The sequence below is a fragment of the Ahaetulla prasina genome, chromosome 4 (assembly GCF_028640845.1).
Source record: "Ahaetulla prasina isolate Xishuangbanna chromosome 4, ASM2864084v1, whole genome shotgun sequence".
Classification (NCBI taxonomy): Eukaryota; Metazoa; Chordata; class Lepidosauria; order Squamata; family Colubridae; genus Ahaetulla; species Ahaetulla prasina.
Genome location: NC_080542.1, coordinates 14,795,470 through 14,867,558, shown reverse-complemented (window position 1 = coordinate 14,867,558; position 72,089 = coordinate 14,795,470).

The window sequence follows — 72,089 nt, the reverse complement described above, 5'->3', positions numbered from 1 at the left end:
CTTTAACTCATCAAGGTCTTTACTTTCAAAATAAAATGGTCTCAATTTAATTTTCTGTGTTTGGACAAGCTGATTTTCTCTGAGTTGTGGAATTAAGAATGGCTAAATATACCCACTGGAATTAGTGTACTAACTAAACAGTACTTGATATGTTTCAGAAACAGTACTTGATATTTCAGAAAAATAGAAAAAAGATAATAAAAGCACAGGTGATAATCAGGGAAAGCAAAGGAGGAACAGGAGGAGGGGGAAGAGAAAGATACTTACAGGTACTGATCAAGCACGTCATGAGAAGGAAGGCTTTGAAAATTGATCTCATTTGAAAGAAAGAACACTTGATAAATAATTGCAGCAATGATTAAGTCCCCAGATTGATAATACTTGTGAGGAATTGAAAGAGGACTATTGAGTTTGCAGTTGTAAATAGGAGAAATTTGCATCATGTTAGGGGAAAAAAGTAAGACTAAGGTCCTAAATATAACCAACTCACTGTAATATATAGTCATGGTAGAGATTAAAGAGTAGCTGCTACGTTACCGTTCAACTGAGCAAGTCAATTGGCCACTCATCAATATTGTCTACAGTTAATACAATAAACATTATCTGAAATTCAGATAAGGAAATATCATTGATCACAAATAAATCTTCCTTTTTCTCCCTTCATGCAGTTCTGCATTTCAGAGAAGATATAAAATGAATGCAAGGTCTTGATTTGGACTCATAGATGTGTCAGTTTCTCCTGAAATCCCCTTGAGAGATGGGACAATGACTATACTTAATCAGTAATAAGCACTCTTACTTGCAATAGTAGGGTGTTTGAAGAATGTCAGAAGGAAATATATTTATGGTGTCTCAGTAGATACTGCAACACTGCTATGATCTTTTGAAACAAATACATTATGTAGAAAATGAGGGAATGGGAAGTCATATACACAAAAGAAGGAAAGAAAACACAACTGGAAAATATATGGAAATATATCTGTTGAGGTCATGTTGCTCTCCCCTTCGCTTAATACAGGATCTACCTAGAAAAGTAGTACTATAACAACTTCAAACAACCTTTCATATTATAACAATTGCTTAGGCTCTAGAAGGATATCATCCTGGAAGCACAGCAAACTAGAGTCAAAAAGAAATAGAGCTCAGGCTTTTCAAAACGCTCCTTCTGTTACCTTTTTTTCTTCAGACCCTGAAGCAATCAGGAAAACATTTGTGGTACCACCCTTTGGTAAATAAATAAAATATATGTTAGGCCGTTAATCATATCCATGAGAAAACAAAAGCAGAATATAATGAATGAAAAGAACAATTAGATCCAAAAATATGAGCAATGGAGCAAAAACATAAATATGACCTACAGAGAAAACTTGATGAAATAATTCCATGGTCCAAATAAATTATATCGACAGTATTCCTCTGGTTCGCTAATTTTATCACTTTGTCAAAAATACAAAAACCTAACCTCCGCTATTTAGCTTAATTCCAATGATTATTATTGTTATTATTATTCCTAGATATTATTACTATTGATAGATGTTGTTGTTATTGTAAATGACTGCAGATTTCTCTCTCTCTCTTCCTCTCTCTCCCTCTCCCTCTCCCTCTCTCCCTCTCCCTCTCTCCCTCTACCTCTCTCCCTCTCCCTCTCCCTCTCTCCCTCTCCCTCTCTCATAAACACACAGAGAAATAAACAAACAGCAGATGAATGCAACAGTGAATTGATTTCTAATATCATTGCTTTCACTATCTAGATAAAACCACAATAATCAAAATGAAAAACCAAAGAGGGAAAAATCTCACTTTATGCAACAATCTCAGCAGGCAGAATGAGATGTCACCCAAGGCTTCTGTATGAGAGTGATGTCATAATTAAATAAGATGGTAAAGATAGGGAACTTATCATAAATGAGGGCAGTTACGTGAGGGAAGCTAAGAAGTAATTCTCCATCACAATCTTCTTCCAAATTCTTTATTTAATTCCCACAACAACGTATCAGTGGAGGCTATCATGCTTCAAGGAGGACTAGTATTGATCGTTTCCTAGCTGACTATCTTATCCACAATACCAACATCTGGGTTTCAAACATCCACATTTGGGGCAGTGGATATTAGTATATTATCCTCTATTTTTTTAAAAAAAAAACAACAACAACATAATTCTGAAGAATATTAGGATGGCTGGTAGTTGTCCATCCCCCCAGATATATTATGAAGCTTATGGGTTCCAGGATATAAAGCCAATAAATATGAGAAGAGTGCACATTGTAATATTAAAAACTGATTTTTAGACACAATTATCTTCTTGATTAGCTATTACCATTTATTCTTATTGGAACTCTGAATAATGATCTAATAAGTCAAAGAAAAGATGCAGGGAAAGTCTCCATGTACTTAAGTGAGCTTGGAAAAGATCATCACAGCTAATGCTTTGAAAGGCACCTTCTTCTGTGACTCTACATCTCTACCTATTTACGCATCCAGAAAATTACGAAAGAGTAGTTATGGAGGATAAAGATGTTAAATGATAGTTTGCAGTCACATGGGTTCTCTGTATGCAAATTTTCCCAGCACTACCTGGGTTGTCTTATTTTCATGGGGATCTTCACGCAGAGCAAGAGTGACATCCTAAATTATCTGTCATAGTTTTGCAGAGTGAATGTAATAGGACCATATATCTGTGTCCCTATATATCAAGGTATTGCCTTGTATGTCACACTGATGTACTGATATGAGGGAATAACACAGAACCCCACAAAGAAAACCCCTTTATATTCATTGAAAATAACCAGTTTGGCTTTATTCAAGGGGTCCGGTTTAAACATCATTTTCATTTCCTTTTAAGTTGTTCCTTCTATTCAAATCAGGCCTCAGAATGATGATATAGCACTTGGGGGAAAAGATGCAGCCTAATAATCCAGCTGCAGAAGCCAAAATGGAGAAGATCTCCACAGCAACCACATATTTCCCGTTGGTGCTCAAGTAGGTGGGGACAAATGACACCCAGACACTGCAAAACACCAACATGCTGAAGGTGATAAATTTGGCTTCATTGAAGCTGTCAGGTAAATTCCTAGCCAGGAAGGCCACCCTGAAGGTAACAGCGGTCAAGAACCCCATGAAGCCAAGGACAGTATAAAACATTGTGGTTGAACCTTCATTGCATTCCAAGACAATTTCCTCAACCATGGAGTGCATGTCTGAATCTGGAAATGGGGGAGAAATTGCCAGCCACAATACACAGATGATGAACTGAGCCATGAAGACAGATAGGACGATTGTGTTGGCCATCCTTCTCCCCACCCATTTCCTCATTTTGGAGCCTGGCTTGGTGGCCATGAAAGCAAGAACTACTATGGTTGTTTTACCCAAAATACAAGAAAGGGCTATAGAGACAGTGATGCCAAATGCAGTTTGTCGCATGAGACATTTCACTTGATCAGGTTGCCCAATGAAGAGCAAAGTGCAAAGAAAGGAGAGCAGGAGAGCAATGAGAAGAATGTAGGTGAGGTTCCTGTTGTTGGCTTTGACAATGGGAGTGTCCTGGTGTTTAAGGAAGATTCCTAACACCATAGCTGAGATCTTGACAGACTTGAACATTGGGCGCTATCTAACAAAATGAAATTCAACAGTGAAAAAAGTAAAGTTCTACATTTAGGCAAAAAAAAATGCACAACTACCATTTATGTTGCTCAACAGTAGTACCCGTGAGAGGGATCTTGGAATCCTAGTGGACAACCATTTAGATATGAGCCAGCAGTGTGCAGCAGCTGCTATAAAAGCCAACACAGTTCTGGGCTGCATAAACAGAGGGATAGAATCAAGATCACATGAAGTGTTAGTGCCATTTTATAATGCCTTGGTAAGGCCACACTTGGAATACTGCATTCAGTTTTGGTCGCCGCGATGTAAAAAAGATGTTGAGACTCTAGAAAGAGTGCAGAGAAGGGCAACAAAGATGATTAGGGGATTGGAGGCTAAAACATATGAAGAACGGTTGCAGGAACTGGGTATGTCTAGTTTAATAGAAAGAAGGACTAGGGGAGTCATGACAGCAGTGTTCCAATATCTCAGGGGTTGCCACAAAGAAGAGGGAGTCAAAGTATTCTCCAAAGCACCTGAGGGCAGGACAAGAAACAATGGGTGGAAACTAATCAAGGAAAGAAGCAACTTATAACTAAGGAGAAATTTCCTGACAGTTAGAACAATCAATAAGTGGAACAACTTGCCTGCAGAAGTTGTGAATGCTCCAACACCAGAAATTTTTAACAAAATGTTGCATAACCATCTGTCTGAGATGGTGTAGGTTTTCCTGCCTGGGCAGGGGGTTGGACTAGAAGGCCTCCAAGGTCCCTTCCAACTCTGTTGTCATTATGACAGAAAAGGAAACTGAAATCATTACCAAAGAAATACCCAACGGCTCTTGGAAAGTCAAATAAGTTACAGTTTTTGGAAGACAATTATCTCGACCCTTGTTTGGATATTGATCCTCAGGGCAAGGGAAAGAGTCATCTAAGTCTGGAGGGAAATAAAAAAACTGTTTAGAGAACCACTATTGGTTTTAATCATGAAGAATCAATAGCAGACTAGAATAATCTATGTGTTATGTATAACTCAGTTATATATGAGTTCCTATTATGTATAATTTATAATATAACATAGTACCTAATGCAGTGTTCAGTTACAGTATGTGTTCTGTCTCCTTCCCCACTTCGGATTAACGAGCTGGCCTTCAACCAGTAGATTCATGGCTCCTATCAGTCCTGGCAGAGAAATTGCAGCTGCCTGCCAAAGTTCAAACAAATGACTCACATAACAAGATTTTCAGCTCTTTTTGAAATGGTTCAGCTAAACTTTTACTTCCTGTGGACTGAAAGCAGTCCCAAAACTCCTTATATATCCTGTGGGGTGGGGCTCCTGCCCCACCCTTCCCTTTGATGACGCCATCTCTCTGATCTTCTGAACTGCAGGTCAATCCAAGCTTGATTATTATTATTGTCAGCTGGATTTGAAGGCGTAGCCTGGGGAAGGGAGGAATCAGGGGATGACGGCCTCATTACATCCTCCGACTGGTCTGGTTCTGGCTCCTGGAGCCGGGCCAAAGGAATCGGTGCTCCCGAGGTAAGCCTTACCGGCCCTTCCCCCTCACTCTTGGAGTCACTTTCGGGCATGGGGCCGAGGTTCGGGGGCTGGAGTCAAAACAGTATGTCTTAAATTATGGAGCCATCTCTAAATCTCTCTGAGATTTAGAGATTTAGACGTTCTAAAAATTTGCTAAAAATGGTAGCAAAAAGATAGAAATAGGAGCAAAAATATTAAAATTTGATGTAAAGTTACCTTTAATTTTAAAAAATCATATACTAAAAAAGCATTTGGATTTGTCTACCGACAAGCACTATTTCCCTACCTCACTGTTTATAATTCTTGAAACAATAAGAATAATATTCCAAATCTGAGAAATTAATGGCAATTACACTGTTTAGGGTGAATGTATTAGCGGTAGTATTAAATACTGTATATAAACTGCTTGGCTTCAAAGTTGTGTTTGCTCCATAACTGGAAATGCTTTAAGAAGAGACTAGACAGCTATTTTGTCTAGAATAGTATGGGGTTTTCTGCTTGAGCAGAGGGTTGAATTAGAAGATCTCCAAGGTCCCTTCCAACTTTGTTGTTCTGAGCTAGAAGTAGCTAAGCTATATAACCTGGCGGAAAGCTCAAGATTTTCAGTCACCATAATATTTTAAAGTATCAACTCTTTTTCTATTAATGAAATCGTTGATTTCTAGCGAGATGGCTAGGATACGTTCAATAAAAACAAACAAACAAACGAACAAACATTCAGTATATTCCTTTGCTTACCCATTTGGTCAGCTATCTTCCTCTCTTGGCACTGTTTACAGTCATAGCAGCAGGATAATTTTCCTTCAACTTCTACCTTGCTGTAGCCCAAAGGACATTTCTCATTACAGATGGAAAGAGGTAATGCCTGTTCACAAATAAAATTGGAATTCTTTCATATTATTATTATTATTATTATTATTATTATTATTATTATTATTATTATTATTATTATTATTATTATTATTATTATTATTATTATTATTATTATTTAGATTTTTATACCGCCCTTCTCCCGAAGGACTCAGGACAGTTTACAGCCAATAAAAACACATATAACAAAAGTTAAAAATCATTTAAAAAACTAATTCAATATATGGCTAAAATTTAAAATAAATAAATAAAACCCCATTAAAAATTTAAAATTATATTGAAACTATATTAAAGCTAGCCCTGCACAATGGAATAAAAGAGTCTTCAGCTCGCGGTGGAAGGTCCGGAGGTCGGAGAGTTGACAAAGCCCCGGAGGCAGCTCGTTCCAAAGGGCAGGAGCCCCCACAGAGAAGGCCTTCCCCCTGGGGGTCACCAGCCGACATTGCTTAACCGATGACACCCTGAGGAGGCCCTCCCTCTGGGAGCGCACAGGTCGATGGGAGGCTAACGGTGGTAGTAGGCAGTCTCGTAAGTAACCCGGTCCTCGGCCATGGAGCGCTTTAAAGGTGGTAACCAGCACCTTGAATTGCTGGTTAATATGAGGCGTTTATGTTTTGGGAGTGTTCATTTCATCACTGGAGTTTTTTAAGAAGGTATTTGTTGTGACTCATCCTCCCTCCTCTCCTCAGCCGGGCCCCTCCCGTCTCCAACCGGGTCTTTTATCAGACTCTGAGTCTGATAATGAAGATGAACGGCCTGTCATGCCTCCAGCCCCCGGCCCTGGTCCCATGCCCGGAGAGGATGCCAGGAGTGAACGAACAAGCCCAATAAACCTTACTCATACGGTGTGTGTTCCTTTGGCTCAGCCGTCAGAGGAAGCCAGCCAGGTGCTGGAATTACTGACAGCAGATCCAGCTGAAGACAATTCAGGGTGGGAGGACCCTCACTTCAGGAGATCTGAGAGGCAACACCAGCAGAAGGAGGGATGGGGCAGGCCTGGATAAATGCTGAGTCATGGAGCCACACCCCACAGTCTATATAAAGGACCTGCTTTTGGCATTCCAACCTTGAGTCAAGCAAAGTCTTATCGAGTTTGCTGATACTGGACCCTATCGCTGAAGTCATAACTTGGACTCCTGCCTGCCCTGATAAACCTCAAAGAGACTTGGCATGCTTCAGAGGCTTTGTTGCCAAGCTTGCTGTGGACTTCCTTGACTCATGCGTCGGAGTGGGGGGTGGGACACGACAGTATTAGACAACCATTTATCTGAAATGGTATATGGCAGTGTTGGCAAACCTTTTCGGCACCGAGTGCCGAAACGGGAGCACAGGCGTGTGGGGTGGAGCACCAGAAACAGGAAGAGCAGCTCCCCGGTGTGCGTGCATGGGAGCACCAGAAACCGGAAGAGCAGTTCATGCATGAGCACACCATTCACCTGGTCTTCTAGTTTCTTGGCACCCATTTGCACATGAAGACCAGCTGGCTGGAGTGCATGTGTGTACTGGAACCCAGAAAAGCAGCAGGCAAAGTCTGGCTTATCTGGAGAGATGGCTCTGTGTGTCACTTCTGGCATGCATGCTATAGGTTCACTGTCAAGGTTCCAAAAAAACCTCCTCTGCATAAAAAAAAAACTCAGAAGCCATTGCCTTTCAGAGTTCTTTACTAGCATAAGGAAACTGGCACACGATGAGTGAAATTCCAAAACTAAACTTCCGGATTCTTTTCCCAGTTATACAAACCCCAAGAGTCCCACCCCCCTAACCCCTTTGCTGGTCACATGGTCCAACGTTCTTCCACTTTATTCAAAACCTCTTGTTACTACTCCTTCTGCAGATGTGAACACAATCCGACCTTGACCGCTTGAAGAATGTTACCATACCCCTCAACCCCCTTCTTCCCCTCAGGGGAAAAATGTGGCAGCATCTGGAAACCTAAGGCCTAGTATGGTTTCCAGGCCTGACATTCACATCACAAGTATAGAGTCTCCACCTTGAGCAGAGACTTGGACTCTGTTATTCTGTTCTGAGAGGAAGCCTTTCCTCTGAGAATGCATCTCCCAACCTGCATAGGCTTGGATCCTCTACCTCTCTCCCCATGCTGAGAAGCACTCTGCAGTAGCTTCACTTTCTCAGAAGTCCCATTGTGGAAAATAATCCGAGTCACTTTGGGCCAGTCCCTCACTGTTAGTCCAACCAGCCTCAGAGGTTTGTTGTGATGGCAAAAATAGGAAGATGAGGAAGATGCGTTGGATACGTTCATCGCCTTGAATTATATATACCTGAACTCTTTACATCCTCACCAGGGGTGGTATTCACTTAGCTTTGTTATGAGTTTACAAATGTGAGCATGCATGTGCAAAGCTTTTTTTGCATGTGCAGAGGGTGAAAAATGATGTCAGGGCGTGTGGGCAGAGCCTCCCACAGCCTCCACTACTGGGTTCGTGTGATTCAGATAGAACCGTCTGAATTGCACCACTGATCCTCACCAAATCTTAGAGTCCCATTTCAAAATTTTCTGTTGTTTTAAATTCATCACAGAATTCCTGAACTCATTTTTTTTTTTTCCAAATTTCAGTACCTAAATGAAATGTGAACAACTTTTCATTTAGGTGCTGAATCAAAAAGGGAGCATTTAGAAGTTGGGAGTTAAAGTCCATATCTCTTCAAGTTGCTGAGTTTAAGAAACATTGCTTTAATTGCATGTATGCATGTGTGTATGTGTGTGTGTGTCTATGTGTGTGTATGTATATATGTATGTATATATTTGTTTTCATAGATTTTCATGGGTATAGATATGTAGGTCTTGGTGTATTCAGGTCTTTTCCCGTGTAAGGTTGAGAGTATCTTGGCGACGTTTCAACGAGGTCTCACTCGTCATCTTCAGACTGGTACTTACAGTGCAAAAAAATATATAAGCCAGGGTCTTATTTTGGGGAAAACACAGTATTAATATTATTGTGATGAATACTACAACATAGTAAATATGTGGATTATGATTGTTTAAAAATAACTATACCCAGATCACACACTATTTTATGGAAATTGAATGTTATATAAAATAAAACAAATAAAACATAAAAAAAAAGATAGCTTCAATAGAAAATGGAGTTCAGCAATGTGGGTTGAACCTGTAGCTTGCTATAATACTTGATTCTCTAAAACATGCAGTGGTATTTAAATATTTGTGAACCCGTTGTGAGCCTCTGGTGGCTCAACAGACTAAGTCTGTCTGTTATTAACACAGCTGCTTGTAATTACTGCAAGTTTAAGTCCCACCAGGCCCAAGGTTGACTCAGCCTGCCATCCTTTATAAGGTAAGTAAAATGAGGACCCAGATTGTTGGGGGCAATAAGTTGACTTTGTAAATAATATACAAATGGATGAAGACTATTGCTTAACATAGTGTAAGCCGCCCTGAGTCTTCGGAGAAGGGCGGGATATAAATTCAAAATTAAAAAAAGCAAAAAAATGTTCAATATTTTTTGAATAAATATGATGTACAACATGACCTGTTCTCTTCACAAATCCTAAAAATAAAGAGAATCCAATGAAACACAAGGTTCAGAAATATTATCCTTATTAATTGCTTTATTATAAAACAAAAATTATTTTTATTTATTTATTTATTTATTTATTTCATCAAGCATGTATTAATAACAGATATAAGTATAAACATGATTATGAATACATGAAATGGATACAAATAAAAGGAAACATTAGGACAGGGACGGTAGCCACATTGGTGCACTTATGCATGCCCCTTACTGACCTCTTAGGTCACCTATTTTTCTGCTGAAAATGTATGTGAATCATTACTTTGAATAATTGATTTACTCCCTCTTTGGCAACAAGGCTGGTGTATAAATTTGAATTATTGGCATATTAAAGGTTTGCCAATGAAACGAGAATTAATATGATTTGGTATTTATTTGGCATTTTAGCTAGGTACTCTTTTTCTAGAAATAGACATTACTCAAGATCTAGAAGGATGACAGCTTGGAAGCAGAGCAAGATAGAGTCAAAATGAAATGGAGCTCAGGAGTAGGGGTTGAACCTGTTATGGTGGATTTATTCTCCCCCCAAGAACAGAAGAGCAATTTCAGAGTGCTCCTTCTTTGATCTCTTACACTCCAGATAGCAATAGCACTTAGACTTATATACAGCTTTATAGTGCTTTTACAGCCCTCTCTAAGCAGTTTACAGAATCAGCATATTGCTCCCAACAACCTGGATCCTCATTGTACCCACCTCGGAAGGATAGAAGGCTGAGTCAACCTTGAGCTGGTCAGGATCAAATTCCTGGCAGTGGGCAGAGTTAGCGATAGCAATAGCACTTAGACTTATATACCACTTCACAGTGCTTTACAGCCCTCTCTAAGTGGTTTTATAGAATCAGCCTATTGCCCCCAACAATCTGGGTCCTCATTTTACTCACCTCGGAAGGATGAAGGCTGAGTCAACCTTGATTTGAACTGCCGAACTGCAGCTGGCAGTCAGCTGAAGTACCTGCAGTGCCGCACTCTAACCAGTGGTGGGTTGCCACCGGTTCGGATTGGTTCGCAGGAACCAGTAGTAACGGTGGTTGGAGGCTCCGCCCACCTGCCCGGAGGTCGTCAAATGTGATCTGCATGCTCCTATTACAAACTGTTAGTGAAGGTAAGTAGAACCCACCTCTGACTCTAACCACTGTGCCTTTTTGGCTCTTGCAGCAATCAGAACTATGACCATACCAATTGCAGTGTCATGAGTCCATGTTTATCAATTTCCTAACTTTCTCTCATGCATCAGGTTACTATACTTTTGACACTCTGAAAGATGCATAAATGATTGTGGACCATTTGAATTGTAAAGATTTCTGCATAATTATGATGTAAAACATGATCTGTTCTCCAAGCACAAGTCCTAAGAGTAGATAAAGAGAACCCCGTTAAACAAATAACTCAAAAATATTCCACTTTTGTATTGATTTATTGAAGAAAATAACTGCATATTTTTGTGAAGCAAACGTATGACAACATTTTCCTTTCAGAAACTGGTGTGCCCCCACCCCTTGCAGTAACTCAAAATTTTGAGCATCAGCTTGAATGATTGTCATGTTAAAATGTTCTACATGAAATCTAATTGTTATTATTTGGTCACTGATTGCAAACTTCCCAAGGAGCTGCTGATCCAGTTCTACAGAGGAATTATTGAGTCTGTCATTTGCACCTCTATAACTGTCTGGTTTGGTTCTGCGACCCAACAAGACAGACACAGACTTCAGAGGAGAATTAGAACTGGAGAAAAAATAATTGCTACCAACCTACCTTCCATTGAGGACCTGTATACTGCATGAATCAAGAAGAGGGCTGTGAAAATATTTGCAGATCCCTCACATCCTGGACTAAACTGTTTCAACTCCTACCCTCAAAAAAATGCTATAGAGCACTGCACACCAGAACAACTAGACACAAGAACAGTTTTTTTCCCAAAGGCCATCACATTGCTAAACAAATAATTCCCTCAACACTGTCAAACTATTTACTAAATCTGCACTACTATTAATCTCATTGTTCCCATCACTAATATCTTTTCACTTATGACTGTGACTGTAACTTTGTTGCTGGTAATCCTTATGATTTATATTGATATTAATTGTTCCTGATTGCTTATTTGTACCCTATGATTATCATTAAGTGTTGTATCATTAAGTGTTAATTTTGTACCCTACGACCACCATTTGTGTTGTAAATGTTGTACCTCGATGAAGGTATCTTTTCCTTTATGTACACTGAGAGAGCATATGCACCAAGACAAATCCCTTGTGTGTCCAATCACACTTGGTCAATAAAAATTCTATTCTATTCTATTCTATTCTATTCTATTCTATTCTATTCTGTTCTGTTCTGTTCTGTTCTGTTCTGTTCTGTTCTGTTCTGTTCTGTTCTAGACAAAAACTCTTTTTAGACGACTGAACATTCCTGAGGAAAAGCAACCCACATAGTGTTATGTTTAAAAAGAATAAACAAGGGGTACTAAGTTAATCTGACTGTAGAATGTATTAAAGATATGAATGAGGGTTATTGCAATCAGAAATAGTGAAACTATTATGAGTAGAAAAGAGGAAAGAAAGAAAGAAAGAAAGAAAGAAAGAAAGAAAGAAAGAAAGAAAGAAAGAAAGAAAGAAAGAGGGAGGGAGGGAGGGAGGGAAGGAGGATAAATGAATCAATGATAAATATATTAATGTTATTTTTATTGCATGATAAAAGGGATACATATCTTTAAAGAAATAATGACAACACAACAAGGGCAAAAGTAACACCATGTCATCACAACACAATTTTAAACAAATTCAAGAGAAGATGATTTCTTTGCATGCATCATGGTTGGAGTAAAAACAAAGGTTATGTCTTGTTTTTTCCTACCTATCTATTTATTGTTGCTTCTATAATATATTAGAAAGAGGTCAGGCAGAAGAAGTATGTTACTGATCCCGTATCCCATAAGCCTGAGCATTTTGTTAGGTGGGACTTAGCAGGAAAGCATTTTCTGCCCTGGCCTTATCTTGGGGATCATTACTGCTCTAAAGGTGTGGCTAGCCCCAACCATGTCATCCTTCTGGAAGACCCTTAAAAGATCAGAATGCAAATGTCCTGGGGATTATATTTTAGAGTGGAGCCTTCTACATCATATGCCATGAAATAACATGACCTGCCATGACCTGTCACAATATAATAGTTAATTGAAGTGCACTGTCTGTTATCCTATTTTGTCATTTTGTTTCTAAATTTGTAATTTAATTTGGTTTTTTTTTTAAATCTATTTTTTTTAAATGTATCTGGGCTGTTGTATTATATACATTGCCCAGGCTGCTATATGGAGTGTTGGGTTATACAAATGGGTTATAAACAGTAGTGGGTTTCAATTTTGGTCACTATCGGTTTGCTTGTGGGTAAAGCTTCTGCGCATGCACAGAGACATATGGGCAGGTGGGCAGAGCCTCCCGCCACCGCCACTACCGGTTCTCCCAATCCAGGGCAAACTAGTAGCAACCCACCACTGGTTATATAAAAAATAAAAAAAAGAAAATAAATGCAAAATATACCCTTTGACAAGCAAGAAGCAAAACACAGAGACAGGACGATGTGAAGTCAATATCATCAAGCCAAATATATAATTACAGAATTCTCTCTGTCTCTTCCTCTTCTCCCTTCATTCATATATGTACGTACGTAAATACATACATACATACATACATACATACATACATACAGACAGACAGACAGACAGACAGACAAGCAGACTAACATACACAGAAAGAGAGAGAAATTAATATACAAACAAATAAATACAACAATGAATTGGATTTTTATAATCATTGCTTTCATCATACCATGTTTTTCCAAAAAGAAGGGCGGGTGTTGTGACTCCAGCCCCCGAACCTGGCCCCATGCCCGAAAGTGACTCCGAGAGTGAGGGGGAAGGGCCAGTAAGGCTTACCTCGGGAGCACCAATGCCTTTGGCTTGCCTCCAGGAGCCAGAACCAGACCAGTCGGAGGATGTAATGAGGCCGTCATCCCCTGATTCCTCCCTTCCCCAGGCTACGCCTTCAGACCCAGCTGATAATAATAATAATCAAGCTTGAATTGACCCGTGCTTCAGAAGATTAGAGAGGCGGCATCATCAAAGGGAAGGGTGGGGCAGGAGCCCCACCCCACAGGATATATAAGAAGCTTTGGGACTGCTTTCATTCCATGGGAAGCAAAAATTAGCTGAACCGTTTCAAAGAGAGCTGAAAGTCTTGCTACGTGAGTCATTTGTTTGAACTTTGGCAGGCAGCTGCGATTTCTCTGCCAGGACTGATAAGAATTGTGAATCTTAGTCTGATATCTGTTTTGGATATAGTCAATCCATTTTTTCCATTCATTTAAGTATCTTTCTTGCGTATTGTCTTTCAAAAAGGCTGAGATTTTCACCATCTCAGCCAAATTAGCAACTTTCAATATCCATTCTTCTATTGTGGGTACCTCTTTTTTCTTCCAATACTGTCCTATCAGTAATCTTGCTGCTGTTATTAGATTTAAAATCAATTTAGTCTCAATTACTGTACAGTCTGTGATAATTCCCAGCAGAAAAAATTGCGGCAGGAACTTTATCTTCTTTTCAGAACGTTTTGTAGAATCCACCAAATTCTTATCCAAAAAGCCTTAATATTCTTACAAGTCCACCAAATGTGAAAATATGTAGCATCATCACAATTACATCTCCAACATTTTGCTTGCATATCTGGATACATACACGATAGTTTCTTAGGATCTAAATGCCATCTATAAAACATTTTATAAAAATTTTCCCTTAAATTATGTGCCTGCGTAAATTTAACATTTCTAATGTATCAAATTATTGTCCCAAACTGAGAGAAAAACAAACAAACACCCTATTGCCTGAAAGTAAATAATTTGGCTTTATTCAAGGGATCTGGTATAAATAATCCCTTTCATTTCTTTATTAGTTGCTCCTTCTTATTCAAATCGGGTCTCAGAATAATGATATAGCATTTGGGGGAAAAGATACAGCCCAGTAATCCAGCTGCTGAGGCCAAAATGGAGAAGATCTCCACAGCAACCACATATTTTCCCTTCGTACTCAAATAAGTGGGAATAAATGACACCCAGACACTGCAAAAAACCAACATGCTGAAGGTGATGAATTTGGCTTCATTGAAGCTGTCAGGTAAATTCTTGGCCAGGAAGGCCACCATGAAAGTAACAGCAGTCAAGAGCCCCATAAAGACAAGCATGGTATAAAACATTGTAGTTGAACCTTCATTACATTCTAAGACAATTTCTTCAATCATGGAATACATATCTGAATCTGGAAATGGGGGAGAAATTGCAAGCCACAATACACAAATGCTAAACTGAGCCGTGAAAACAGTGAGGACAGTGGTATTGGCCATCCTTCTCCCCACCCATCTCCTCATTTTGGAGCCTGGCTTGGTGGCCATGAAAGCAAGAACTACTATGGTTGTTTTACCCAAAATACAAGAAAGGGCTATAGAGAAAGTGATGCCAAAAGTAGTTTGCCTCAAGAGACATTTCACTTGGTCAGGTTGCCCAATGAAGAGCAGAGTGCCAAGGAAGGAGAGCAGGAGAGCTATGAGAAGAATGTAGGTGAGGTTCCTGTTGTTGGCTTTGACAATGGGAGTGTCCTGGTGTTCAATGAAGATTCCCAACACCATAGCTGAGATGACAGAAAAGGAGACTGCAATCATTACCGAAGAAATACCCAACGGCTCTTGGAAAGTCAAATAAATTACAGTTTTTGGAAGACAATGATCTCGACCTTTGTTTGGATGTTGATCCTCTGGACATGGAAAACAATCATCTAAGTCTGGGGGGAAAGAATAATTACACCTGTTTCACAGAACCATTATAGGTTTTAAGGAGGAAGAATTAATTACATACTTTATTTACTAAGATACTATGACTTCATATTATTATTTTTTTCTGAAAATAATATATAGTGAAATGCTTAACTAATGCAGTGTTCAATTTCAATATCCATTAAGATATACAGCTACATCATAATCTGTATATGATATTTCTACTCTCCAGGTAGAATAAGAAGTAAAAAGGGTTTAAATAGCAGGAAAAAATGTTGCATTGCTTATATATATAATTTGCATCTTGAAGAAAATAGATTGCATTTAAAGTGAACTGATTGTAGCATTAAATATTTCCCAAACTTGATTTTTCAAAAGGCAATTGGGCTTTCTTTGTTTTTTGTTGAAGACATTTTGCTTCTCATCCAAGAAGCTTCTTCAGTTCCGACTGAAGCCAGAACTACAGTCAGAACTGAAGAAGCTTCTTGGATGAGAAGTAAAATGTCTTCAAGGAAAAAAGAAAGAAATCCAGCACTCTTTTGAAAAAGGAACCTTGGTACAAAAAGCACTTCGGATGACTGAGAATCTTCATAGACATTAAATATCTCATTGAATTATAAACAAGAAGTTCTCATTTTTCATTGCTCATCTATGCAACATATTAGACAGCTCAAAATTTTCAGTCACCATACTACTGATGAAAAATTCAACCCCATTTATATTTATTAAATTGATATATTCAAAATATTCCTTTGCTCACCTATTTGGTCAGCTATCTTCCCTTCTGGACACTGTCTACAGTCATAGCAACAGGATAATTTCCCTTCTATTTTTACCTTGCTGTAGCCGAAAGGACATTTCTTGTTACAGATGGAAAGAGGCAATGTCTGTTCATAAATAAAATGAGACTTCTTTCATATGAAGAATGTATGTGTTGGCAGTGTCCATTTCATCAATTATACATACCCAAATTCTTCACATCCTCATCAATCCTTAGTGTCCCATTTTCACCATTTTCTTTTGTTTTAAATTCAACAAAAGATAACAATAGCAATAACACTTGGACTTATATATCATACTTCTTTACAGCTCTCTCTAAGCAGTTTACAGTCTCAGCATATTGCCCCCAACAATCTGGCTCCTCATTTTACCCACCTCAGAAGGATGGAAGCCTGAGTCAACCTTGAGCCTTGTGAGATTCGAATTCCTGAAAGCTGGCAGGCAGCTGAAGTAGCCTGAAGTACTGCACTCTAACCACTGCACCACCATGGCTCTTTAATTCATTTCTTCCTCAATCCTTAACAACCAGAAGAGGTTTGAACGTCAACAGCCAGAATTCCCTAGCCAGTATGATGAAGTTCAGAGTTGAAGTCCACACCTCATAAACTTGCTGAGTTTGAGACACTTCCTTAACTTTTACCTTTTTTTTTCTTGTTTCAATTGAATCACGCCCAGTTCTGAGAGACTGCCTGGAGAAGTTTTCTTGCAAAGATTTTAAGAAGTGATTTTGTCAGCATTCCAGAAAACCCCTCCTGTAGAAAAGACTCTGAAGCCAACATCTTTCAAAGTTCTTTTACTAGCATAGGTAAACTGGCACAGTTGGATGAAAACCGAAACTGGGGATTCCGGTTCATCCCTCAGTAATACAACCCTCAAGATCTCTACCCTCATGACCCCTCTGCTGGTCACATGCTCCAATCCCCAACCGTCCCATGTCAAAGCATCACTCGAACCACTCCTTCTCCAGATGCAAACTCAGCCTGACCTTGACCGGCAGGAAAAATGTTATTATGTCTAATCATCCCTTGCACTACCACTCTCCTCCCCTCCTTTCCCACAGAGGAGAATGTGGCAGCGTGTGGAAGCCTTTGGCCTAGTATGGCTTCCAAAGCTGACAGATTTACTATGTAGAATCACTCAGTTGGCTTTGTGCTTGAGGAAGGACTAGAACCAATGGTGGGATTTAGCTGGTTTGGGCTAGTTTGGGTAAATCGGTAGTTAAATTGCTGGCTGGCCCCTCCTCCACACCCCTTCCAGGAGTCCCCATGTGCCCCATTTTGGCTCCCAGGTAAGTACAGGGAAGCCTCCTAGGTCCAAAACGGGGCATGCGGGGGTTTGTGGCATCTCCCCATGGCCTGTTTTTGCTCCTGGGGGTGCAGGAGGCTGAGTGCTGCCTGTCACACCCCCTGGCCATGCCCACCATGGCCACGCCCATCCATCCAGTCATTAGGGCAGAGAACCGGTTGTTAAATTATTTAAATTCCACCACTGACCAGAACCTTAAAGGTAAAGGTAAAGGTAAAGGGCCTCTGGTGGCTCAGACTGCTAAGACAGTCTGTTATTAACACAGCTGCTTGCAATTACTGCAGGTTCTAGTCCCACCAGGCCCAAGGTTGACTCAGCCTTCCATCCTTTATAAGGTAGGTAAAATGAGGACCCAGATTGTTGGGGGCAATAAGTTGACTTTGTATATAAATATACAAATAGGATGAATACTATTGCTAACATAGTGTAAGCCGCCCTGAGTCTTTGGAGAAGGGCGGGATATAAATGCAAATAAATTTTTAAAAAAGGTTCCCCTCGCACATACATGCTAGTTGTTGCTGACTCTAGTGGGCAGTAATCATCTCCGTTTCAAAGCCGAAGAGCCAGCACTGTCTGAAGACGTCTCCGTGGTCATGTGGCTGGCATGACTAAACGCCAAAGGCACACGGAATAATAATAATAATAATAATAATAATAATAATAATAATAATAATAATAATAATAATAATAATAATAATAATAATAATAATAATAATAATAATAATAATATCTTAATTTGTATACCGTCCTTCTCCCGAAGGACTCAGGGTGGTGAACAGCCAAAATAAAATACAAAAAGAACAACAACATACAATATTAAGAACAACCCTTAAAAGACTTATTCAATTGGCCAAATTTAAAATACAATAATACCCAATAAAATTTACAAAAATTTAAAACCCATTAAGTCAAATTGAAATTTTAAAAAAATCAAGCCAGTCCAGCAAGACGGAATAAATAGGTTTTAAGTTTGCAGTGAAAGGTCCTAAGGAACACTGTTACCTTCCCATCAAAGGTGGTCCCTATTTTTTCTACTTGCATTTTTATGTGCTTTCGAAACCGCTAGGTTGGCAGAAGCTGGGACAAGTAACGGGAGCTCACCCCATTACACAGCAGCACTAGGGATTAGAACCACTGAGCTGCCAACCTTTCGATCAACAAGCTCAACGTCCTAGCCCCTGAGCCACCACTGTTATTTATAATATTATTATAAATATAAATATAAAAAATATATATTATTTATAAATAATAAATATTATTATTTAAATCCCACCACTGACAAGAACCTTACATTCTCTTTAATAGCAATAGCACTTAGACTTATATGCCACTTTACAGTGCTTTATAGCCCTCTCTAAGCGGTTTACAGAGTCAGCATATTGCCCCCAACAATCTGCAGTCCTCATTTTACCCACCTCAGAAGGATGGAAGGTGGAGTCAACCTTGAGCCTGGTGAGATTCAAACTGCCAAATTGCAGTCAGCCGGCAGTCAGCAGAAGTAGCCTACAGTACTTCTACCCACTGTGCCACCATGCTTTAGCGATTTGTAAAGGGTATGATCAGTCCCTCATTCAGTGGTGGGATTCAGCCAGTTCGCACCACTTCTGGGGAACCGGTTGTTAACTTTCTGAGCAGTTTGGTGAACTGGTTGTTAGAAGAAATCATTAGAGCAGAGAACCGGTTGTTAAATTATTTGAATCCCACCACTGCCCTCATTCAACTGTTACCACAAGATAATTATTAACTTAATGTAAACCCTAGCCCTAAACCAGTGAATATACTAAGCGGAACTGAGTATAGTTTATACTCATTTATAAATTTATAAATTTATAAATCAGTTGTTTAGAAATCTAGTCCCTTCACCAAGCAGTTTTTTGTGTCATGCAGCTTTTTTCACTGATTGGTGTATGGTGTTTTTTTTAAAAAAATATTATTATTTTAAAAAAATCAACCTCCTTTCAATGAATTTTCTTTATCTTACTTTAGTTATTAAATCTATATGATCACCAACAGCATAAATGCTATCAACAGTGACTGGGCTAGGCCAATAAATAGTACATCCAGCAGAAAGTCTGTGTTTTAACGAAGAGTTTCTGTTCCTCATTTTATCCCTTTCAGGGGAGACAAATATAAATTTAAATCTAAGGAGATGAAATAAAAAAATATATATTTTTACTCTGTTGGAATAAATTGATTCTTCCCATTAAGCTCTAGATTATCATTAGTTTTAGTTATGTGGTTAAACACATTCTAAGTACTTCAGATGTCCTATTCAATTGTCCTTTATATAGCTCAGCAAGTGCTCAGAACTGCAGTTATCACCTCACAAAACTGTCTACTGGGATTCAAATAGAAAAAAAAAATCTATTTTCTTCAGGGTAAAAAAATGTATGTAATCAACTGATATGTTTATTTTCAGGCTTCTTCAAGGAAGGACATTTTTATACAATACATTAGAGTTGCATGCATTATTAATTCACTTAAGACCTACTATTTTTGATCTGTAGTATACATTTCGTAATATATATTTGCACTAGCTGGATACCCGCGCTTCACTATGAAATGTAGTGTGATCAGGCTTGATAAATCGATACTTCCAGCTTGAAAATTAATGAGTAGTTACAATTGGCCTCTCTTCTCCCCTTCTCTCCCTCAGCCTTGCCCCACAGAAACCTACCCTACCCTACCCTACCCTACCCTACCCTATCCTATCTTATCCCCCTTCTCTTCCTCAGCCTTGCCCCACAGAAGCCACCCCATCCTATCCCCTTCTCTCCCTCAGCCTTGCCCCACAGAAGACTCTCATCTCCTATCTCCTTCTCTCCCTCAGGCTTGCCCTTAGTATCAGAGGGCTGTTTGGAAAGTGAAACAGTATTTGCTGTGTGAGCAAGAAGGAGACAGGAAGGAGCCTGACCATGGCTTAGCTGAAGTGTTCTGTATTAAAGCTGCTTCCTGCTGTGAAAGTAAAACTGAAAGTGAAAATCCTCTCCCCCGCTTGTGTTTTGCATTTGGAACAGATTTCTTTTCAGGTGTGGAAGGGGAATAGAACTCCTTAGCATCCGAGCATGTTTATCGTAATATAGGAAATACTAATGCTCTGATGGTCATTTCAAAAAATCGTTTCTTAGGGAGCATCTAGAAACCAAGAGGAATATACGTGGCAAATTTCAAGTTTGTAGGCTTTATGGTTCTGGAGATTTCATGATTATGGCGTGTGTGGCCATAATCTTTTATACATATAGATTCTATTTTATCATATACTGATTTATCTTGCTGTTTTATCTTAGCTTATCTCAAATTCATTGCATTGAATCTGATGCTTATGTATTGATATGGACAACTGACTAATCAGTAAAATCTAGCACTACAATTACTGGGATGATTTTGCCTTGGAGCTAAATAAAGGTTGTGGGCATTTAAATTTTAAGTCACCTATTTATATTTTAGCAGTTTATGTTCCCATCACATATTAAAAAAAACGAGACTGCTAAATCCAAAGATAGTTGTTGTGACAGTCATTTAATCATTTACTTCTGGGATCAAAGTATACCTAATTTCCTAAAAACTGAAAAATGAGACACACCTGGTTAAATACAAGGGGCCAAACAGCATCCTTGGCAGAAATGGTGAGAAGCTTGTCTGGGGGAGCCTGGGGGTCAATCTTTCCGATCTGGACTTTCAGAAAGGACGTGTTTGGAAATGTGGCCCAACTGAAAATATCAAATCCAGTTTCTAATTCCCCATTGAGGCCAAAGGAAATTTGTTCTCCAGCACTGTTGTTAAAGGCGACTTGCTGCAAAAAATGGTGAAGCTGAATGAAGAAACAAAAAATATAAATATTAATTGGATTCCTTGAATCACATGGAGAAATCTCAGTTGCTTCAGTTTTGCTTAGGGTCAATGGAATGTCATTTCCCCCCCACCAACCTGCACTGTTTATAATAAAAAAAGAAATGCTTTCTCTATCACGTAGATTTTCTACTCTGTCAACTGTTTTCACTTGAAAAAGTGTCATAAGAAAATTCCAGCACAAAATTAAAAAAGGAAGAATAATGACACATTAACTTGCCCGGCATATTTGGACTTATAAATGTACTTTTCTGGCATAAAATTTAGAAAATATAAAATATTCCAACATAGAAATTTCTAGGCCAAAACAGCATTTAGCTCCATTCCTTTTAGAAAATAAAAAATAATTGAGAATGATTTGAATTTGAAATTTTCTTTGTGCTATTCATTGACAAAGTTTTTACATTTGAAACTGTTCAATATACAGGTTGTAGATTAAATAAGATCCTTTACATATTATTTCATACATAAAATAAAGTAAATAAGTTATATATTTTAAACTTTTTCAATATCTTCATTTCATTTTCAAACTGCATCCAATTTTCCATACAAGACCTGTTACTCAGATCATTCAGATAATATTTGGGGGAGGGGGGGGAAACCGATAGTTTTTTAAATTTTTCTTTTCCTGCATATAACAATACCAATAACTATCTCTTAAGAGATGGAGGATGAGGGATTTCATTAAAAAGTAAGAAATATAAATAAATAAAGACTCTTTCATTTTTAACTGCCCAAATAAAAAGGAAATGAGAAAAAAACATCCAGATACAAACTGAGCAATGTGGTATATGCAGTACAATGCAATGAATGATGTGGAGATCTGTTCATTGGAGAAACAAAACAATCCCTTCATAAACACATGGCACAACATAAGAGAATAAATCCATTAGGACAAGATTCAGCAGTCCATCTACATTTACAAGACAAATGCCACTCTTTTGAAGATAACAAAGTTTTGGACAGAGAGGACGGATGGTTTGATAGAGGCCATCTATGTCAAAATTGAATGTCCCCCTCTCAATAGAGAGGGGTGGAGCTATCACTTCCTCTATCTCCAGTCTATAACAGTCCTTTCAATAATTTCAAGAAGGATCCACACCCATTTCTCACTACTCAGGTGACTCTGATGACACAGATAAACCTCCATTGGCCTCAATGACTCAATGACAACAACAGAGTTGGAAGGGACCTTGGAGGCCTTCTAGTCCAACCCCGTGCCCAGGCAGGAAACCCTACACCATTTCAGACAAATGATTATCCAACATTTTCTTAAAAATTTCCAGTGTTGGAGCATTCACAACTTCTACAGGCAAGTTGTTCCACTTATTAATTGTTCTAACTGTCAGGAAATTTTTCCTTAGTTCTAAATTGCTTTTCTCCTTGATTCATCTCCACCCATTGCTTTTTGTCCTGCCCTCAGGTGCTTTGGAGAATAGCTTGACTCCCTCTTCTTTGTGGCAACCCCTGAGTTATTGGAACACTGCTATCATGTCTCCCCTAGTCCTTCTTTTCATTAAACTAGATGTAATGTATCTTTAAATATTTTGGCGGGAAACAAGCACGTTGCTGATTGGTTGAAGCCGCCGGTTAAACAGTATATAAGGAGAGGTTTTTCCCCAGCCTGGTTGCTGGGTTCACCCTATAGTAAAGAGCTGTTGTTACTACCCTGGTCTCCTGCCTCGTTATTGCCCGAATCTAACACTGGCGACGAGGATGGGATTTCGAGGTTAAGAGCACCAGGAACGAGCTGAACACACAAAAGAACCGAACCCAGCAAAGCTCAGGGCAGAATCGCAGCGATGGCCAGCTACACTCCGCCCGCGTCGTTTGACCCATCCAGGGAGAAATGGGGAACGTACATGACCCGTTTCGAGAGCTTCCTGGAGGCAAATGAGCTGCAAGGAGTTCCAGACAACCGCAAAAGGGCATATTTCCTGAGCCACTGCGGTCCCGAGGTCATCGACATCGTGGAAGCCCTGGCAGAGCCAACGGCGGTACAATCGGTATCGTGGCAAACTCTGCAAAATCTTCTAAAGAACCATTTCGCGGCAACACCGTCCAAGTACGTACGGCATTTTGAATTTGGAGAGCGCAGACAGCAAGAGGGCGAATCCATCAGCGAGTACATGGCCGCCCTGAGAAAAGCCTCCAAAGACTGTGGGTACCGAGATTTGGACGAGGAGCTACTAGAGCAACTCATCCGTGGGGTCAGAGACATGCGTTTGCGGAGGCGGCTGCTATCAAAAAGCAATCTAACGCTGGCAACCGCTCTGGACGAAGCCAGAGCTCATGAGATGTCCACCCAAGCGGCGGAAACCCTACAAAAGCCACTCACGGCAACGGCGAAGGCAAAAGAAACCCCGGTGCACAACGAAGAAATCCAGACCGAATCAGATGGCGAGGATGAGGAGGGAGTTTGCCTCACCGAGAGAAGGGGCCAAGAAGACCGGGATGAATGCGGAAGTTGCGGAGGGCAACACCAGCATCAACGATGCAAGTTCAAGGACGCTACATATCGGCGGTGCGAGAAGAAGGGGCACCTGGCTCAAGTCTGTCGAGCACCCCAACCTTCCCGCCGAAAATTCAAATCGACCAATCAGAGCGCAGGATCGGCAAGGCGACCCGTGATTGGTCAAAACAAAAAGGGCGCGAATTCAAATCAAACGACCGTTGTAATAGGCCGTGCAGCAACCCGCGTCGAGAAGAAAATCTTCACCAGACCAAAGATAGAAGGAGTGCCGTGCCGACTAGAAGAGGACACAGGGTCAGCGATCACAATCATGTCCTGGGACACTTTTGCAAAAGCTTTGCCGAAAACCGCCAAACGCAAACTGCAAACACAACGGCTACGAGTGCACGACTACCAAGGGAATCGCATCCCTGTTCGAGGGACCACCTCCGTCCGCGTCGAGTACGGACCACACAAGAAGACCCTGCCCATCACGATAGTCGAAGGGACCCTGCCAAGTCTGTTGGGACTAGACTGGTTCCGTGCATTGGGCATGGGAGTGACTGGCATCTACAGAAGTGACTGTAACCTAAAAGACACACTCATGAACGAGTTCGAAGATGTCTTCAAGGACTGCCTGGGCAAGTACAAGGGGACCCCTATTTCCTTCAACTTAGACCCCCAGGTAGCCCCCATTAGGTTAAAGGCAAGGAGAGTCCCCTTTGCCCTTAAACCTAAGATTGACAAGGAGATAGACAAGCTCATAAATCAGGGATTCTGGTGCCAGTCGATCACGCAAAGTGGAGACGCCAATCGTCACCCCAGTGAAACCAGATGGGTCAGTTAGAATCTGCGCTGACTACAAGGCGACGTTAAACAAAGCCTTACAGAAAAGCGCTTACCCGGTTCCCGTGGTGCAACACTTGCTGCACTCGTTGGGGCAAGGGCAAGTCTTTGCAAAGTTAGACTTGGCTCAAGCCTATCAACAACTGCCCGTAGACGCCAACACAGCCGAAGCCCAAACGATTGTAACTCACAGAGGTGCTTTCAAGTGTACCCGATTACAATTTGGGGTGAGTGTGGCACCGGGGCTATTCCAAAATTTAATGGAACGACTTCTGCAAGGGATCCCAGGGGTAGTCCCCTATTTCGATGATGTATTGATATCAGCCGAAAATTTAGAGGAATTGGGGGAGCGCTTGAGAAAAGTTCTGGGCATTTTCCGGTCAGCCGGACTGAAGGTTAAAGTGAACAAATGCCAGATAGGGGTAGAATCCGTAGAGTTCTTGGGCTACAGAATAGACAAAAAGGGAATTCACCCCACTGAAAGCAAGGTCAAGGCAATAAGAAAGGCTCCAGCGCCCAAAAACAAAACAGAGCTACAGGCATTCCTGGGGCTAGTGAATTTTCTGTGGTCTTTTTAAAAACAAGGCAACCGTTGCTGAGCCGCTGCATAAGCTTCTGGGAAAGAATACTGTTTGGTCTTGGGGAAAGTCGGAAGCTAGGGCTTTCGAAGCAGTAAAAAACCTACTCTCGAGCGATAGCTTACTGATCCAGTATCATAGCTCATTGCCATTATTATTGGTTTGCGATGCCTCCCCTTACGGGGTGGGGGCTGTGCTCAGCCACAGACTTCCAAACGGCACAGAAGCCCCAATAGCCTTCTACTCCAGAACGATGTCCTCGACAGAGAGGAACTATAGCCAGTTGGATAAGGAAGCGCTAGCCATTGTGTCAGGGGTAAAAAAGTTTCACGAATACGTTTTCGGGAGAGACTTTGAAATTGTTACAGACCATAGACCTCTGTTAGGGATACTGGCTGGCGACCGCCCAACGCCTGTGGCACTTTCGCCACGATTGACCCGATGGACCATCTTCTTAGCCGCTTATTCCTACAAGCTGCAGCATCGACCCGGAAAAGAGTTGGGGCATGCGGACGCCTTAAGCAGATGCCCACTACCAGGGGCGATCGAAGACCCCACTCCGGGGACGCCCATCCTGCTAATTGACTCTCTGGACTCTGGCCCAGTCACGTCTAAGGAGGTGGCTCAGGCATCATACCGGGACATTATTTTGAGGACTGTACTCGGTTGGGTTCAAAGAGGGTGGCCCGCTGCGCCGGGCGAGCGTTTTAAAGAATTTGTAAAAAAACGTGGGGAACTTTCGGCTCAAGGGGGGTTCCTGCTATGGGGGGATAGAGTGGTGGTCCCAGAGAAATTAAGAAAAAGGGTGTTGGATCTCCTGCACGAGGGTCACCCAGGGATCGTTAGGATGAAGGGTCTAGCGAGAAGCTACGTGTGGTGGCCCTTAATGGACTCCGAAATTGCTGAAAGGGTAGGGAAATGCCAGGCCTGCCAGGAGTCCAGACCTCTATTTATTTATTATTTATTTTTATTATTTACATTTGTATACCGCCCTTCTCCCGAAGGACTCAGGGCGGTTCACAGCCAAATAAAAATACAATACTATAAATACAGATTAAAAATACAATTAAAAAACTTATTAAAATTGGCCAGGATTAAAATTTGGAACTAAAAACTCATTAAAACCCATTAAAACACTAACCCAGTCCAGCGCAGATGAATAAATAGGTTTTAAGCTCGCGGCGAAAGGTTCAGAGGTCCGGAAGTTGACGAAGTCCTGGGGGGAGTTCGTTCCAGAGGGCGGGAGCCCCCACAGAGAAGGCCCTTCCCCTGGGTGTCGCCAGACGACACTGTCGCGCCGATGGCACCCTGAGGAGCCCCTCTCTGTGAGAGCGCACGGGTCGGTGAGAGGTATTCGGTAGCAGCAGGCGGTCCCGTAAGTATCCCGGCCCTATGCCATGGAGCGCTTTAAAGACATTCACCAACACCTTGAAGCGCACCCGGAAGGCCACAGGTAGCCAGTGCAGCCGGCGCAGGATAGGTGTCACTCGGGAGCCACGAGGCTCCTCAATCACCAGCGCCGCTGCATTCTGGACTAACTGTAGCCTCCGGATGCCCCTCAAGGGAGCCCCATGTAGAGAGCATTGCAGTAGTCCAGACGAGACGTCACAAGGGCGTGAGTGACTGTGCACAAGGCATCCCGGTCTAGAAAGGGGCGCAATTGGCGCACCAGGCGAACCTGGTGGAAAGCTCTCCTGGAGACGGCCGTCAAATGGTCTTCAAAAGACAGCCGTTCATCCAGGAGAACGCCCAAATTGCGCACCCTCTCCATCGGGGCCAATGACTCGCTCCCGACAGTCAGCCGCGGACTCAGCTGGCTGTACCGGGATGCCGGCATCCACAGCCACTCCGTCTTGGAGGGATTGAGCTTGAGCCTGTTCCTCCCCATCCAGACCCGTACGGCCTCCAGACACCGGGACAGCACTTCGATGGCTTCATTGGGGTGGCCCGTGTGAAAAGTACAGCTGGGTGTCATCAGCGTACAGCTGGTACCTCACACCGAAGCCACTGATGATCTCACCCAGCGGCTTCATATAGATGTTGAACAGAAGGGGCAAGAGAATCGACCCCTGCGGCACCCCACAAGTGAGGCGCCGTGGGGTCGACCTCTGCCCCCCCGTCAACACCGTCTGCGACCGGTCGGAGAGATAGGAGGAGAACCACCGATAAACGGTGCCTCCCACTCCCAATCCCCCCAACCGGCGCAGCAGGATACCATGGTCGATGGTATCAAAAGCCGCTGAGAGGTCTAATAGGACCAGGGCAGAGGAATAACCCCTATCCCTGGCCCTCCAGAGATCATCCACCAACGCGACCAAAGCCGTCTCAGTGCTGTAACCGGCCGGAAGCCGGACTGGAACGGGTCCAGATAGACAGTTTCCTCCAGGTGAAGGGGAAACTGATATGCCACCATACTCTCTACAACCTTCGCCGCGAAGCGAAGGTTGGAGACTGGACGATAATTACCTAAAACAGCCCGGTCCAGGAAGGCTTCTTGAGGAGGGCCTCACCACCGCCTCTTTCAAGGCGGCCGGAAAGACTCCCTCCAACAAGGAAGCACTCGTAATCCCCTGGAGCCAGCCTCGTGTCACCTCCTGAGTGGCCAGCACCAGCCAGGAGGGGCACGGGTCCAGTAAACATGAGGTGGCATTCAATCTACCCAGCAACCTGTCCATGTCCTCGGGAGTCACAGGGTCAAACTCATCCCATACAACATCACCAAGACCGCCCTCAGACGTCTCGTCCGAATCGCTGCAATCTTGGTCCAGACCGTCCTTCAGCTGAACGATTTTATCGTATAGATAACCGTTAAACTCCTCAGCACGTCCCTGTAACGGGTCATCCCGCTCCCCCTGGTGAAGGAGGGAGCGGGTCACTCGGAACAGGGCAGCTGGCGGTTATCTGCCGGCGCAATGAGGAGGAGGCGTAGCAACGCCTCGCGTCCCTCAGTGCCACTAGGTAGGTCCTAGTATAGGATCTAACTAGTGTCCGATCAGCCTCTGAACGGCTGGACCTCCAGGAACTCTCTAGGCGTCTTCTCCGGCGTTTCATCCCCCTCAGCTCCTCGGAGAACCAAGGAGCCGGTTGGGATCTACGCCGGGTCAGAGGCCGCAAAGGCACGACACGGTCTAAAGCCCCCGCCGCAGCCCGTTCCCAGGCTGCAGCCAGTTCCTCTGCCGTGCCGTGAGCCAGATCCTCAGGAAGTGGCCCAAGCTCCGTCCGGAACCTCTCTGGGTCCATCAGGCGCCTGGGACGGTACCAACGTAATGGTTCCGTCTCCCTGCGGTGTTGGGTAGCGGTCAGAAAGTCCAGGCGAAGGAGAGAGTGATCTGACCATGACAAAGGTTCAATGACTATTTCCTTTAAGTCCAGATCTCTCGACCACTGACCAGAGACAAAAATCAGGTCCAGTGTGCCACCCCCGATGTGAGTGGGGCCATCCACTACTTGGCCATCCACTACTCTACCCCCAACGGCCCCGGTTCGGGAATGGGAAAGACCCCAAGGGCCCTGGTCAAGAATCCACATTGATTTTGCCGGCCCCTTCCATGGCCAAACCTTCCTGGTAGTAGTTGATGCCTACTCCAAATGGCTGGAAATCATTCTCATGAGATCCATGACAGCCGAAGCCGTGATCTCAGTCCTACGGCACCTATTTGCAACACGGGTTGCCTGACACATTGGTTTCCGATAACGCCCGCAATTCACGGCAACACAGTTTGAGGAATACTTGGCAGAAGAGGGCATCCGCCATGCCTCTCGGCGCCTTTCCACCCTGCGACGAATGGCCTTGCAGGCGTTTCGTCGAGCGCGAAGAGGCATTATCCAGACTCAAGCCAGGCGACTGGCAATCAAAAATAGATATTTTCCTAGCCGTCCAACACCGAACCCCCTGTGCCACCACCGGCAGAAGCCCTGCCGAATTACTAATGGGCCGAAAACTCAGGTGCCCACTAGACCGTTTAAATCCCAACTATACACCGGAGGGATACAAGGGGGGACTCGAAAAGACAAGAGGAATGGATATAGGCGACCGGGTATGGGCACACAACTATGGTGAGGGCCCGACCTGGGTAACAGGAAAAATTCTAAACATAACAGGCCCCAAATCATACTTGGTAGAGTTGACGGATGGCCGAGTATGGAGGCGACATATAGATCAATTGAGGAAACGGTTAGCCGGACAACCTGAGTCAGACGAAACAGGCCCTGACTATTCTATGTCTGAACCAACAGCTGACTCAGACCCGGGAAAATCGCAGGACTTAACTGAATTCCCGGAGGTCCAGCGACGCCCACAGGTTCCTGTAGAAAACAGCAGGGACAACTCGGAAAATAATCCAGGGCCGGATGGCCTAGAGGAGGAGCCGAGAGGAGCAAACAGCCCCTCCGGCCAACTCAACCCGCTCCCAGAGACTGTACTGCGCAGGTCCGAAAGAGTCAGGAGACGCCCAGTCTATTTACGTGATTACGTTGAAAAGTAATATGTAAATAAATGTAAATATATAGGTAAAGTGTTTTCTGGGAGGGAAGGAGTGTAATGTATCTTTAAATATTTTGGCGGGAAACAAGCACGTTGCTGATTGGTTGAAGCCGCCGGTTAAACAGTATATAAGGAGAGGTTTTTCCCCAGCCTGGTTGCTGGGTTCACCCTATAGTAAAGAGCTGTTGTCACTACCCTGGTCTCCTGCCTCGTTATTGCCCGAATCTAACACTAGACATAACAAATTCCTGCAACCATTCTTCATATGTTTTAGCCTCCAGTCCCCTAATCATCTTTGTTGCTCTTCTCTGCACTCTTTCTAGACTCTCAACATCTTTTTTTTTACATAAGATAAGATAGGATACATAGGATAAGAAGTGAAATGTCTTCAAAGAAAAACAAGAAAGTCCAGTTGCATCTTCAAAAAACACCTCTGGGACAACAAGGACCTGGATGACAGAGAATATCCATAGACTCCATAAATAAAAGGAGAAAAAAAAATATAAGCCAGCACTTTTCTACCTGATCATCCAGAATTTTGTGTTAGTAAACAATATCTGCCATGGCGATTGAAAGAAAGGCTTCCTCCTCCACTCATCAAATTTTTGTCCATCTCTGAGTTTGGAGGAATACATGGCCTTCAGAGCATGTGCCACAGCATAGACTGCATTGTAGATGGTGTAACTATGCCCGCCCATAGTGATCTCAAAGACAGAATTAGGAAGACTCTCCAGCTTCTCTTCTCCAGTGCAGATCCCTTTACCACTCCCATTTGTTACATCACTAGAAAATGAGCATTCAATGCATCTTTCCAGAAATCCCGAATGAACCCATCTTCTTTTTCTGTGTTTGGGTATCTCTTCTGCATAAATTGTTGGAATCCCGTTAGCTCCTTTGAGTGAATTGCAAAGGATAGGGCACCATTTAGAAAATCAATGGAAAACTGTCTTTGCATAAAAATCGAGGTAAATTCCATCTGGGCTGTCATGATCCAAACTTTGGCTTTTCTCTCCTTTGGAATATCATCAGCATCTAAAACACAGAGTATCACCCTCAAAGCCACGATGCTTGTAATTTCAGCATTCAAGATCACTGCAATGACTGTGCTCCCCATGATCACTCTATATAATTTATCTGCTTCCTCCATCATTTCAGCAGCTTCACTACCATACATCATTTTGGGAAGACATTCTATGAAGTCAAAGCAGATTCCTTTCTCTGAAAACATGGAAAGACTCTTTTGAACAAATCTCTCCATATCTTCTTCATACAGAGAAATCATCCCAACCCAGATCCATCCAAAATGCAACAGTAAGTACAGAATTCCTTTAAGCTGGTGGATTTCATCAGGGAACATCCATTTTACAAAAAGTTCTGAATTGTCATTATACATCAATGGTGGTGATCCATATGTGATCTAAGTGGGGAAAGACAGAAGAACCTAGGTAAAAGGGAGTTTTCTAGGAAAAAAAATGAAGGACTAATGCATATATCCATATGTATGTAATACAATAACTGTGTTTGAGTGGGTATACAAGGCAATTTCGTAAAAACCTTTTTTTTACCAATTAATAGCAAATATTATCAATTAATATGCAAATTTAGTACTCTTCATCAAGCAAAAAGGAGAACCCTTTGTTGATAATCTTATCTAATAACTTCCTCATCATTCAATGACAAATATTTGGAATCCTTCTCATAAGGGTGAAAATAATGAACTTTCCATATTGCTCCATATTTTTCTGACCTGTGGAAATTTATAGTTGCATAGAGTGGTTGCCATATTGAGGCAGGTTTTAGTACGGGGTCCTCCAATGATGGCTACCATATTCGTCTGGCCATTACATTTGTATTTTGGGATGAATTTATCCTTTGTAGATAGAAATTCCATTGCTAAGAGATAAGTTGTATATTCCTCAAGATAGTTGCTAGCGATGTGGAAACCAAGGCTAACATTGGACAAAATCCCAGAATGTTCATTGATCTCCTTTACAGCAAATACCAGAGCCAAAGTGTGTTGATAATTATGAGTGAGGAACCTTCAGTGAGAATTATAAACTGTATGAATATACTTCTGCTTTAGATTCAGACACTAGACATTTTAAATGTGTGTGTGTGTGTATATATATGTATATCTACACACACAAATTTAAAATATCTACTGTCTGAAGATATCTACTGTCTGTCAGACACACATACACACAATACATACATACTAAGTGTGCATATGTGTGTGTTTGTATGTACATACATACATATATACATAGATACACATATACATACATAGGTAAAGGTAAAGGTTCCCCTCGCACATACATGCTAGTCGTTGCCGACTCTAGGGGGCGGTGCTCATCTCCATTTCAAAGCCAAAGAGCCAGCGCTGTCCGAAGACGTCTCTGTGGTCATCTGACCGGCATGACTCAACGCCAAAGGCGCATGGAACACTGTTACCTTCCCACCAAGGGAAGGTTTTTTCTACTTGCATTTTTTCTTGTTTTTTCTACTTGCATTTTTACGTGCTTTCGAAACTGCTAGGTTGGCAGAAGCTGGGACAAGTAACGAGAGCTCACCCCGTTGCACGGCAGCACTAGGGATTCGAACTGCTGAACTGCCGACCTTTCGATCGACAAGCTCAACGTCCTAGCCCCTGAGCCACCGTGTCCCATATACACACACAAAAACAGATGTCTGGCCAACAATAACTTGATTATATGGATAAGGAATTATTGATAGAAAGGAGCAATATGCTAAAATCAAACCAAGAAAGGATTTGCAGCCTGCTTTCTTCTGCATTTAAGATTCTTCTTCTGTACTTAAGATCTTAAATTCATGGTAAAATATCTCTTCCAGGATTAATTTGGATGCTAAGATAGTATCTGATTTCCCTTTTGTCTATATTTTGCCTGTATTTTGCTAAGAGCAGGAAGTCAGTTCCATTTTTCCATCTAGAATTGTAAAAACTAGAAAAGTTTCTCAAACTTTTACTGTTTTAATTTCTGGTTGAGATGAAATGTGAAGAAGCTCGGGATTATAATGAGGACATCTCCAAATTTTAAACTTGTCAAGCTTTTTAGTGTCCTAGAAAGTTGAATCATCTCAGTTTAATCTCCAGTGTTTGGACAATTCTGGTGTTAAAAACGGCTAACCATGGACATTGGAATTAACATACTGTCCAACTAGCAACTGAAATGCTTCAACAGAAAAAATGGAAAATGGATAATACAGTACAGGTAGAAATAAAGAAAATAAGAGAAGGAGCTGGAGTAGCAATAGCAGGGGGATACTCACATGTACTGATCAAGCACGTCATGAGAAGGAAGGCTTTGAAAAGTGATCTCATTCGAAAGAAAGAAGACTTGATAAATGATTGCACCAATGATTAAGTCCCCAGATTGATAATACTTGTGAACCACTGGAAGAGGACTACTGAGCTTGCAACTGTAAATAGGAGAAATTAACATGTTAGGAAAAAAAGATAAAACTAGGATCCTGAATATAATCAACTCACTGTAATATATGGTCATTATGGACATTAAAGAGCAACTTCTATGTTACCATTCAGCCAAGGACCTTGTTTGGACACTCATTTGCATTATCTAAAGATAATACAATGAAAATTATTTGGAATTAAGGCAAAGATGTGTCACAGATCAAACACAAATCCTTCTTTTTCTCTCTGAGTGCAGTTCTGTATCTCTGAGCAGATTTTAATGCTATGCAATGTCTTAATCTAGAGTCTTACTTTTGAAATTCCCTTGAGAGATGGAGTATAGGGACAATGACTATACTTAATTAGTAATCAGTACTATTATTTTTCCAATAGTACTGTATTGAAGAATATCAGAAGGAAACATGTTTACCATATCTCAGTACTCACTGCAACACTGCTATGAACTTTTGGAACTAATACACAAAGTAGGAAATGGTGGGGTGGGAGGTTATACAAAATTCAATTAGAAAAGAAAAAAGAAACCTGACTGTTGTCATAGTCTTCTCCCCTTTGTTAAATACAGGATTTACCTCATAAAGTGGTACTGTAACAATTACTTGAGCTTTAGAAGGATATCATCCTGGAAGCAAGATAGATTTAACAGGAAATGAAGTTCAGAAATTGGGGCTGAGCCTGTTATGGTGGACTTTTTTTATATAAGTTTTTTATTTTATTTTATAGTATATAAAAATTCCAACTTCAGTTGAACAGTGTGTTGTCTGGGTACAATCATTTTAGGAAGTAATATTCAAAATGTTTACAACAATATATATCGCCTTTATATCAATATATATGAATACCAATATCAGTCATGCTTTTTGTTTAACCAACTAAACACATTTTCCTTGTATCCTCTCATATATTTCCCTGTTTCTAGCTCCTGTTTGTGTCCACTAGCCATTGATAAAATAAGTCCCAAGTCAAAAAATATTCAGTTTCTTTCTTTTCCTTAATTTTAAGTGTTAGTTTGTCCATTTCTGCACTTTCTAATATTTTTTCTAATCACATCTTCATCTGTTCCACTCTTCTCTTCACTTTTCCACTGTTGTGCAAATGCTATTCTTGCTGCTGTTAATACTTGTAAAATCAGATATACATTCCCTTTATTATATTTATCTGGTAAAATGCCCAATAAAAATGTCTCTGGTTTCAAGTCTATACGTTGTTTGATCATTTTTTCCAACCATGTATGTATTTTTGTCCAATATTTTTTTCTCTTTTGACATGTCTACCACATATGATAGTATGAACCAGATGTCTAATGATATTTCCAACATTTTGCAGATTTGTTCTTAAATATCTTTGCTAATCTTGAGGATGAAAAATGCCATCTATAAAACATTTTATCAAGATTTTCTTTGTATGCAGTAGACATTGTTAATTCGTAGTTTCTATTCCATAATTTCTGCCATTGGTCTAACTCAATTGAGTGACCAAAAGTCTTAGCCCATACTATCATTCTCTCTTTTACCTGTCCATCTTCCATCTTAATATACATAACAAATAGTTATATATTTTTAAATTAATTTTTCCTCTGTCCCTATTAATATCTGATCTAATTCTGTTAATTCTTTATTTAAACCATACATTTTAACATCCTTTTCATATCTAGATTATATCTTTTTTTAAAATTTATTTATTTATTTATTTTGTCACAACAGTATACATTATATGCTTCACATTCCATCCAGAAGATTGACAGAGGGAGAATATCGGAATTGAAACTACATGTGACCAAGGAGAAAGATGCCATTGGATTATAACTGTTTGAACTCTAGTGTGGGGGTGGGCTCAGCAGGGGATATGTCGTCTGTGAGTTTTGTATATTTCCAGTTCTGGCTTTGCTTCCAAAGCTTTCAGACTTGTTTAGTAAAAATTACCAATTTCTTCAAAATGATGGAGTTGGGTCTTTATTTTCTTAAACATTGATCTGAGGCATGCTGACACACAGGTTGCTAAGTTCGGGCAATGAAGAGGCAGGAGACGATACAAGTGATAACAGCTCTTTTGCTTATTGTGATCCCAGCAACAACCAACAGGCAAAAACCCTCTTTAAATAGCATTTTGGCTGAGGCATCAGCCAATCAGCAACGTGCAATTTCCCGCCCAAATTTCCCTCCTGAAATTCAAATACATTACACTCCTCCCCTCCCAGAACACATTGTACCATATTTACATAGTTTTTTTTGCATAACATTTGCATGTTATTTTTCCACGTAGTCACGCAGGTAGACAGGGTGTCTCCTAACTCTTTCCTAACTCTAAACCAGCTACAGGTACCGGAACAGACTTGTAAGTGGATCACAAGCTTCCTAACAAACAAGAAGCAGCAGGTGAAGTTAAGCAAGATCACATCAAATACCTGTACAATTAGCACAGGGGCCCCCCAAGGCTGTGTGCTCTCCCCACTTCTCTTCTCTCTGTATACCAATGACTGCATCTCCAATGATCCATCTGTTAAGCTACTGAAGTTCGTAGATGACACAACAGTGACTGGTCTCATTCGAGACAATGACAAATCCGCATATAGATGAGAGGTCGAACGACTAGCCTTGTGGTGCAACCAAAACAATCTGGAACTGAACACACTCAAAACCGTAGAAATGGTGGTAGACTTTAGGAGAAACCCTTCCATACTTCCACCTCTCACAATACTTGACAACACAGTATCAACAGTAGAAACCTTCAAATTTCTGGGTTCTATCATATCGCAAGATCTCAAATGGACAGCTAACATCAAAAACATCATTAAAAAAGGACAACAAAGAATGTTCTTTCTGCGCCAACTCAGTAAGCTCAAACTGCCCAAGGAGCTGCTGATCCAATTCTACAGAGGAATTATTGAGTCTGTCATTTGCACCTCTATAACTGTCTGGTTCGGTTCTGCAACCCAACAAGAAAAACACAGACTTCAGAGGATAATTAGAACTGCAGAAAAAATAATTGCTACCAACCTGCCTTCCACTGAGGACCTGTATGCTGCACGAATCAAGAAGAGGGCCGTGAAAATATTTGCAGATCCCTCACATCCTGGACATAAACTGTTTCAACTCCTACCCTCAAAACGACACTATAGAGCACTGCACACCAGAACAACTAGACACAAGAACAGTTTTTTCCCGAAGGCCATCACTCTGCTAAACAAATAATTCCCTCAACACTGTCAGACTATTTACTGAATCTGCACTACTATTAATTGTTTCATAGTTCCCATCACCAATCTCTTTCCACTTATGACTGTATGACTATAACTTGTTGCTGGTAATCCTTATGATTTATATTGATATATTGATCATCAATTGTGTTGTAAATGTTGTACCTTGATGAACATATCTTTTCTTTTATGTACACTGAGAGCATATGCACCAAGACAAATTCCTTGTGTGTCCAATCACACTTGGCCAATAAAATTCTATTCTATTCTATAAAAATTCTATTCTATTCTGACCTGCGCAATTCATTCCCTGGGAGTGAGTCGAGCTGGTCTGAGGGACTGTTTGTTCCTCCCAGCTCCTCCTCTGGGCCCTCCGGCCCTGGATTATTGGCAGAGTCGTCCCTGCTGTCCTCTGGAGGAGCCGGTTGGTGTCGCTGGACTTCTTCAGACTCAGCTAAGTCCTCCAATCGCCTCGGGGTTGAGTTAGCTGTTGGTTCAAATATTGGGTAGTCAGGGTCTGGCTGTTTGGTTTCTGGATTGATTTGTATCCTTTTTCGTAATTGATCTATGTAGCGTCTCCACACTCGGCCATCCCCCATGTCCACTATGTATGACTTTGGACCCATCACTCCTACAATTGTTCCCTTTAGCCACGCTGGGCTCTCACTATAGTTATGTGCCCATACGGGTCACCTGTTGTCATTGTTCTGGTTCTTCCTTTGTGCTTTGGTACCCATCAGGGAGTATGTTGGGTTTAACTGATCTAGGGGCACCGAGTCTTCTACCCATTAATAACTCCGATGGGCTGCGGCGGTGGTCACACAGGAGTTCTATGTTGGACTGCCAGGAAGGTATCAATTTTGGATTGCCAATCTCCTGGGCTAATTCTAGATAGCGCTTCCTTGGCACTGCATACGTAAACGTTCTGCAAATCCGTTCGTCGCGGGTAGAAAGGTGCCGAGAGGACATGTCGGATGCCCTCTTCTGCCAAGTACCCCTCAAAACGACACTATAGAGCACTGCACACCAGAACAACTAGACACAAGAACAGTTTTTTCCCGAAGGCCATCACTCTGCTAAACAAATAATTCCCTCAACACTGTCAGACTATTTACTGAATCTGCACTACTATTAATTGTTTCATAGTTCCCATCACCAATCTCTTTCCACTTATGACTGTATGACTATAACTTGTTGCTGGTAATCCTTATGATTTATATTGATATATTGATCATCAATTGTGTTGTAAATGTTGTACCTTGATGAACATATCTTTTCTTTTATGTACACTGAGAGCATATGCACCAAGACAAATTCCTTGTGTGTCCAATCACACTTGGCCAATAAAAATTCTATTCTATTCTATAAAAATTCTATTCTATTCTGACCTGCGCAATTCATTCCCTGGGAGTGAGTCGAGCTGGTCTGAGGGACTGTTTGTTCCTCCCAGCTCCTCCTCTGGGCCCTCCGGCCCTGGATTATTGGCAGAGTCGTCCCTGCTGTCCTCTGGAGGAGCCGGTTGGTGTCGCTGGACTTCTTCAGACTCAGCTAAGTCCTCCAATCGCCTCGGGGTTGAGTTAGCTGTTGGTTCAAATATTGGGTAGTCAGGGTCTGGCTGTTTGGTTTCTGGATTGATTTGTATCCTTTTTCGTAATTGATCTATGTAGCGTCTCCACACTCGGCCATCCCCCATGTCCACTATGTATGACTTTGGACCCATCACTCCTACAATTGTTCCCTTTAGCCACGCTGGGCTCTCACTATAGTTATCTGCCCATACCGGGTCACCTGTTGTCATTGTTCTGGTTCTTCCCTTTGTGTTTTGGTACCCATCAGGGGAGTATGTTGGGTTTAACTGATCTAGGGGGCACCGGAGTCTTCTACCCATTAGTAACTCCGATGGGCTGCGGCCGGTGGTCACACAGGGAGTTCTATGTTGGACTGCCAGGAAGGTATCAATTTTGGATTGCCAATCTCCTGGGCTAATTCTAGATAGCGCTTCCTTGGCACTGCATACGAAACGTTCTGCAAATCCGTTCGTCGCCGGGTAGAAAGGTGCCGAGAGGACATGTCGGATGCCCTCTTCTGCCAAGTACCCCTCAAACTGGGTGGCCGTGAATTGTGGGCCATTATCGGACACTAGAGTGTCAGGCAACCCGTGTGTCACAAATAGATGCCCAATACTGTGATTACAGCTTCCGCTGTTGTGGTTTTCATGAGTAAAATTTCTAACCACTTCGAGTAGGCATCTACCACAATTAAGAAGGTCTGCCCATGGAACGGCCTGGCAAAATCTATATGGATCCTAGACCAAGGACCCTGGGGTTTCTCCCAATCCCTTATGGGGGCTGTTGGGGGTAGTGGCCTTGATTCTTGACATGCTTGGCATTTCCCTACCTGGTCGCTAATATCTTTATCCATTTGTGGCCACTACACGTAACTTCTTGCTAGGCTCTTCATCCTCACAATCCCTGGGTGGCCCACATGCAATAGTTCCAACACATGCCCTCGTAATTTCTCTGGAATAACCACCCTATCCCCCCATAACAGACAATCCTCTTGTACCGACAGTTCCAAATGCTTTTTTGTAAATTCTTTGAAATGATCCCCCGGTGCAGTGGGCCATCCCCTCTGCACCCAACCGATCACAGTTCTCACGACAATGTCTTTGTAAGATGCCCTAGTCACTTCCGTAGATGTGACTGGGCCAGAGTCCAAGGAGTCAATTAACAAAACGGGTGTCCCTGGGGTCGGGTCTTCGATAGTCTCTGGCAACGGGCATCTACTTAAAGCGTCCGCATGTCCCAAATCTTTGCCCGGTCGGTGAGACAGTTTATACGAATATGCTGCCAGGAAAATAGTCCAACGGGTTAGCCTGGGTGATAATGCAACCGCTGTTGGACGGTCCCCCGCCAAGAGTCCCAATAAAGGTCTGTGGTCTGTGACTATTTCAAATTGCCGCCCAAACAGGTACTCATGGAATTTTTTAACCCCAGAAACTATAGCCAGGGCTTCCCGGTCTAATTGGCTATAGTTCCTTTCCGCTGCAGACATCGTGCGGGAAAAATATGCAATAGGGGCTTCTGAACCGTTCGGTAACCTGCGGCTGAGGACAGCCCCTACCCCGTAGGGTGATGCATCGCAAACTAGTACTAATGGCAACGTCCCATTGTACTGAATTAGAAGGCTATCGCTAGATAAGAGATTCTTAATGCCTTCAAATGCCTTAGCCTCAACCTGCCACAAGTCCTAACAGATTTTTTCGCTAGCAGTTTATGTAGCGGTTCGGCTACCGTTGCCTTATTTTTAAAAAATACCACATAGAAATTTACGAGCCCCCAAAATGCCTGTAATTCTGTTTTGTTTTTTGGGATTGGGGCCTTTCTAATGGCTCGCACTTTGCTCTCAGTTGGGTGGATGCCTTCCTTATCTATCCGGTAACCCAAGAATTCTACAGATTCAACTCCTATCTGGCATTTGTTGAGTTTAACTTTAAGCCCCGCAGACCTGAAAATGCCCAAAACCTTCCGCAATTTGACCCCTAATTCTTCCAAGTTTTCTGCCGATACCAGTACATCGTCAAAATATGGAACTACTCCTGGTAGACCTTGTAGGAGTCACTCCATTAGGTTTTGGAATAACCCGGGGGCTACACTAACTCCGAACTGAAGTCGAGTGCATTTAAAAGCGCCCTGATGTGTGACAATCGTCTGCGCTTCGGCCGTTTCGCCGTCAACTGGTAATTGTTGGTAGGCTTGGGCCAGATCGAGTTTGGCAAAAACCTGTCCCTGTCCTAACGAGTGCAACAGATGTTGCACTACAGGAACGGGGTAAGCATTCTTTTGCAATGCTTTGTTAAGCGTTGCCTTATAGTCAGCGCAAATCCGGACTGATCCGTCCGGTTTGACTGGGGTCACTATTGGTGTCTCCCATTTTGCATGGTCGACGGGGACTAGTATTCCCTGGCTTACTAATTTGTCTAGTTCCCTGTCAATCTTGGGTTTTAGGGCAAACGGAACCCTCCTAGCTTTTAATCTAATGGGAGCCACCTGTGGGTCCAAATTGAATGAAATGGGGGTCCCCACGTACTTGCCCAGGCAGTCCTAGAAAACGTCCTCGAACTCTCTCAACAGTTCATCCTTCAGGTTGACTCCGCTTCTGTGAACCCCGGTTACTTCCATGCCCAAGGCTCTGAACCAGTCCAGACCTAGCAAACTGGGCAGATTTCCATCTATGATGGTGATTGGCAGGGTTTTCTTGAATTGTCCATATTTCACTCTGATGGACGTGACCCCCTCGAACAGGGATTCGGTTCCCCTGGCAGTCTTGCACTCTCAGCTTTTGGGGTTGCAGCTGGCATTTCACGACATCTGGTAGGTCCCTTGCGATTGTGTCCCAAGACATAATCGTGATTGATGAGCCGGTATCCACCTCCATTTTACACTGCACTCCTTCAATGTGTGTCTTGGTGAATATTTTCTTCTCTAGCTGTGTCGATGCGTGGCCCACTCTCACAGTGGTCTGATTCAACTTCGCACCCTTTTTGAACTGACCAATCCCTGGCCGCCTCGCGGATCCGGTGCCCTGTTGATTGGCCGGTTTGAATTTTGGGCGGGAAGGTTGAGAGGCTCGGCAGGCCTGAGCTATGTGTCCTTTCTTTTCACACCGCTGACAAATTGCGTCTTTGAACCTGCAATTCTGTCATTGGTGTTGGCCTCCGCAACTCACGCACTCGTCCCGGTTGCCTCTCTCCGGCCTCCCAGTGTGGAAGACCTCTTCCTCTTCTTCACCCTCCGATTCAGCCTGGATTTCTTCACTGTGGATTAGCGTTGCTTTCGCCGCGGCATTTGGCGTGTTTGGCTTTTGTAAGGTTTCCGCCGCTTTGGTGGACATCTCATTTGCCCTGGCCTCATCCAGGGCTATTGCCAGGGTTAGGTTGCTTTTTGACAGCAGCCACCTCTGTAGTCGGATGTCCCTGACCCCACAAATGAGTTGTTCTAATAAAGAGTCCTCCAAGTCTCTATACTCACAGTGGTTTGCGGCTTTCCTTAATGCAGCCATGTACACGCTTATCGATTCGCCCTCTCGCTGAACTCTTTGCCTCAACTCGAACTGTTGTACAAACTTCAATGGCACCGGCGCGTAGTGTGCTCGTAGCGTCGTCTGTAGTGTTTGCCATGGCACCGACTGTACCGGCGTTGGTTCCGACAGCAATTCAGCGGTATCGAAGACTTCTGGGCCACAGTGGCTCAGTAAGTAGGCTCACTTCCGATTATCCGATACTCCTTGCAGTTTGTTAGCTTTGAGGAAACACTCGAAACGAGCCATGTACGACCCCCATTGCTCCTTGGCTGGGTCGAATGGCGCTGGCGGCGTATAGCTAGACATCACTATGTATCCACCCTTGATACTGGCTGGGTTTGAAGTTACGTTGCTCCTTCAGCTCTTTTCCTAGTCTCACTGCCTTCAAAATCCCACCCTCGTCACCAATGTTAAGTTTGGGCAATGAAGAGGCAAGAGACGATACAAGTGACAACAGCTCTTTGGTTTATTGTGATCCCAGCAACAACCAACAGGCAAAACCCCTCTTTAAATAGCATTTTGGCTGAGGCATCAGCCAATCAGCAACGTGCAATTTCCCGCCCAAATTTCCCTCCTGAAATTCAAATACATTACACAGGTCTTGTCAGAGTCGGCGGAGTTTTAAATTTTCTAATCCCAGGATTTCAAGTCTGGTGGTGTAAGGTATTTTGTTGTTTTCAGAGGAGCGGAGAACTCTTGTAAAATATTTCTGGACACGTTTAATTGTATTAATTGTATGTTTTGTATGCTCTGGTTAGTAGTGTAGAGTTTTTGGAAAAGAAGCTATGCAAAATTAGGTTTACAACTCTTAGAGCCTTTTTTGCTATGTAGTTGCAGTGGGCATATATATATATATATATATATATATATATTTGTTTTCTGAGGTTTTCACGGGTGTTTGTATATAGGTCTTTGGTTGTTCGGGTTTTCTCCCATGTAAAATTGGAAGTGTCTTGGCGACGTTTCGACGAAGTCTCATTCGTCATCTTCAGGCTTCAGCCGTGCTTCACGCAGGAAGCTGAAGCCTGAAGATGACGAATGAGACTTCGCCAAAAGTCGCCAAGACACTTCCAATATATATATATATATATATATCTATATATATACATATACATATACATATACATATACATATACATATACATATACATATACATATACATATACATATACATATACATATACATATACATATACATATACATATACATATACATATATATATATATATATATATATATATATATATATATATATATATATAATATATCTGCACATATATCTCAATCCCTTGATCACTCATTTCCTGTTTGGTTTTAAGTCCCCCTTTTTCATTTAAAATATCTTTATATCTGGTAACATTCTCTATGTCAATAACCTTTGGATAAATCAATACCTCCATTGTTGAAAGTCATATCGGTATAGTGTTGTTCTTTAATTTTCTCCCAAACTAGTAATAGTGCATTCCTAACATGGCATTGGCATTGGCATCCTTCTGTCTCAAAAGTTTTCCCAGTTGTAAATGTCCATTCCCAAGGCCTTTAGATCCCTGTTGTAGATATCCTTATATCGCAACTGCAGTCTCCCTCTGAGGCACTTTCCCTGCACTAATTCTCCATACAGGAGATCGTTCAGAATCTGACCATCAGCCATTCTCACGACATGCCCAAGCCAGTGTAGACTGTTTCAATAGGGTATACATGCTAGAAATTCCAGCACGTTCCAAGACTGCGCTATTTGGAACTTTGTCGTGCTAGGTAATGCCAAGAATATGTCGGAGACAGCACATATGAAAGGTATTCAACTTTCTCTCCTGCCATAAGTAAAGGGTCCAAGACTCACTGCAGTACAAGAGTGTGCTCAGGACACAGGCTCTATAGACCTGCATCTTTATATGTTCCATCAGCTTTTTACTAAGCCATACTCTCTTTGTAAGCCTGGAAAATGTGGTGGCCACTTTATCAATATGTTTATTCAGCTCAATATCTAAAGAGAGAGTGTCGGAGATAGTTGGAGGTGAGGTACACAAAGTCATGGACAACCTCGAATTCTTGTGCAGAGATTGTAATACAGGGAGGTGAATCCACATCCTGACCCATGACTTGTGTTTTTTTCAGGCTGATTGTTAGCCCAAAGTCTTGGCAGGCCTTGCTAAAACAGTCCATAAGTTGTTGAAGATCTTCAGCAGTGTGACCAGTAATGTCAGCATCGTCAGCAAAGGGGAAATCCCTTAAGCATTTCAGCTGGAATTTAGACTTTGCTCTCAATCTAGAGAGATTAAAGAGTTTTCCATCTAATCTGGTCCGGAGATAAATACCCTCTGTTGCAGTTTCAAAAGCATGTTTCAGCATGACAGCAAAAAAGATCCCAAATAAAGTTGGCATGAGGACCTGCTTCACTCCATTTCGAAAGTCAAAGGAATCTGATGTTAAGCCATCAAAAACTACAGTGCTCTTCATTTCCTCATGAAAGGACCTAATGATGTTGAGGAGCTGAGGGGGACATCCAATCTTGGAGAAAAGCTGTCCCTACTAACCAGGTCAAAAGCCTTCATAAGGTCTATGAAGGCTACGATTCCTAACATAATGTCTTTGGAATTAGCTATGTATTTTGTTTTTTCTGTACCATAAAAAGTCATGCCAACCTATTTCAAGATCATGTCCCTCCAATGTCAGTAGTCTTTTATTCCTCAAATCTATCCATTATTTCACCCAAGTAAGTATTGAAGCCTGATAATACAATTCCCAAACTGGTAGCCCAAAACCACCCCTACTTTTAGCATCTTGAAATATTTTCAAACTTATCCTTGCTTTTTTCCCTTGCCAGATATATTTTAATTTTTTTTTTTTATTCTTCAAAAAAAAATTTTTCCAGCTTAATTGGTATTGTTTGAAATAAATATAACAATCTTGGCAAAATATTCATTTTTATAGTGGCTACTCTTCCCATCAATGATAGTTGTAAATTTTTCCACTTCTCTAAAACCATTTTAATTTTAATTGTGCTAATTTATAAAAATTACCTTCTTATTGTTACACATCTGGATGTTAATTGAATTCCTAAGTATTTAATTTTCTTGATTATCTGTATACCTATTTTCCTCATTAGTTCTTTTTTCTGTGTGTCTGTGACATTTTTAACTATTATTTCAGTTTTATCTTTATTTTCAGTCCTGCTTCTTAATCATATTCTTCTATTTTCCTAATTAGTTTAAGTCCGTTTTCTTGTGGAATAAAAAAAGCCATCTGCAAATGCCTGTAATTTATATCGTTTCTTTTTTATGTCCATACCTTTAATTTTTTTATCTTGTCTAATATTTCTTGTCTTGTGCGTTTTTTAATATTAAAATTCTCTGTCGTATCTCCATTTATCATCACCTTTGCCATTTGTTTACGGTATATTGCCTTTATTATGTTAATAAATCTGTCACCAAAGTCCATATATTTTAGTTATAACAACATAAATTGCCAATTCACATTATCAAATTAGATGCTTTCTGTGCATCTAAGAAGATCAACGCCATTTGTTTTCCAGGATGTGCTTCATAATATTCCAATCTATTTAAAATCATTCTCATATTGATTTTAATCTGACTCTTAGCTAAGAAGCCATTTTGATTTGAATGTATAAATTCATTTAGAAATCTTTTTAGTCTTTCTGCCATTATTGAAGCGGATATTTTATAGTCAGCATTCAGTAAAGATAATGGCTTGTATTTTTTTATCTGTATTAAATCTGAGTCTTCTTTCAGAATCAAAGTAACATTTGCTTCCATCCACAAATTTGGTATCTTTGCATCAATCAATACTTCATTATAGACTTCCAACATTAATGGGCCTAGAGCAGGGGTGAAGTCCAGCAGGTTCTAACAGGTTCTTGAGAACCAGTAGTAGAAATTTTGAGTAGTTTGGAGAACCGGCAAATACCACCTCTGGCTGGCCCCAGAGTGGGGTGGGAATTGAGAGTTTGCAATATCCTTCCCCTGCCACACCCACCAAACCACACCCACAGAACCGGTTGGGAAAAATTTTGGATTTCACCCTGGCCTAGAATATCTTGTAAATGTTTGTAAAATTCTGCTGGCAGCCCATCTGGTCCTGGTGTTTTATTGCTCTTTTGTCTCTTAATCACTTCTAATAATTCCATCACTGATATTCATTTAACATGACTTTCACTGTTTCTGGTACTTTAGGTAGTCCCAATTTTTCCAGATATTGTTTAATTTTCTCTTCTGAAACTTTCTCTTGCTCATACAACTTTTCATAATAGTCTTGAATTATTAATTGTCTTGTCAGAAATTGGTATTGTCTTCTGGTATCTCTTACTCTTTTTAGGAACTTGTTTCAGAACTATTATTTCTCTTCCTTTGTATTTCAGTGGGTTATCTCTTGCTTTTTGAAGTATCTCTGTTTTTAGTGTCTTCTTGGTAAATCTCACATGTACTTCTTTAGGTAATTTATTTCTTGATGCATATCTTGTATATACTCTAAATATTTCATATATTCTTGCTTGTTCCCCTCCATGGCTTCCGCCAACAATTCTGCCATTATCTTCGCAAGATTTCTCTCTTTTTCCTTCTCGATGTTCTGGAATCTCAAGTAATATTCACCTTTACCTGTCTCCAACATAATTACTGTTCTCTCAATATTTTTGTCTGCCTGTGTGAATCTATCGCCCATTCTCCTCTGTTTGTTCTGATTTCTCTTCTATTTTCTGCATCCTTTGTTCATTTTTCATAATTGTTGAATGTTCTCCATTTTATCATCCATTATGATGATAAATGGGATTGTTAGAAATAAATATAATAGTCTAAACAAGATATTCATTTTTATAGTAGCTATTCTTCCTGTCAGTGACAGTTACAGGGTTTTCCACTTCTCCAAGTCCATTTTAATTTGTTGAGTCAATTTATAATAATTATCTTTATTGATGGTTACATATCTTTCCATTAATTGAATTCATAAATAATTTACTTTCTTAACTATGTGAATATTTATCCTCTTCATTAACTCTTTTTCCTGTGCATCTCTAAGATTTTTAACCAAAATCTTCGTTTTTTTCTTTATTTATTTTCAGTCCTGCAACTTCACCATATTCTTCTATTTTTTAAAAATTAATTTGGGTCCAGTTTCTTGTGGATCTTCTAAGATAAAATCAAATCATCTGCAAATGCCTGTAACTTATATTTTTCCTTTTTTATTTCCATGTCTTTTATTTCTATGTCTTGTCTAATACTTGTGTCCAATGGCAATATAAATAATAAAGGGGATAGTGGACATCCTTGTCTTGTGCCTTTTTTATATTAAAGTTCTCTCTCATATTTCCATTTACCATCACCTTGCTGTTTCCTTATGATATATTGCCTTAATCATATTAATAAATCTCTCCCCAAAATCCATAATTTTTAATTGTAGTAACATAAATTGCCAATTTATGTTATCAAATGCTATCTGCACATCTAGAAAAATCAACACCATTTGTTTTCTCAGATGTGCTTCATAATACTTCATAATGTTTAAGATCATTCTCATATTGTTTTTAATCTGTCTCTTAGGCAAAAATCCATTCTGATCTGGATGTATAAATTCATTCAGAAACCTTTTTAATCTCTCTGCTATTATTGAGGCACACATTTTATAATCAGCATTCAGTAAGGATATAGGCCTATAGTTTTTTATCTGCATTAAATCTGAGTATTCTTTTGGTATAAGGGTAAGAGAATTCTGGGAATTGAAGTCCACAAGTCTTAAAGCTGCCAAGTTTGAAGACCTCTGACATAGAGGATTGGCAGAGGGAGGGGGGGAGAGAATGCACTCCGGGCTCTAACAGTGAGTGATGTCAAGTTGGCCATGCCCACCTAGTCACATTATCATCAAACCACACCCAACAAGCCACACCCACAGAACCGGTAGCAAAAAATAAATAAATTTCACCCCTGCCAAGACATGTATCTATTTGAATAAAATGAATATTGTTTTTTCTTAGGGTATATCTCTCTCCATACATCTTGAATACCTATTTCTTCTGCCATTTTGAAAAAGGTTTTTGGAAGTGTTTTCCTAGCTTTTTTTACTTACTTTACTACTTTTGTAATCAAGTTCTGCATCTGCATTGCATTAAAGTCCTTACCAATCTCTCTATGGGCTTTCTATCCGAGGCACTGCTGCCACCAAACATTGACACAGCTTTTAAAAACACTGTCAATTGTGCCTCTGAAAAAAGTGGCCAGGAAATGCAGACACTTTCCTAAAAATGGTGTGGAGAGACCAGTATACAATATAATTAATAAAATTAACATTAAAATCAAAATAATTTAAAAATAAAACTTTTTAAAACATATTGTATTATCTCTCATGCTGTCATACACTGACTGCAACTTAAATATCTGTGTCCCTATATATGTATATCAAGCTACTCCCTTGTATGTCACTTTGATGTTGTGATATGAGGGAAGAATGCAGACTCCTCAAACTGCAAAAACAGAACTAAAAAAACCCTAAATGGTGAAAGTAAACAATTGGGCTTCATTCAAGGGATCTGGTATAAATATCAGTTTTATTTTTTTATTAGTTTCGCCTTCTTATTCAAATCAGGTCTAAGAATAATGATATAGCACTTGGGGGAAAAGATACACCCCAGTAATCCAGCTGCTGAAGCCAAAATGGAGAAGATCTCCACAGCAACCACATATTTCCCCTTGGTGCTCAAGTAGGTGGGAACAAATGACACCCAGACACTGCAAAAGACCAACATGCTGAAGGTGATGTATTTGGCTTCATTGAAACTGTCAGGTAAATTCCTAGCCAAGAAGGCCACCGTGAAAGTGACAGCAGTCAAGAGCCCCATAAAGCCAAGGACAGTATAAAACATTGTGGTTGAACCTTCATTACATTCCAAGACAATTTCTTCAACCATGGAGTGCATGTCTGAATCTGGAAATGGAGGAGATAATGCCAACCACACTACACAGATGGTGAACTGAGCTGTGAAGACAGAGAGGACAATAGTGTTGGCCATCTTTCTCCCAACCCATTTCCTCATTTTGGAGCCTGGCTTGGTGGCCATGAAAGCAAGAACTACTATGGTTGTTTTACCCAAAATACAAGAAAGGGCTATAGAGAAAGTGATGCCAAATGCAGTTTGTCGCATGAGACATTTCACTTGATCAGGTTGCCCGATGAAGAGCAGAGTGCAAAGGAAGGAGAGGAGGAGAGCAATGAGAAGAGTGTAGGTGAGGTTCCTGTTGTTGGCTTTGACAATGGGGGTGTCCTGGTGTTTAATGAAGATTCCCAGCACCACAACTGAGATGACAGAAAAGGAAACTGAAATCATTACCAAAGAAATACCCAATGGGTCTTGGAAAGTCAAATAAGTTACAGTTTTTGGAAGACAATTATCTCGACCCTTGCTTGGATGTTGATCCTCTGGACATGGGAAACAGTCATCTAAGTCTGGGTGAAAAGAAGAAATAAAACTGTTTCACAGAACCATTATAGATTTTAAGCATGAAAAAGTAATACTAGATTTAATAAGATTCTATGGGTTCATATTATTTTTCTCAAAATAATTTAAAATGAATATCATTATATAATGCAGTGTTCAGTTTCAATACTCATCGAGTTACACAGTTATCTCAAAACATTTATATGACATTTACTCTCCAGCTGGAATAGGAAGGAAAACTAGTTGAAATAGCAGGAAAAAATGTTGCACGGATTGAATTTGATGGAAAATGATCATACAGTCAAAAATGGGCCTCTGGTGGCTCAACAGACTAAGACAGTCTGTTATTAACACAGCTGCTTGCAATTACTGCTAGTTCTAGTCCCACCAGGCCCAAGGTTGACTCAGCCTTCCATCCTTTATAAGGTAGGTAAAATGAGGATCCAGATTGTTGGGGGTAATAAGTTGACTTTGTATATAATATATGGATATATAATATAAATGGATGAAGACTATTGCTTGACATAGTGTAAGCTGCCCTGAGTCTTCGGAGAAGGGCGGGATATAAATGCAAATAATATACATACATACATACATATATATATATATATATATATATATATATATATATATACAGACAGAGAACAAGAAAACGGCACAGCCCTCCTCCCATATATAAAAGGCACCACAGACAGAATCAGCAAGATCCTCCACAAACACAACATCAAGACAACATTCTGCACAAACCAAAAAATATCCACCCTCTTAAGAAACCCCAAAGACAAAATTGAGTTAGAAAATCAAGGAGTATATGAAATCCCATGCACCGCCTGCCCCACCACATACATTGGACAAACCAACAGAAGAATAAGTGCATGCATTGAAGAACACAAGAACTCAGTCAAAAAAGAGGAACCAACTTCTTCCCTGGTCCAACACCTTAAAGCCACAGGACACGATATTGACTTTAAAAAGACCAGAACTATTGCCAAAACTGAACACTTTAACAACAGAATAATCAGAGAAGCCATCGAGATAGAAAAACGCCCACACAGCATGAACAAACGAGATGATACCTCCCGCCTACCAGCCATTTGGAAACCTGCCCTTATTGACAAACGTGTCCCTAACAAGAGGAATGACACCAGACCCACACTCACGAGGTCCACACAGGATGTCACCACCACACATCCACCCAGAAAGCAGATCCAAACCCACACTGATCATGAAGCACGACCAAGGACTAGAAGCCAGACCGCAGCTGCAACATTAACCATTTCAAACCCCTCCAATCCATACATGCAGCAGACTGACACCCACTATGAAGATGTAGCACGACCACGACCACGAAACCAAACAACAGCTATGCAGCTCACCAGCTCAAATCCCCCTGCAGCTCAGACTAACCTGAGCACAACCAAGCCCCCACCCAAAAAGGACACCCCCCCCATCCAATCAGAGCACCAAAAAAAACCCATCCAATCAGAGCACAGCCAAGCTCCCACCCAATCAGTTCAAACCCCCACTAGCAGTTAAAAAGGAAGAAACAGCTGCAGTCACACATTGCTCCCAGAAGCACGAAGCTGAAGCCTGAAGATGACGAATGAGACTTTGTCGAAACGTCGCCAAGACACATCCAATTTTACGCGGGAGAAAACCCGAATAACCAAAGATCTACATACAAACACCCGCGAAAACCTCAGAAAACAAATCATATATATATATATATATGATAAAAAGAGTTCTGCATTGTTTACCAACAAGCATTGGTTACCTGCCAAACGTCTACAAGCAATAAGAAAAAGAATCCAAATCTGAGAAATCTATTGATCCTTAAGAGAGATTCTGCTATTTAAAGTGAACTGGAAGATTGTAGCATTAACTAGTTCCCAAATGTGCTGTTTCAAAAAGCAACCGGACTTTCTCGGTTTTTCCTTGAAGACATTTTGCTTCCCTTCCAAGAAGCTTCTTCAGTTCTGTGTGAAGCCTGTCAGTCAAAACTGAAGAAGCCTCTTGGATGAGAAGTAAAATGTCTTCAAGGAAAAAAGGAACTTCACTTGTCTTTTGAAAAAGCAACCTTGGGACAAAAAGGACATTGGATGATTGAGAATCTCCATAGACATTAAATATCTCTTTGAATTAGAAAAAAGTAGTTCACGTTTTTCATTGCTCATCTATACCATGTATTAGACAGCTCAAGATTTTCAGTCACCATAATACTGATTAAAAATTCAACCCCAATTATATTTATTAAATTATCGATATATTCAATATATTCCTTTGCTTACCCATTTGGTCAGCTATCTTCCCTTCTGGACACTGTCTACAGTCATAGCAACAGGATAATTTTCCTTCTATTTTTACCTTGCTGTAGCCAAAAGGACATTTCTCATTACAGATGGAAAGAGGCAAAGTCTGTTCAGAAATAAAATCAGAATTCTTTCACATGAAGAACTTATAGGTTGGGAGTGTTCATTTCATCAGGTATACATACCAAAACCTTTGACATCCTCATGAAACCAAATTCACCGAAACAATCCTTTAATTAATTTCTTTTTCAAACCTCAGCAACTAAAAGACGTATGAACATCAAATCCCTGAAGGCTGCAGCTGAAAAACAAAGCCAATGCAGTTCTGGGCTGCATTAACAAAATGGATAGAATGAAGATCAGGTGAAGTGTTAGTGCCACTTTATAATATCTCAGGAAGGGTGCACTTGGAATATTGCATCCAGTTTTGGTTGCCAAAATATAAAAAGATGTGGAGAGTATAGAAAGAGTGTAGCGGAAAGCAGCAAAGATGTTTAGGAGATTGAAGGCTAAAACATAGGAAGAACAGTTGAAGTGCTAGTCATTGCTGACTCTAGGGGGTGGTGCTCATCTCTATTTCAAAGCAGAAGAGCCAGCACTGTCCGAAGATGTCTCCGTGGTCATGTGGCCGGCATGACTCAATGCCAAAGGAGCACAGAACGCTGTTACCTTCCCACCAAGGTGGTCCCTATTTTTTCTACTTACATTTTTATGTGCTTTCGAAACTGCTAGGTTGGCAGAAGCTGGGACAAGTAATGGGAGCTCACCCCATTACATGGCAGCACTAGGGATTCGAACCGCTGAGCTGCCAACCTTTCGATCGACAAGCTCAACGTCCTAGCCCCTGAGCCACTGTGTCCCTTTTTTGCAGAAATTAGGTATGTGTAATTCAATGAAAAGAAGAACTAGAAGTGACGTGATGCCAGTCTTCCAATATTTTAGGGCCTGCCACAAAGAAGAGATGGTCAACCAATTCTCCAAAACACCTGATGGCAGGATAAGAAGCAATGGATGGAAACTAATCTAGGAGAAGACCAACCTAGAACTAAGGAAAAATTGCCTGACAGATAGAACAATTAATTGGTAGAACAGCTTGCCTACAGAAATTCTGGGTCCTCCAATGTGGGAGATTTTTAAAAAGAGATTAGACCAGAGGTTCCCAATCTTTTTCGCCCGCGGCTCCCCCGGAAATCCGACCTGCAACTGCGCATGCGCACCAGACGCGCCCGCGGCTCCCCCGGAAATCCGACCTGCAACTGCACATGCGCACCAGACGCCCCAGAAATGGCGCATCAGCGCCGGACCCAGCGGGCGCAGATATTCCGCGGCGCCCCCATGACGATGGCGCGGCTCCCTGGGGAGCCGCAGCTCACAGTTTGGGAATCACTGGATTAGACAATCATTTTTCTGAAATGGTGTAGGGTTTCCTGAGTAGGGGAGGTAGGGTTGGAGTAGAATACCTCCAAAGTTATTCTTTTATTTCCCCAACCAGCATGCTGAACCGAGGTGGATTTCAGCAGATTCTGACCAGTTCTGGAGAACCAGTAGCGGAAATTTTGAGTAGTTTGGAGAACTGGTAGTAAAAATTCTGACTGACCCCACCCCCATCTATTCTGTGCCTCCCAAGTCCCACCTGATCAGAAGGAAATGGAAATTTTGCAGTAACCTTCTCCTGGAGTGTGGTGGGAATGGAGATTTTGCAGTATTCTTCCCCTGCCACACTCACCAAGTGACACCCACAGAATTGGTAGCAAAAAAATTTGAAACCCACCACTGATGCTGAAGTTGGAAGTTGAAATCCACACCTCATAAACTATTCAAGGAGAGGACCAACCTAGAACTACGGAGAAATTTCCTGGCAGAACAGTTAATCGGTGGAACGGCTTCCCTCCAGAAATTCTAGATCCTCCAACACAGGGAGATTTTAAAGAAGAGATTGGACAACCATTTGTCTGAAATGGTGATAGGTTTCCTGAGTTGGGGAGGTGGGGTTGGAGTAGAATACCTCCAAAGTTATTTTATTTCCCCAACCAGTATGCCGGAATTTGGAGTTGAAATCAACACCTCATAAACTTGCTGGGTTGGAGAAACACTTGCTTAACTGTTCCTTTTTTTTTAATGTAGTTAAAGACACCTGAGTATTTCAGATGTCCTAGTGAATTGTCCATTCTATAGCTCAGCAAGGGCTCAATACATAGAAATATTGCTTCACAAAAATGATATACCAGGACTCAAACAAACAAAATAATTATATTTCCTTCAGGGCCCAAACATACATGTAGTTACTTGAACTGTTTTGCACTCAGTTTATACTCAGGCTTCTCCAAAAAGGATATCTTATATACCACACATTGAGGTTGTATGTAAAAGTAATTAATAAGCTTAATTGCCTACTGTTGTCAATCTCTAGGATTCATTTCATTATATATCTTTGCATTCTGTTTTGCCATTTATCTTACTGTTTTATGTTATCTAATTTTATTGTTTTTTACAGTGTCTGATGCTCATTTTAATAATATAACCCAGTGAGTATAATTAGTAGAGATTACTGCTGTGCTATGTACTGGGATTACGTTGCACTGGAACTAAATCAATGCTGTAGGCATTTACACTTTAAGCTACCTATATATACTTTAGTACTTTATGTACATATACATCAAACAAAAGAAAAATGACGTTGTTAAATCCAAGTTTGATTGTGATTTTGATTTAATTATTTACTTCTGGGATCAATGAATATATGATTTCCAGTGAAAAATAAAACACACCTGGTTAAATATGAGAGGCCAAACAGCTTCCTTGGCAGAAATGGTAAGGAGCTTTTCTGGAGGAGCCATGGGGTCGAACTTTCCAATTTGGACTTTTAGAAAGGACTTGTTTGGGAATGTGACCCAATTGAAAACATCAAACCCAGTTTCAAATTCTCCATAGGGCCCAAAAGAAACCTGTTCTCCAGCACTGTTGTTAAAAGAGACGTGCTGCAAAAAGTGGTGGAGCTGAAAGAAAAAAATCAAAGAAATATAAATATTAACTGGATTCCTTGAATTGTATGGAGAACTCTCAGTTCCTGGAAAGTCATTTTTCTCACCAATCTACCACTGTTTATAATTGAAAAAGAAACATTTTCTCTGTCCCATAGATCTTCTCCTTTTCGTCATTTTCACCTGAAAAGGTGTTATTTGAAAATTACAGCACAACATTGAAAAAGGAAGAATAATGACATATTAACTTCCTTTGATCAGCCCAGCATATTAGGATTTATGTGTTTACTTTTCTAGCATATGAATACTGCAATATAGAAATGTATAGGCCAAAACAGCCTTCCGTTCCACCTCAGCGGTTACCTTTGGGCAGTGGTGGGATTCTACCGGTTCTCACCGGTTTGGTAGAACCGGTTGTTAAGTAGTTAAGCAGTTCTGAGACCCTTGTTAAGTAGTTAAGCAGTTTGGAGAACTGGTTGTTAAAAGAAATATCTGTTTTTTCCCCACTTTACAGGGTTAATATTGTAAGGATTTACAACATTCTTGTTTCCTAGCCTAATCTTTATTGCCCTGCTTACGGAAACTCTCCATTAACTCTTATTACATTCCTGGCAGTAATTCCGGTTCCAGAGTTTTGTTTACTTTTCTTGAGTTTCTTAAAGGGGAAGGGTTGTTTTAAGCTTTTTACACCACTGTTGGGAGGAAATACTCCCCTGTTGGAGTTCTTCCAGCCAGGATGCAATGATCAGCACTTTGAAGAAATAATTGAATAATGAAGCAGAAGCTTTTAATGACAAGGAACCAAGCTGAGTGACATTCAGCAAGGCTTATTGGCTAGCTAGAAAGATTGACATTCAAAAGTGAGTGGCTTCTGGGTGGCGCCACCTTTCTCACTGGGTGCTAATTTATGGCACTCCGCATTGAATATGGTAAAAGCCGGACATAACAACTGATCCCGGCTTAATTTCTCTCTCTGGTTGAAAGAGAGAGAAAGAGCAAGGGGGGGGGGAATTGTGGTAGATTCCCCTAGGGGCTTTGTTTTTGTAATGCAAAGTCCTGAAAGGTCGAATCCCCTTGAACCCCTCCCCCAACCTCCAGTATTCACTGCGCTCCTGAAAAAGCAGGAAAAGAGGAAGGTGTCCACTTCTGCTAGCAATTGATTTCTTTTTGTGGTTACTAAAAGCAGGCGGAACAAGCGTGAGTGAACAATTATTGGTTTGCAAGTATTTTTGATTTTCTGACTTCTACCTTTTTTTTTTTTTAAAAAAGAGAAATTTCTGCCCCCCCTTCAGTTTCGTTTTAGAGAAACTGAAAGCAGAGCGATACATCAAAGGGAGCTTTGCTGTTGAATTGAAACTGAATGGAGATTTTATCTTATTGTGTTTGACTGTGGACTGTTGGATTATATTACGTTGTTTAAGAACTTTACAAGGGGATTCTCAGCAGGAACTTTGTCATGGAGGTTCTTTCAGAAGAATGGATTTGTGACTTTATACAGGACTACACAGAAAGTATGTATTTAATTATTCAAAAATACGAATTGATAAAAAATGGGAACGTTTTGGATGAGAGCTTGGAGCAAATTAACCAGTGCAATCATTCGGAAAATGGAATGCAGGAGATACAAATAAAAGTGGATAAATATGAAGATTTGATCGTGAAGAAACAAGGTGATGTAAAGAAGTTTTCTTTAAATAGTTTGGATGAACTGCCTGAATTTGTGCTACAGGAGATTGTCCCTCAAATGGAAAAGACTCACAAGCTTAATGTTTCCCAAGAGTTCTCTTTTTGGACTGATGGAATATAAGGCAGTAATTTTTGGATTCTTGGACATAAGGAATTACTAGGAAATATTGTGATTGACTTTTTAAAAGGAGTAACGAAGGAAAGACAGAGATTAATGCACCAAAAAAAATGGCAAGAGACAAAAGTATTATTCTTGAAACAAGGTTTTTTTAAAATATTAATAGACAAAAATATTAGTGTCCCGGAAAGACAATTTGTGAGGAATCTGGAAGAAATGGGTTGATTATATGTTTTATATCTATCATAAAAGACTAGATATTTGGATCTATACTGGATTTTGATGAGGAAGGACTAAAGTTGAATAGATATTGTAATTTTCTGTATTGAAATTTTATAAGGTGTTGCACTAAATTTTAAATAGAATATTTTCAAAAGATCTTATGTAAGAAAGACATGGGGGGGGAAATTATATGGTTATAGAAGTTATAAGGGACATATTTTTTGAATTGGATTGGATTTTTATGCTTTAGTTGGTTTTAAATACTTTAGGATTAATTTGTTCTATTGATTTATATATTTTACTATTGTTAATTCTTAATTTTTATTTTTATTTTTTATTTTTTTGAAGGATTTTGGTTATGTTAGGAGGAAGTCAGAGCTAGAGAAAAAAAATTGGTATAATAGTTTTGGGAGAAAATTTTCTTAGCATATGTTTGTTTTATTTTTAACTATACCTTGTGCTTGTTCCGGGAAGCCAGGGGGGAGGGGGGAGGGTATTACTGAAGGGAGGGGGGTTGGGGGAAAAGGGGGGAAAATTTTTTTCTGTAAAACTTTTTGAATAAAAAAAAAAGTGAGTTTACATACCCTTTCTGATGTTTGGTCTAAAACTGGTTTTTGGTGAAGTTTAATTCTTGGTGATGAGATAATTTTCCCTAGTCAGCTTTGTTTGGAAGGAAAAAAGTTAATCTCTGTTCCTGAAAAGAAGCTGCTTTGGATATCTGACTAGTTCCTTTGTCTATTTGTTCTGGTAATTGGCTTAACAAGCAACAGATAGTCTGTTTGCTCCTTTGCTTCTTTCTGGAGAGCTTAAATGACCTCTCTGCTAAAGGGATTCACTTTATGAGCGAGAGTTGGCTGCTGATAGTTATCATTGCATTTTAACTATTTTAATTCCTCAAGGTGCTCTGGCACCCTGCCTGATACAGTTTGCAGGTATTTCTAATCTAATGATTGGTATTTAGGGCAGCTTTTTGCAAGCCAAGGAATTTTTTGTATTTTTGTACAGGCAATCCTTGACTTACAACAGTTTCAATGGCACTGAAAAAGTGACTTATGACCATTTTTCACACTTACGACCATTGCAACAAACTCTCATTAGGGCATTCAGTTTTGCTCGCCACAACGTAAAAAAGTTGTGGAGACTTTAGAAACAGTGCAGAGAAGAGCTACAAAGATGATTAGGGAATTGGAAGCTAAAGCATATGAAGAACGGTTGCAGGAACTGAGTATTTGTAGTTTAATGAAAAAAAGGACTAGGGGAGACACAAAAGGCAAATCTGTCAAGATCCTTCTGTGTCTTGAGCCTATCTTCTGGAGTGTTGGCTATTCCTGCCAGCTTGGTGTCATCTGCAAATTTGATGAGTTCCTTATTTATCCCCTTGTCCAAGTCATTGATGAAGATGCTGAAGTGTACTGGGCCTAAAACAGAGTCTTTGGGTACTCTACTGCATACGTCCCTCCATGTAGATGCAGTTCCATTAAGGACTACATGTTGAGTGCTGTTGGTCAGCCACTTATGAATCCATCTGGTGGTGATGCTATCTAAACCACATTTTTCTACTTTATCTAGTAGTAGGTTTATGGTCTACTTTATCAAATGCCTTACTGAAGTCCAAGTAAATTATATCAACAGTATTCCTCTGATCCACTAATTTTGTCACTTGTCAAAGAATGCAATTAGATTAGTCTGGTATGATCTGTTTTTGACAAACCCATGTTGGCTTTTGGTTATTACTTTGTTTGCTTATAGGTGTCTGCTGATTCGTTGCTTGATGATCTTTTTGAGAATGTTCCCTGGGATTGAGGTCAGGCTACTAGGTCTGTAGTTTCCTGGATCTACTTTTTTTCCTTTTTTGAAGGTGGGAACTATATCAGCTCTTTTCCAGTCCTCTGGAAGTTCCCCTGTGCTCCAGGATCTTTGAAAGATATAGTTCAGTGGTTCTGAGATCTCGTCTGCCAGTTCCTTCAGAATCTTGGGGTGTAATCCATCCGGTCCTGGTGATTTGAACTCGCCTAGGGTAGACAGGTGTTCACTTACCATTTTTTTCCCTATTTTAACTTGTGTTCCTAATCTGTTTTTTGTGGTGCTGTTTTTGATAGGTTGGATTGTTTTTTTTTCCTTTTGTGTAAAGACAGATGGAAAATATGAGTTGAGTAGTTCTGCTTTCTCCCTGTTGTTTGTCATCTTCTTGCCACTTTCTCCCACCAATGGGCCAATTGTTTCCTTGACTTTTTCTTGTTTTTAACATGTTGGAAGAAGCTTTTTTTTATTTTTTACTTTTGTTGCAAGCCTTTGTTCATTGTGAGCCTTAGCTTTCCTCACTTCATCTTTACAGGCTGGGGCTATTTGCTGATATACTGCCTTAATTATTTGCCTCTCTTTCCACTTTTTATATTTGTCCTTATTTTCAAATTGCATCCAATTTTGCATAAATGACCTTCACTGTAAAGATTATTCATATAATATTTTTTTAAAAAAATAATAGGTTTTTAATTTTCTTTAGTTTTTGCATAAGCGAATACCCTGAACATTCAAAACTATCTGTAAAAGGAGGGATGTGAACAGTGAAGAATTATGAAATATAAAGAAAAAAAGACACTTTCAAAAAGAAAGAAGGGAAAAAAAACTAGAAGCCAACATTTTTTACATGATTAAATGATTTTACATGATTCCTGATTTGGATTAGTAAACATTACCTGCCACAGTGATTGAAGGAAGTACTTCCAGCTACTCTTATCAATTTTTTGACTCTCTTTGTGTTTGGAGGAATACATGGCCTTTAGAGCATGTGTCACAGCATAGACTGCATTGTAGATGCTGTAACTGTGTCCACCCATGGTGGTCTCAAAGACAGAATTAGGAAGATTCTCCAGCTTCTCTTCCCCAGTGCAGATCATTTCAGCATTCTCATCTGTAACATCACTGGAGAATGAGCATTCAAATGCACCCTAACCCTAACCCTAACCCTTCTGCAACAGAATCATCAGTGCTTGGAATACTTTACCTGACTCTGTGGTCTCTTCCCATAATCCTAATAGCTTTAACCAAAAACTTTCTACTATTGACCTCACCCCATTCCTAAGAGGACCATAAGGGGCGTGCATAAGCGCACAAACGTGCCTACCGTTCCTGTCCTATTGTTTTTCTTTTCTTCTTCCTATATATGTTTATATGTGTATATACTACATAATCTTTTTGTATGATGTTGTGACAAATAAATAAATAAAATAATAAATAAAATCTTTCCAGAAATCCCTAATAAACCCATCGTCTTTTTCAAAATTTGGGTTTCTCTTCTGCATAAATTGTTGGAAACCTGTTAGCTCCTTGGAGTGAAGTGCAAAGGAAATTGCACCATGGAGAAAATCAATGGGCAATGGTCTTTGCATTAGAATTGACGTGAATTCCATTTGAGCTGTCATGATCCAAACTTTGGCTTTTCTCTCCTTTGGAATATCATCAGAATCTAAAACAGAGAGCATCATCCTCAAAGCCACTATGCTTGTAGTTTCAGCATTGAAGATCACTGCAATAACTGTACTCCCCATGATCACTCTATATAATCTATCTGCTTCCTCCACCATTTCAGCAGCTTGGCTACCATACATCATTTTGGGAAGACATTCTATAAAGTCAAAGCAGATTCCTCTCTCTGAAAAAATAGAAAGATTCTTTTGAACAAACCTCCCCCTATCTTCCTCATATTGAGAAATCATCCCAACCCAGATCCATCCAAAATGCAACAGTAAGTACAGAATTCCTTTAAGCTGGTGGATATTTTCAGGGAACATCCATTTTACAAAAAGTGCTGAGTTGTCATTATGCATCAACGGTGGTGATCCAAATGTGATCTAAGTGAGGGAAAGACAGAAGAACCTAGTTAAATGGGAGTGTTCTAGGGGAAAAAAAGGATTATTGCATATATCCATATCTAATACAAGAACTGTGTTTGAATGGGTATGCAAGGCAAGTTCCTAAAAACTTTTTTTTAACCAATTAACATATACAAATTTAATACTGCTCATCAAGCAACAAGGACAGCACTTTGTTAATAAACTTCATAGCTAATACTTTTCTCATTAAATAACATTTTTTTTCCTTCTGGAATCCTTTTTGTAAGAGTGATTATGAGGACCCAACATCTGAAAATAATAAACTCATAAACTTTCTATCTTGGTCCACATTTCACTCACCTGAGGAAATTTGTAGTTGCACAGAGTAGTTGCCATGTTGAGACAGGTTTTAATACGGGGTCCTCCAATAATGGCAACCATATTTGTCTGGTCATTACATTTGTAGTTTGGGATGAATTTATCCTTTGTAGATAGAAATTCCATTGCTAAGAGATAAGTTGTATATTCCTCAAGATAGTTGCTAGTGATGTGGAAACCGAGGCTAACGTTGGATAAAATCCCAGAATTTTCATTGATCTCCTTTACAGCAAATGCCAGAGCCAAAGTGTATTGGTAATTATGAGTGAGGAACCTTCAGTGAGAATTATAAACTGCATGAATATACTTCTGCTTTAGATTCAGACAGTAGATATACATTTAATTTAAAATATCTACTGTCTGAAGATGAACTCATGTTTATTGTCTAAAGAAATATCTACTGTCTGAAGATATCTACATACATGCATACATACACACAGAAACAGATGTCTGGCCAACCATAACTTGATTATATGACTAGGAAATCATTGATAAGGTGGAACAATAAACTAAAATCAAACCAAGAAAGCAATTGCAGCCTGCTTTTTTCTGCATTTAAGATTCTTCTTCTGTACTTAAGATTTTAAATACATGGTAAAGTATTTCTTCCGGGATTAATTTGGATGCTAAGGTATTGTTTGATTTCAATTTTGTCTATATTTTGCCCATATTTTTCTAAGAGCAGGAAGTCAGTTCCACTTTTCCAGTGTAGAATTGTAAAAACTAGAAAAGTTTCTCAAACACGTTGGAGGGCTTAGTGTTTTAATTTCTGGTTGAGATGAAATGCGAAGAAGCTCAGGGCATACTGAGGGCTCTCCAAGTTTTAAATCTGTCAAGCTTTTTAGTGTCATAGAAAGTGTGATTTGTCCCAATTTAATCTCCAGTGGTTGGACAAGTTGATTTTCTCCTAGTTCTGACATTAAAAATGGCTAATCATGGACATTGGAATTAGCATACTGACCAACTAGCAACTGAAACATTTCAGCAGAAAAATGGAAGATAGATAATACAGTAACGGTAGAAATAAAGAAAATAAAAGGAAGAACTGGAGCAGCAGCAGCAGGGGGATACTGACATGTATTGATCAAGTACTTCATGAGCAGGAAGGCTTTCAAAAGTGATCTCATTGGAAAGAAAGAAGACTTGATAAATAATTGCACCAATGATTAAGTCCCCAGATTGATAATACTTGTGAACCATTGGAAGAGAACTACTGAGCTTGTAATTGTAAATAGGAGAAATTAACATGTTAGGAAAAAAAGATAAAACTAGGGTTCTGAATATAACCAGCTCACTGTAATATACAGTCATTATAAATATTAAAGAGCAAGTTCTATGTTACCATTCAACCAAGGATCTGGACTGAGCAGTCATTTACTTTATCTAAAGATAATACAATAAAGATTATCTGGAATTAAGACGAAGATTTATCACAGATCAAATCCAAATCCTTTTTTTCTCCCTGCCCGCAGTCCTGTATTTCTGAGAAGATGTTAATGCTATGCAATGTCTCAATCTAGTTTTGTTGGTGTCTACTGAAATTCCCTTGAGAGATGGAGTAGAAGAGACATTGATACTTACTTACTATACTTACTATACTTAATCAGTAATCAGCGCTATTATTGTTCCAAAAGTTCTGTCTTTGAAGAATATCAGAAGGAAACATGTTTGCCATATCTCAATACTCAACACAACACTGCTATGAACCTTTGGAACTAATACGCAAAGTACTAAATGGTGGAGTGTGAGGTATTATGCACAGAAGAAGAAAACAAACTGCAATTAGAAAAAAAAAAGAAACACAGCTGTTGAGGTCATAGTTTTCTCCCTTTTTCTAAATACAGGATCTACCTTGTAAAGTGGTACTAAAAAGATAGCAATTACTTAAGGTGTACATGGCCTTATTGATCCCATATCCCATAAGCCTGTGCATTTTGTTAGGTGGGACTTAGCAGGAAAACACTTTCTGCCCTGGCCTTATCTTGGGAATCATTCTTGCTCTCAAGGTGTGGCTGGCCCCAACCATGTCATCCTCCTGGAAGGTCCTTAAAAGACCTGAAAGTCAAATGTCCTGAGGATCATATTGTTATAGAAAACTTACGTCTTGGGGACTTCCGGTTTGGCTCCGCTTCGTGGAGAAGCAGCTATGATTTAGCTGCTAACTCCCTAGTCAGTAGAGCTGTCAGAACATCGTAAATCTTGGTCCAACAGCTTGGAATTCTCTCCTTTGGGCAAAAAGAGAGAGATGAGCATTTAGGTTGAAGTAGAGATACCCTAATATAGCCACAGAAAAAGCTTCTGAGGCTTACGGAGGAGTTCTCCTTCCATAGCCTGATAAGCTCCTGGCTGGGCGAGGCTTCTGCCTTTATGGCGGACAAACGAAGCGTCCAATTTCCACGGCAGGAATTGATTTATGATGGACTGTAACGTGGATGGAGCAGAAACTGGAGTTTTAACGTTTGTAAGAAGACTGCAAGCCCCTGAGGATATATTTGCTGCGAAGATAGGAGAGAAGAAAGCAAATGGTGGTTTTGTGGAATGTGTGTACTGAAAACGAAAGTTAAAGAAATGCTTACTAACAGCTAGTGTTGAAATAGAAGATATATAGGAAGATACTGACTAAATGGAAGAAACGAGAATCTTATGATTTATATTTTTTCTTCTTCTTTGGGATTATAGTGATTCAGAAAAAAAGTTTTTTGAAATTTTCTTTTCTAAATTTTTTTTCTTTCTTTTTCTTGATCCATTATTAAGCTATTTTTTTTTTAAAATGGCTTTTAAGCAAATAGTGCCAAAAGTCATTAAAAACTTTGAAATCTCTTCAGCTCAGATTCAAAAATTAAAAGAAGAAATCAAAAAGGAAGTAAGAAATTCTTTACAGGAGTTTTTGGAGAGTCATTTTTTAGAAATAGATCAAAAATTTGATGAAATAGAGAAAGAGATGTTGGATTTTAAGGAAGTGGTGGAAGAGCAGAAGAGGGAAATGAAAATGGTAAAGGATGCAATTGCGCAAATATTAAGCTCTTGTATTCAGATGCAGGATGATCTTGCAGAAATTAATAAAGCTAATTTAGAGTTGCAAAGGAAACTAGAAGAAATTCAAAAAAATCAAAACAATTGGAACTTAGATAATAAGATGGAAGATATAAAGGCAAAGGTAGATAGGGCAGATGAAGAAAGAGTAATATTACAATATAGATTAATGGAATATGCTATAAGGGTGAGGGGGTTGAAACAAAATAGGAAGGAAAATTTAAAGGAGATTTTTATGCAAGCCTTTGCTCAGATAAAGGGTGTGGAGCCAGAAGATTTTGAGACTAATATTGAAAGAATTTATCATGTTAATTCTTGGTGGGCAAGACAAAATAGAGTACCGAGGGATGTGGTTATTTATTTTACAACTAAAAAGGTTAGGTATGAAATTTTGCAAGCCTTTTATAAAAATAAATTTCAAATATTGGGACAAGATATAAAAATGATGAAGGAAATTCCTCCTAAAATGTTAAGAAACAGAAGAGAATTTGCTTTTTTAGTGGATGAGTTTAAGAAATATCAGATATATTTTAGATGGGAAGTCCCAATGGGTTTGTCAGTGAATTTTAGAGGTAGAAAGTATTTTCTTAATTCAGTTATGAAAGCGAGACATTTTTATATTAATGTTTTAAAGAGTGGGAATCCTTTGTTGTTAGATGCTAAGTTAACTGGTTTGGAAATGATGGAAAATAGAATGGGAGAGGGGAGGAATGTTTAAGATGTGAATATGATAATTATGGTTAATTTTTGGAATTGATTTGTTTAGGATATAAATTATAGGATTTTTGTTATTTGCTATTTGTATGGTATAAATCTATGGGATAATATTCAATTGTGAAGGATGGAAAGTGAAATTTATGAATTTAGATAATGTGGATGTAATGATTTTAACTGTTTACTGTTATATTGTGGATTTAGTTTAAATGATTATTTGTTTTAATTGATACGTTTATAGATAGTAAAAGTTATGAAGTTAAGCTGGAAATATTATATTTGAGAGATTTTATTCGAAATGATATTTGATTGATGGAGTAGTATTGGAATATTGGATATTAAATCTTTTTTTTTTTTTTATTCAAAAAGTTTTACAAAATTTTTTCCCCCTTTCCCCCCCTCCTCTCCCCTCCCTTCACAACCCCCCTCCCCCCCCGACTTCCCGGAACGGGCACAAGGTATAGTTAAAAATAAAACAAACATATGCTAAAAAATTTTCATCCCAACTTAATTATACCCCTACAATCATCAATTCCTAACTTCCCCCAAAAACAATCAAGAATAATACATCATAATCATTCAAAAACAGTCTGATAACTCTTAATCTGATATCTACGTTGAATATAGTCAATCCATTTTTTCCATTCCTTTAAGTATCTTTCTTGCGTATTGTCTTTCAAAAAGGCTGATATCTTCGCCATCTCAGCCAAATTGGCAACCTTCAATATCCATTCTTCTATTGTAGGTACTTCTTTTTTCTTCCAGTATTGTCCTATTAGTAATCTTGCTGCTGTTATTAGGTTTAAAATCAATTTAGTCTCAATTACTGTACAATCCGTAATAATTCCCAACAAGAAAAATTATGCAGGAACTTTATCTTCTTTTTCAAAACATTTTGTAAAATCCACCAAATTTTTATCCAAAAGGCCTTTATGTCCTTACAAGTCCACCAAATGTGAAAATATGTAGCATCATCACAATTACATCTCCAACATTTTGCTTGCATATCTGGATACATACACGATAATTTTTTAGGATCTAGATGCCATCTATAAAACATTTTATAAAAATTTTGGATATTGGATTGGATATTAAATCTTATGACAATTGAAGAAATATATAAGTGATGAAAATTTGAATTTGAGAAGCTGGATTGTAATTTAAGAAATGGACTTATGAAATTTGAAGGAATATACAAGTGGGCGGGAAAAAAATTGAACTTGAAGATGGACTAATTTTTAAAATGGACTGTAAGAAGAACGGACATTAAATGTTATGGCAATTGAAGAAATATATAAGTGATAAAAATTTGAGTTCGAGAAGATGGACTGTAATTTGAGAAATGGACTTATGAAATTTGAAGGAATATACAAGTGGAAAAAATAAATTGAATTTGAGAAGATGGATTAATTTTAAAAATGGACTGTAAGAAGAAGTAATATGTGAAGTTGGTATTGCTTCTTTTCTTTTCTTTTTTTTCTTTTTTTATTATTCTTTCCTAACTTTTTATTTTTATTGTGAGGGGATCTAAAGTTTTAAATTTTTAAAGGTGGGAGGTTATGTATATTTTGTATACTTTAGCTTGTGACTGTTGGTCATAATACCCGGTATTTGCTCTGGGAAGTCTGGGGGGGGGAGGAGGGGGGGAAGGGGGAAAAATGATACATGGATTGATTATTAATGTACAGTAATTTTTGAAGATATGAAATTAAAAAAATTTAAATGATATTGGGGATGCTCGACTGCCATTTCAGGAAGAAAAGGAGAGAGGAGTAGAAGGAGGGAAGAAAGTAGGTAGGAAAGAGTAGAGAAGGAGGAGGGGAATAAGAAGGTTAGATAGGGTGGAAGAAGGGAGGAGTGGAGAAGGAGGAGAGGAAGTAGTAAATAGAATAGAATAGAATAGAATAGAATTTTATTGGCCAAGTGTGATTGGACACACAAGGAATTTGTCTTGGTGCATATGCTCTCAGTGTACATAAAAGAAAAAGATACGTTCATCAAGGTACAACATTTATAACACAATTGATGAAAGTGAAGGAGATGAAGGATGGGAAAGTAGTAGAGGGTAGAGAGGGAGGTTGTGTAGAAAGGAAACGGCAATCGGGCAGGCCTGAATCAGTAATAAATAAAAATTAATGATTAATGATGGATAATAGTTTGTACATAAATATGATGTTGGAAAATGGAAATAAAAATTATTTAAAAGAAAACTTACGTCTTAAAGTGAGGAGACAAGACCACGAAGGATTTGAGAAACAAGAATTAATTTATTATTTGCGCAAACAGGACACAGACCCCCACTCACGTGGAAAACAAAGTCTGAGTTTCGAGCAAGGCTAAAGCATAATCTTTTATATTTTTGGTTACAGATATTATCATAAGCAGAAAGAAGAAGTTATCCTAATTGGTTGTCACAGACAAAAGCCCATATATGGACTACCATTATCATACACCATCCGGATACATATGTTGATTCATACGTTGCTATCGATGTCCCTTCTTACCACATATAGTTTCTGGAACAGGTTACAAAGAATAGCATGTAGAAATATTCCTGTGCTTTACAGAAAGCTTGCAACACCACACCTCTGCCAAGCAATATATTTTTATGTGACACGTCGACTTCTATTTCTACTACATCTTGTTATAATCCTAACAAATCCTAACAAATAAACATAAAGCACTTGTATTATAAAGCATTGGGGTCCTGCTTCAATATCGTAGAGAGCAGAGCCTGCTACATAATATGACATGACATAACATGACCTGTCATGACATGACACAATATGATATTTAATTGAAGTGGACTGTCTGTTATCCTATTTTGCTATTTACTTTCTACCTTTGTAATTTAATATGATTTCATTTTAATGTTTTTTTTTAATGTATCTGGCCTTTTTTTATTATGTACATATGTACATTATGTACATTGCCCAGGGTACTATATGAGGTTTTGGGAAATAAAAAATGTAATAAATAAATCAACAAATGGAAGTTAAAACCAAATAGTAATCTACTTTTACAAACAAGGAAAGGCCTCTGCAGCCAAGAAACGCTCTCTAGATTGATGTACGTGGTGCCTCCAGCCTTGTTTCACCATCTGAGGCCTTCAGGAAAGGCCTCTGCAGTCGTGAACCAAGGTCTGACAGTGCCTCTGATGAAGAAATTGATAAATATAATAAATAAATAAGCCAATGGGAGTTAAAATCAAATAGTAACCTCTTTTTACAAACAAGGAAAGGCCTCTGCAGCCAAGAAACGAGCTCTGAATTGATGCATGCAGTGCCCCCCAGCCTCATTTGACCATCAGAGGCTTCAGAAAAGGCCTCTGCAGCTCTGATGGTACCTCTGATGGAGAAAAAGAGGTTATGGAGTGCCAAGACATCAATCTGGAGCTCGTTTAATATAATATAACAACAGAGTTGGAAGGGACCTTGGAGGCCTTCTAGTCCAACCCCCTGCCCAGGCAGGAAACCCTACACCATCTCAGTCAGATGGTTATCCAACATTTTTTAAAAAATTTCCAGTGTTGGAGCATTCACAACTTCTGCAGGCAAGTTGTTCCATTTATTAATTGTTCTAACTGTCAGGAAATTTCTCCTTAGTTCTAAGTTGCTTCTTTCCTTGATTATTTTATTTTATTTATTTATTTATTTTTGTCACAACAATATACGTAAGTATCATACAGAAAGGTTATATAGTATATAAAGGTATAAGCATATATATATATGAATACATATATAGGAAGAAGAAAAGAAAAGCAATAGGACAAGAACGGTAGGCACGTTTGTGCGCTTATGCACGCCCCTTATGGTCCTCTTAGGAATGGGGTGAGGTCAATAATAGAAAGTTTTTGGTTAAAGCTTTTAGGATTATGAGAAGAGACCACAGAGTCAGGTAAAGTATTCCAAGCACTGATGATTCTGTTGCAGAAGTCATATTTTCTGCAATCTAGATTAAAGTGGTTGACATTAAGTTTAAATCTATTGGTTGCTCTTGTATTATTGCAATTAAAGCTGAAGTAGTCTTTGACAGGAAGGACATTACAATAGATGATTCTATGAGTTAAACTTAGGTCTTGTCGAAGGCGACGGAGTTCCAAGTTTTCCAAGCCCAGGATTTCAAGTCTAGTGGGATAAGGTATTTTGTTGTTTACAGAGGAATGGAGAACTCTTCTTGTAAAATATTTCTGGACACGTTCAATTGTATTGATGTCAGAGATGTGGTGAGGGTTCCAAACAGGTGAGCTGTATTCTAGAATTGGTCTAGCAAATGTTTTATATGCTCTGGTTAGTAGTGTAGTGTTTTTGGAAAAGAAGCTACGCAAGATTAGGTTTACAACTCTTAGAGCATTTTTTGCTATGTATTTGCAGTGGGCTTTGTCACTTAGATCATTTGACATGAAAACTCCAAGGTCTTTAATGGGATGGGGGTCATCTGTAAGGTAATGTCCATCAAGCGAGTACTTAGTGTTTGGGTTCTTTTTTCCTATATGTAAGACTGAGCATTTGCTGGTTGAGATCTGGAGTTGCCAAGTTTTAGACCAAGTGGTTAGATGATCAAGGTCTTTTTGGATGATAGATGCATTGTCTGTGGTGTTAAGTAGTTTGACATTGTCAGCAAAGAGAACACAATTACTTGAGATATGGTCACAAAGATCATTAATGTATAGTATGAAGAGTGTTGGTCCAAGGACGCTGCCTTGATGAACGCCACTCTTGACAGGAACAGGATTTGATAGAGCATTGCCAATTTTGACCACTTGTTGTCTGTTAGACAGAAAAGCAGATATCCATTTGTGAAGGAGTCCTGAAATGCCATAGGATTTTAGTTTTAGGAGAAGTTTATCGTGTACTACTGAGTCAAAAGCTTTGCAGAAGTCTATGTAGATTGCATCTATTGTTTTGCCTTGATCAAGATTTGTAGTCCATAAGTTTTTACAGCGGAGAAGTTGTAAGTTGCATGATAATTTTTTCCTGAAACCAAATTGTTTATTGGAGAGTAGGTTGTTTGCTTCTAAGTGTGAGGTAATGGATTGGTTGATGATTGATTCCATGACATTGCAGATGACGCAGCATAGAGAGATTGGTCTGTAATTTTTGACTAAGCTGGGGTCTCCTTTTTTGAAGATAGGGATGACTGTGGCAAGTGACCAAAGTTTGGGAAGGGAACTGGTAGTGAAAGCTTTATCAAAGATAATATTTAGGGGTTCTGCTATATTAATGGAAAGTTTTTTTAAGAAGTATGCACATAGTCCATCGGGTCCAATAGATAGCGATGGTTTTAAGTTATGAAGAGCTTTTCCAACGTTATCTTCTGTGAAATCTATATGAGTTAAGTCATCATGATCATTGCTGGCACGTTTGTGGAATGTCGGGTATGTGTTATCGGAGTTAACAAAAACTGAGCCAAAGAAAATGTTGAAGAGGTTGGCTTTAACTGTTTCGTCATTGCATTCTTTGTTGTTAGAATCTTTTAGTGGTGGGATGGATCTTGAGTCTTTAAGTTTATTGTTAACAAAATTATAAAAGGCACGATTGGAATTTGTGCGCAGAAGGTCCTCTTCTTGTTTGGTGTGGTAATTTGTGCATTCAGTTTTTATTTGGTTGCATATATTTCTGTAGCGGTTTTTGAAATTTGCTACAATGCCTTTTTTGTTTCTTTTCCAGAGGGATTTTTTTTTTTGATTGAAGCTTTTTTATTGATATGGGTAGTTTGCTTTTCCTGGTCATGGTGGTCATTTGTGGTACATATAGTTTAATGACTCTATTGATTTCAAGTAGGAAAACTCTATAGTGGTCTTCAGCAGTTATGCAGTTTGCAAACAGATTTTGCCAGTCCAGAAATGAAAGATCGTTGTTTATGAGGTCATAGTTGGCTTTTTTGAAGTTGTAGATGGGGATACTATTGAATAGAATAGAATAGAATTTTTATTGGCCAAGTGTGATTGGACACACAAGGAATTTGTCTTGGTGCATATGCTCTCAGTGTACATAAAAGAAAAGATACGTTCATCAAGGTACAACATTTACAACACAATTGATGGTCAATATATCAATATAAATCATAAGGATTGCCAGCAACAAGTTATAGTCATACAGTCATAAGTGGAAAGAGATTGGTGATGGGAACTATGAGAAGATTAATAGTAGTGCAGATTCAGTAAATAGTCTGACAGTGTTGAGGGAATTATTTGTTTAGCAGAGTGATGGCCTTCGGGAAAAAACTGTTCTTGTGTCTAGTTGTTCTGGTGTGCAATGCTCTATAGCGTCGTTTTGAGGGAGTTGAAACAGTTTATGTCCAGGATGCGAGGGATCTGCAAATATTTTCACAGCTGCAGAGGAGGGGGCACCTCCCGGTCCCAGCCCTGGCTCCATGCCCAAGCAGGCTGCAGAGGAGGGAGCATCCCCCGTCCCCAGCCCTGGCTCCATGCCCAGGCAAACGGAGCAGCTAGACCCCTCCCCCTCCTCCACAGCATGTGAGCCTGAGGAAAGTTTACTTCCAACAACAGCTGATTGGAGTGACCCTCACATCAGAAGATTGGATAGGCGGAGGCAACAGAAGGAAGGGAGGGGCAGGCCTTAATGAGTGCTGAGTCATGGAGCCACACCCCATGGCCTATATAAAGGATCTGCTTTCTGGCAGTCTCTGAGTCAGGCAAAAGTCGAACTTATCTTGCTGAAGTCACTTTCTGGTCTCCTGCCTGCTCTGAGGACTTTGCTAGGACTTTGGGCAGAGGTGCAGAGGCAAGCCTGATTCGGATTTCCCTGACCCGGCCGTCAGCGGAGGTGTGGGACACGACAGCTGGGTCTTATTTACTTTGACCCCCGAAAAAATGGTTAGGCCTTCTTTTCGGAGGATTCTAATTATTGATTCACCCCGTAGGAGTGGCAACAACAACCCCTCCAACACTAGCTCGCTGCTGGTCCATTTCATCTGCAGCTGCTTGCTGCCACTCACAGGCATTGCTCTGGCTTCTGTTTTGCTTCCAGATGCCTGTCGGAAGTCATCTGCAACCGATAAGAGAGCTCTGGATTAATCTGGAGCTTGGTTATCGGCTGAAGATGCTTTCCGGCAGGAATGTGAAGTGGCCGGGGTGATGCATGCGAGTGATGCAAGCAGCCAAAGAACAAGTGGTGGCAGAAAAAGGTGAGGCAAGTGTCAGAGTGTGCGAGGCCTGGTAAGTAGGGCAGCTCCAACCCCCACCTCCACCCTAGCTTATTTTTTACCTGTGTGCTTCACCCCAACCCCTGCACCCTGGGGGTCTTAATTAGGGCTAATGTTTTAGGTGGGGCTTAATTTGATTGCATGGACTCAAACATGTAATAGGGCTCCTTTTCAAGGCGGGTCGTATTTTTGGAGAAACACAGTATATGAAACAGAGAAACAACACTGTCTAGTTCGGATGTATATGTGTAGATGGAGAGAAAAACGAATTTTTTGAGTTTACCCGATGAATGACATAGGGAAGAAAGATGTTACAGAATCTGGTAGTCCTGCTAGAAATATATTGAAACCTCCTCCCAGAGGGGAGCAACAAACTGTGAAGTGGGTGTGGGGGTCTCCAACACTGTTGTGACCCAGGCAGGGGTGAAATCTAAAATTTTTTGCTACCTGTTCTGTGGGTGTGGCTTGATGGGTGGGTGTGTCCTGTGACTGAGTGGGTGTGGCCAACTCAATGTCACTCACAGCTATGCCCACTCAGTCACAACCCCCCCCACCAAGCCACGCCCACAGAACCCAGTAGGGGAAAAAAGATAATTTCTATTCTGCCTTTTCCCTTTCCCTCACCACCTGTTCTCCCTTCACCTAGGCCCCAGAGCTGCCACCTGCCTCAACGGGGTCGGGGAATGCACCATTCCCCAACTCCGGCCTTTCTCCAGAGCTACCGCCCACTTGCCACCTGCTCGCCGCCTGCTTGCCCTTCATCTTTGGTCAGGGGCCGGGGCTCAGGGACACCCCATTCCCTGAGGCCCCGGAGTCACCCCCTGCTCACAGCCT